Source organism: Hydra vulgaris, chromosome 15, assembly GCF_038396675.1.
Source record: "Hydra vulgaris chromosome 15, alternate assembly HydraT2T_AEP".
NCBI lineage: Eukaryota > Metazoa > Cnidaria > Hydrozoa > Anthoathecata > Hydridae > Hydra > Hydra vulgaris.
In genome coordinates this window covers 40,833,854-40,905,942 of record NC_088934.1, presented here as the reverse complement: position 1 = coordinate 40,905,942, position 72,089 = coordinate 40,833,854, and the positions used below count along the sequence as shown (strand labels likewise).

Here is a 72,089-nt window from a genome sequence, read left to right as displayed (position 1 = left end):
TTTTATTTTAAAGAAAAGCTCCGCGAAATGCAATGTTTGTTTTTTCAAAATTAGTTTGATAAAATGGCTGCCGAATTAATTGTCATTTCTTAAATTGTATTTATTTTTATCTTTCAAGGTATATAAATTATGGCAAGAAACTGAGGATGAAATTATTTTACATTTGAACTTAAAACAAAGAATATTAAAAAGATTGAGCTGATATATATTAAAAAAATCATTTCAAATAAAAGAGGCCTGCCATGAATAAATCCGTCTTTAAAATTGATAAGACGAGCAACATGCTTCTGCTGACAATAAAAAGGTTCCAGTTTACTTTTATTGGCACTACACCAAGCAATATTTGCATAGTTTAAACGACAGTGGATAAAAAAAAAATTATTGTGTTAAACTTTGTTTATTTAAAGCATTTCTAGCCTTATACATTACTCCTATACATTTAGCAATTTTGTTGTACAAAAAATTAATGTGATATTTCCAGCTACGGTTTTCATCAACATATATATCTAAAAAATTAGTATTTATTTCTCTTTTTATTTGGATTTTATCTATAAAAAGTAAGGGCAAGTCAGGACACAGTAGTTTCTTTTTGGAAGTCGGATGAAAAAGTGACCATTTTGTTTTATCTACACTTAGTGATAATTTATTCATTTTGAACCATTCACAAATTTTCGCTAATTCAATGTTCATATTTTGAAATAATGTTATAATACTTTTATGCGATAAAAAGAGATTAGTGTCATCAGCAAACATGAACGATATTCAATTTGACGTTTTAGGGAGATCATCAATGTAAATAAAAAAGAGATGTGGTCCAAGTATAAAGCCCTAGGGAACTTCACAGGTTATATTTAGTAAATTGGTTTCATTACTATAAACAAACTGTTTAGGGTTGCTTAAATAACTTTTAAGTAACATTAAAACATTACTTTATTTTTTTTTTTTCATATTATTATATTCCATAGTATTATATTTTTTTTCATATTATACAATTCCATAGTATTATATTTTTTTAAAGGAGAATTTGGTGATCAATTGTGTCAAACGCTTTTGATAAATCTATAAAAACTCCCAACGAATATTGAGACTTTTCAAAAGATTCAGTTAAACAGCGAGTAATTTGGAGTATTGCGCATTCGGTCGAGTTTTTTTTGAACCCGTATTGATTGATATATAGTATATTATAAAAGGAAGTGTGGTAATAAATAACGTTATATAAAATTTTTTCTAAAACTTTAGAAAAAGCAGAAATTGAGCGATAATTTGTAATATTGGTTGCATCACCTACCTTAAAAATTGGAGTAACTTTAGCTATTTTTAAATGATCTGGAAATATTCTCTGTTTTATTGAACAATGAAAAACTTTAAACGGTGCATCCTTTAAGGGTTCATTGAGGCGATGACAACATTACTATTTTTACGACTTGTTGAGATATCCTTAAAAGAGACGTTATTATTAATATGAGGAATCATTTTTTCTATGAAAAAATCACAATAAATAAATTAATCCATAATACCATTTATTTGATGGATAGATTCAACTCCGCTAAAACCAAATCAACCCCAAACCATTGCACTTTTTGCTTCACCATGCCTGACTTTTCTTGTTGTCTATTTAGGATTTATGCGTTTCCCTTCAAGTCTATACACCTTAAAAATGCTATCAAAATCTTTCAAAATAAACTTTGATTCATTGCAATTCTAGCTTTTCTGCTCTTTGGAGAAATGAAAGGTTTTTTTGCTGTTCTGAAGCTCAAAAGTCCTGAAAAGTGTAACCGTGTGCAAATTATATATTGAGACAAATGAAAGTTTAGTTTTAGTATTTTTTCCGTTCGTGAGATGACATGATTTGCGTGGTCTCCCGCCCTTATGTTCAGTTTATAAAGGATTGTCTTTATTAAATTCTTTTTTTTGATTCTTCGTTTATAATCTTTTATAATACGTTTTCTAAAAGCTAAATTATTTTTTAAACCTGCCATTATAAACCAAAGTAGCGCAAGTTTGCAATCTCAAGCTAATATTGTAGCAATTACAATACTGCAGTATATAATTTTATGCTTAATTTTTATTTCATTTCTCATTTTGCTTTTTCTTATAAAAACTTATTATACAAGCAAATAGCGTGCGATAGAAAAAAATATACATATACAAGTTTATATATTCTATACGCTCATGTATCTTCTGTTGTGTTCTTCTGTAGAGTTTTATACGGTTCAAAATAGTCTTCTGTTCTAAATGTTTTCGGATGTTTGTAGTCGAGGGGCGTTACTTCTTTTTTCGTATATAGCTGTATATCTTTTCTTTTCTGAACAAATAATAAAAGACATTTGATAAAAACACAAAAGAAACATATAGAAAAGAAAATGTGAGAAACATGGTGCAAATTGCGAGAGAAAAATTGAGTTTTTTACTTTCAAAACAATTATTTCGCCTTCTTAATTATAAAAAATTTATATAAAGCCCATGGGATACTATCCCAATGTATTAAAATAAATTTATCTAAGAGATAAATTTATTTAGACATTTTATTATATAGATTCCATTGACGCCTAAGTCAAGCAAGTGACTATTGAAGCCTTGACGAATCAATAGATAATATCCATCAACATTGAGAACAACGCAACAGCCAAAATATAACTAGTACACAGTAAAAAATATAACGCTTACATAACGATTAGTGAAAAATTTAGCGTTATGTTTACCACTTAGTCAGTAAAAAATATGTCTTAAGCGTTATGTTCCTCAAAGTTATTTATATTTTCTTTTGTCTAAGAAAGGCATTATGTTTTACCGTTATGTTACCCCTTATGTTAGTTTAAATACGTATTAATATGACATCATAGAAATATTTTTAAAAAGCGGGATTTTTTGCAAATTGTATAAGATAATTTTTTAAAAGCAATAAGAGCGCTCAAACAACTTTTATATTTACACTGTTTAATAATAAATGTTTATCATAATTTTGGTTATCGAGGCTCATACTTTTAATATGGATTGTTGCTAATATAATATATTGATTTCCATTTAATATTATTAAATAATGTTGTCATATTGTTATTCATCTTTATTAATAATATGGTATACACACATAAAATTAATAAAGATTAATAATAATATTATTAATATAACAACACTATACGTTTATGTACATATTTAATATTTAAAAACTTTTTTTTTTAGTTCTTTTTACAAAGTCACTGCTTTGAATTTGTTTTTTACTATTTGCATTGTTTCTTCACAAAAATAATACTATAAAAATTTTTTAATATAATGTAAACGGTACTTTTTTGTGTAAAATATATTGATTGATTGATTGAGCTTTCATTGCATTGATAAAAGTTCTAACAACACATGTGTTCTAAAAGTTTATATTGATAATGTGACATATTATTAATATTATATTATAATATAATATTATAGTTTAATACATATTTTATAGCAATATAATGTAAATGTTTTTAGGTTTTATTTAATTATTTAATATTCCATGTTTGTTTGTTTTATGTTTCAAAGGATAGTTTTAGCTTTTTGTTCAAAACAATTTTAATATGTTATATATGTGTATATATATCATATATCTGCATGTAAATAACATGTTAAAATTACATATTTATACATATCCATACATATATAATATATGTATGTGTGTGTATATATATATATATATATATATATATATATATATATATATATATATATATATATATATATATAAACAATAATCTGATGATTAATTGCAATTAATTCATCAGTCTTGTGTCTTACAGTTTTAGATAAATTATCGTTTTGCAGTTTTAGATAAAGAAAATAAAACTAAAATAAACTTGAAAAACTGGGCCTCAATTGCAAAGAGAGGATTAGTTTAAATCGGAGTTTCAAGCCATAAGAGTTTTAATTGTTACATTAAATAAGGGGGTATTGGAAAGTGAGAACGCACTGTTATTGTCTTTGGAATGCCACGAAAGAAAATGGAGATTGATACTAAAATCCATAAAGAGTGTGACTCCAAATTAATGATCTATTTTGAAAAATAGTCATAAGTAAAAATATAATCAAGAATTTATCATTTCAAACCCAGGAGTGACGCATTAGGCAGATTTGTTTTAGTAGAATTAACCAACAATGCTACTGAAGTAAAAGTTTTTAAAGCTGCTATAAAGCAGCAAAAACATTAATCTGGATCAAACTGAGGTTGAAAAGTAACAAAAGAAAGAACTAGTTTTGGACAAATGCAACAGAAAACTTGCTATAGAAGGAACTATCAACAACCCTTTTTAATATGATATTCGAGGAATTAAAGTCTGCAAAATCTGCATCAAGTAAATTAACAAGAAAATACTGTTATCTATCTTGCTGGTATACTAATGCAACATTTCTAAACAACAAGTTTGATGAATTATTAATTGATATTGAAGTTAAGTAACCACATATGTAATGATATGTGAAACATAGCAAAGTAAATCATCAACAACAAATATTCCGAGTTATTTCTTTTCCAGACAAAACAGACTGAATAATATTAGGGGACATGTAGTGTGTATTTATAGTCATGAAAGCATCAGTTCTTTTAATTTGACTAGCAGTTATTTACATAATGACAATATTGAGTAAATATGGCGCTCAGTTTGTACAGTAGGGTCACAACTTTTTTCAACCCTATGCTCCTGTACTGTAATTTGATGAACTTTTACCTAAAAAGCATGAAATTAACTGTCATTTGCATATCTTTTGAAAAAAGTTCACCCTACCATTGAAAATTCGGTTTTGACATAAGTACTACTATGTATTTAAATGTATTTAAAATGTCATAGTCATGTAATAAAATAAATTTTCAATCCAACAATGACTCGGACTGACCTTGCACTTGCTCTTGCTTGTTGCATACAAGGTATAGAAGGTGATGTTGGGTAATTTCTGAAACCTGATCAATGGAAAAAGTCCCTTTTCATCAAAAAATCGAAAACTCGAGTGAGATGAAATAAAAATTTCATATCACCTCTCTAGCCTGATGCTTCGAGAACTTCTTCTATTCCGTTATCAAACTGTGCTTACAGTTGTTTGTACTCCTTTTACAGCTGAGATACAAATGGATATTCGACATTCGGCAATTGTGTTTTACTTCCAAGTTCTTCATCCATCACCAAACGGAGGATTCTATCTAATACATGGTGTTGACAATTGATAAACTGAAGTTTGCTGATGCATTTCTCTGTGAACATTTGTTGCAATATTACAATAACACCATTCTTTTTTCCTGTGTTAATGCTGGTGGTATCTGCAACAATCATCTGTATTGAATTCTATAGGTGAAATTTATTGAAGACTTTAGAATGAGCAATAGTCTTTCCCCTGCCATCTACCAAGCCCAGGACATCCAATTTGATTTCTCTTCCTTCATTTTCAAGGGCGACCAATTGATAATCGATTCCGTTGATGTGCTTGCCATCAAAGTGCAAGGACCAACTTTCCATATGCAGCTTTTCAATCATTTCTTTTTTCAGTTTGATTGACTCTTTGATTGTTGACTTGTAAATAGCTGATTAGACTTAGCGGTATCAGAATCTTTGGATAAAGTTTTAGAGTAAATATTTTAACATACCTGTTTTGTTTGTTTTGTCTTTTAAAAAATAGAATTTTAATATATATTACCTGTTATATCAGGTTTTCAAATATTACGCTTACATAACGCTAACATAACACCATATTTTGTGTTTTATAACAGGTAATTACCGTTATGTTCAATGTATAATTTGTATGAAAGAAACATAGCGGTATTTGCCGTTATGTTTTTTTCATACAAATTATACATTGTCATTAATGGTAATTACCCTTTATAAAACACAAAATCGAGCGTTATTAACTGTTGACTATATAACTATATTATTAACTATATAACTGTTATTTAACGGCTTTTTTATTATTACTATTAAGGAATGCTTTTTTTTTTTAAATATTAAATAATTAAATTTAGTATTGCATTTTTAAAAATGTTTGATATTAAGAAATTTCTTCCTTTTCTCAACATTTGCATAAATGAATTAAAATATGTTAAACTTTTGAGTTTTTAAAATGATTATTTCTTAAATTTCTAATTAACAGATAATTCAAAAATTTAACGGATACACAAAAATGTTCCCGATAATGCTAATGTCGCTGAAAGTATTAATTTTTTTGTAAAATCTGTCCACATAAGTGATACTATAGGTGTGTGTGTGTGTGTGTGTGTGTGTGTGTGTGTGTGTGTGTGTGTGTGTGTATGTGTGTGTGTGTGTGTGTGTATATATATATATATATACATATACATATATATATATATATATATATATATATATATATATATATATATATATATATATATATATATATATATATATATATATATATATATATATATATATATATATATATATATATATACTTGTTATTTATCTACTATAGTGTATATAGATAACAAATTGTTACTAGTTTTGAAAACAAATTACTTTTAGTTACTTTGACTTTCCAACATTTCCATGTTGTCTTAAAGCCAAAATCATTAAATTAATTGTGAATGAAACATTTTTTAAATTACACCAAAAATGTAAACTTAATTGACTTGTATCTTATAATGCAGAATGTGTTTTTGTATCTTTTTTATTTTGTGCTCTGCTCTCTGCTCTTTTCTTTGCATAAGTTTCATCAAAACAAAACAGAAGAGCACTATCTAATCATAAGCAGTGTATATTAGTGCATGAAGTTAGCTGTCTATGATAATAAATTTGTAGAAATATTAGAATAATTTGTATTCTTAGTCATATGCAAAAGTTGCAAAGCCAGTTTTTGCATTACAATATGCTTCTGTTTTTCTAAGATAAAATATCTCTGCTTTCCTCAAGTGAAAATTTTTTTCTTGATAACTTCTGATGAGCTGATTTGCAAAGGTGCCTTGATTGTGGAGTATATTGTTAAGTTTGTAACATGTTAAGCATGTATCTTTAAGGATAACTAAAGCAAATGTTAAATTTATTGTTAGAATGTTAGTGTTTAAATTGTTTAACTGTCAAATGGATGTGAAATTCAACGTTATTCCATTCATAAAAATTATCCTTATGTATCACTATTATCATGCTTTTATAAAATATATAAAATATTTACGGTGTGTATATAAAATCATCGTACCTGATGATTTTATATAAACACTGTATTTTTCTTGATATAATTGATAATTTAACCAAAATAAATTTTTATAAAGTAACCAAATTTTCTTCTCCTTGCTCTTATGTTTAGTTTTTGAGCATAATTTCCTACTTTTTTTTTCCTTTTCTATTCCTACTTATTTTTTCTGCGTTGCTGAATATATTTAGAAAAGTGAGCTAAGCTCATGCATTTTTTTAAATCATTTTCAGATGAACTTTTAATTTAGCAATATTAAGTTTATTGTCTGCTTTTAACTCTTTGCAAGATTTTCAGAAACAAAATTGCAACCATTGTTAAAAATTCTAGATCTTCTATGCTAAAACTTTTAACTGCAGATACTAAACATTTACATTTTTTGTTTATCATTCCCTGCAGATTCCAAAGATTTAAACTGTAACAAAACCTTAAAGCTGGTTTCTAGATGTTCTTATCATAAGATCTAAACTTTCTCTAAATTTGTAAAAAGTTAGTTGTAGTTTACTGAATAGGTTCTGCAATTTCTAAAATCTGATCAGCCAGATCTGATTTTAAATATAAAACTTATTAAAAAGTTCTTGAAAATGCTGCTGGTCACTAGATGTCTAAGTGCAGCCAGCAGGTTAATGCTGATTGAACTGCTGGTTTCATTGACTGAGGGTTACAATTTAAGAAGGAAGAATCTGTATTTTATTTTATATACTAAAGGCACTTATTACAACACAACTCTTACACAACAAAAACTTATTAACACAACTTATACTCTCTTTACAATCTTTCTTAACACTTACTTTACCTTTTTTAATTTAGCAAAATAAACTCTAACTGGTCTAATTTTATGTTTTATTTAAAAATAAGAATATGAAATGTAACAAAAAAAACTAAAAGTCTCACCAATAGAAACTTGGGAACAGGAACATTGTTCAGTAATTTTTTTATGTTTTTACTACCAAGTTCTTTCTCTGCAATCTTCACTTTTTCCTCATTGTCTTCAACACATTCTTTTACCATCGACATAAATGTCTAAATAAACAAATGTCAAAATCTTATGATCAAATTATTATCTAACAGAGAAACCTTAAAAAATCTAAAGAAGCAACAAACAAATGTCTAACAGAGGCACATACAAACATCTAACAGAGGCACATACAAATATCTAACTGAAGCATATACAAAAAAATTAACAGTAAATTTATAATTAAGATTCAATATTTAATTGCTTCTAATAATAAGTAAATATTCATCTGAATGTGGAAATACCTCAATTCTATGCCTTCAAGAGCTAAACTTAGGAAAATTATTGAATTATTATTGCAATAAAAATAAATACAAAAGTATTCTGCTCATAATTATGATTTACAGTAACTTGTTTCAGTAAAATTTTGCAGCAGTGTTGCAGCAATTTGTTTTAATAATATGTTGCGGTAATGTGTTTTAGCAATATGTTTTAGTAATTTCTATCAGTAATATGTTCCAGCTTTTTGTTCAAGAAATATACTTTGTTTGTTCAACTAATATGTTGCAGTAATTTAAAAATATATTGTAAATAAATTCAAAAATAACACAGGTCAACAAAAAAATTTTTTTTTTCTGGTGCCGAGCAAACAATTTGTTTTTTTTATAGCATTTCTCATTTTGATTTCAAATATGCAACTCTTTTTTTACAATTAGGTCAAGTCGTAAAGATATTAAGGTTCAAATCTTAAGTATTTAGGGTAAAGTCCCTAATATTGTCGAAAAAAAAGTTATTCAAAAGTATGACAACCTGGGTCTCAAAAGAAGCGTATTTTCATAGAGATTTTAGAAACGTTATTCATTTGTAATAAAAATAAGTATTTTGTGTATTTTTGGTGAATAACATTCTGTTGACTTTTTTTTAAGAGTCTTTAGCATTTTTTCACATAATTTTTTTGTCAATAAATTTTAAGGAAAAATATTTATGTTTTCTAAAATCTCTATGAAAATACGCTTCTTTTGAGACCCAGGTTGACATACTTTTGAATAACTTTTTTTTCGACAATATTAGGGACTTTACCCTAAATACTTAAGATTTGAACCTAAATATCTTTACAACTTGACCTGATGGTAAAAAAAGAGTTACATATTTGAAATCAAAATGAGAAATGCTATACAAAAAACAAATTGTTTGCTGGGCACCAGAAAAAAATTTTTTTTATGTTGACCTGTGTAATTGTTCCAACAAAATCTTCAAGTGATTTGTTTCAATAAAATAACAAATAGTAACAAACAAAATGTTCCAGTAATTCTTTCCAGCATTATGTTTTCAGTTTCCAGACAATAAACCACTTCACTTTTTGATTTGTGTCTTGACTCTGACCCTAACTTGTAATCAGTTTCTCCTTATTTTTCATGAGATGGTTCAGATCATGTTTTGATCTTGATAAAACATTCATCTAGCATTTCTTCTACATCAGGTTCAAACTTCTCACTACTACCATAGAGCTAGGATTCTTTTTATGATCATTTTTCCCTTATGGACTTTGGTGTAATGTCTTTAGGGTCCAAATATTGTGTCTCCCACATAATTTAGACAGACATGTATGCCTTTACTCGTTTTTGCTGGTTTCAAGTCAAGTATCACTGCACCCAAGGTTTTTCTCCATCTTGCACAATTGGTATTTCTAATTTCAATAATTTGTATTTGTCTTGTTACTATATTTTATCCCCAATACATGAATTTGATCATATAACCACTTATTCACGAATATAAGGCAAAACTCTTTACAAAGGACTTTTCCTCTAAATTATTTTATGAATCAAATGACTATACTCTTATAATCATTCCAGAGAAACAGATCAACTGTTAAACGCCAAAATCAATTGTTAAACACCCAAATCAATCTGACTTTAGTTGCTAAGGTTATTTCTTACATAGTTTCTTATTGCTTGTGTTCTGACCAACATTTTTATCGCAGACTTACGAAAGTGTTCTTCTAAACCCTGAAGCTTGTTTTCCTGCTTGTTGGAAAATGGCATCTATGATTACAGATTTTAAAAGCTCTGAAAATTGCTTTGCCCCCTCTAACTACCCCCCAATCAGTCTTCAAACAATTATTAGCAAGACCTTTGAGAATTTAATTTTAATAACCTTATACTAACTACTAATATCTTATCCAACCACAGCTTTTTGTTCCTTTTTCCAACAACCTTTTGACAATTGATTGAGACTTTGAACCCCTTGTTCTTCTGCTGACTTGTTAACTGTAATAACAGAAAAGTTCAACTGTGGATTAGATGTACTCAGTTATGCAGGGACTATTGCTTGACATATAAAAGGTTTTCAATAAAGTTTGGCTGATCTTCTCCATAAGGTCTTTAAACAGTATACCCAGGAAAGTTTTCAAATCTACAAAATCTTTTTTAATGGCAGTAATAAAGTCATCCTTGAAGGACAATGCTATTCTTACCAGTAACTTTCTGGCGAAACAGAGTTGGAACATTCTTGGTCCTATGTAGCTTCTCAACTTTATGACTTTCCTGATAATCTTACCTCTAAAGTAAATCTATTTATTGCTAATGCAGTTATATATTCCAGTTTTGAAAACTGATCTTGAATCTGATCTCACTTCTTTGACAGGTTGGGGTTTGCAGTGACTGGGGAATTTCAAACAAAACTCAATTATTTAATGCTAACAATAATCGCAGTATTATTGATATTTCTATGCTAATGAATTTTCTAGATTATCATTCACTACTGACCTTTCATAGAAAACATAAATACAGTCAATTGCAAAGTTAGCATCTGTTAAGGTTGCCTCTCATAATTGTGATCTCTATTTTCTTACTTCAGATTCCATTCTCTACCTATACAAATCTCTTATTCATCACTGTTTTGAATACTTGTTGTATTTAGGTTGATTTTTAAGTAGTTAGATCTACTCAAGCAGTCAGGCTGAGCCCTTGTCAGTCCAACTGTCTCATCTTTTTATTGTGACATTTTTATCTAGCATTTTGTCTCAAATATCAATGCTTTAGACTTTTCTTATGTCTTTATGTTTTCTTGACTTGGACAATAGTTTTTCAAGTCTTCAACTTCCTGCTCTTTTCTATGTACTATTTGTTAATTCCAAACTTACATTTGGTGCAGCCTTGTCGGTAGTAAATTTTTTAATTAAAACAAAAATCAACAATTAACAAGTCACAAATGAAGTTACCAGCTCTTAAAAAAATTATCCCTAATTATCAACTAATTTTTTTTAAACATTTTTAAACAAAACTTTATAATGTGGAAATATAAATGGGCATTTAAGTTTAGTGTCTCTATAAAGATCAATATATCTCTATAAAGATCAAAACATCTATAAAGACACTTCTGTTTAAATAACTCACAAAAAAAAATGCTAAACAAATTTTTTTTTTCTTTGAACAAAAAAAAAAAAAAGGAAAATTATAGCTGAAATACAACTAAGAAATATATGTGAGGTTATATCATAAAATATGTAAGATTTTATCATGAAATATGTAAGGTTATATCATAAAATTTGAGAGGTTATATCACAAAATATGTGAGGTTAAATCATGAAATATGTCTTAATAAACTTACTTCTAGTCTATCAATTTGTTTAAAAATCATTGTTAGATCTTGACATCGATGATGAAGAACAGGGAGTATTGTAAACAAAACATCTTTCGATTCACTGCGTATCTATTAAATACAAAACTGTAAAATTAAGTGTAAAATGTAATCAGTAATAAGTTCAAATAAACTAGATACAAAGATCAAAATACGGAGAGATTAAATATCATCAGTTACTAGTTACTAATATGTTTCATGCTATATATATATATATATATATATATATATATATATATATATATATATATATATATATATATATATATATATATATATATATATATATATATATATATATATATATATATATATATATATATATATATTAAATGGCACCTCCAATTGTTTTATCACTCTAAAAGACCACAAGGATAATTTTTTAAACAACCCTTACAGTTTGCCTATTAAATCCTGCAAAAAAGGAAGTAGGAAGAATTTCTAAAGTTATTCTATCAAAAATAAATAGTGAGCTTAGAAAAAAAGTTTGCATCAATCAATAGCTAAACTCACAGAACGTTATAGATTGGTTTCAAAGTATTAAAGAAAAACATTTATACAAATTCTTAATTTTCGATATAACTAATTTTTATACTTCACTTAATGAAAATTTACTGAACAACGCTATAACCTTTGCTGAAAAATACTTAATTATAAAAAAGGTAAAAAAAAGTTAATATATCATGCCAGGAAATCATTATCATTTAACAACAGTGAAGCCTGGATTTAAAAAAGTGGAGGCTTATTTGATGTCACCATGGAAGCCTTTTGATGGCACAGAAGTTTGTGAGTTAGTTGGAATATTTATCTTGTTTTAATTATCAAAATCTTACAATAAAGATGAATTCGGATTGTATAGAGATGATGGTCTAGCAGTGTTTAAGAACCGGAGTGGCCAACAGATGGAAAAAATTAAAAAGCACTTTGTGAAAATTTTTAATAATAATGATCTTCTTGTATCCATCAGCTGTAATTTTAAAACTGTTAATTATATAGACTTAACGTTAAATCTTAACGACAGTTCTTTCCAACCTTACTGCAAGCCTGGTAATTTCATCAGTTATATAAATGCTGCCTCTAACCACCCTCATAGTATACTAAAAAGCCTTCCTCAAACTATCGAACTAAGATTGTCAACCAATTCTTCTAATGAAAATATTTTTAAACAATCCATTCCTCCTTATCAAGATGCATTATTTAAATCAGGTTTTACCTGCAAATTCGCCTACCATTCAAATAAAAAACAGATCCCATTCAAAAATCACAAGCGAAACATAATCTGGTACAACCCACCTTTCCGTACCAATGTTGCAACAAAAATAGGAAGTCATTTTTTGAACATGGTAGACCTGTACTTTCCGGTTGGTCACAAACTTCGTAAGATATTTAATCGAAATACCATTAAAATAAGCTACTCATGTATGCCAAACATCAAGTCCATCATTAATTCACACAATCACAGGATATTATATAGCCAAGGTAAAGATGAGGGAAAAACATGCAATTGTGTCAACAAATCCATCTGTCCCATGAACAATCAGTGCTTGTCGAAGAACATCGTTTATCAAGCGACCGTGTTGCCAAATAAACTTGACTACAAAGAAAAAGTGTATTTTGGCTTATGTGAAACTCCATTTAAATTTCGGTATGCTAACCATCTAAAATCTTTTAACATTAATAAATATAAAAATGATACCGAGTTGTCTAAAGAAATTTGGGACATAGAAGATAAAATGTTTACACCCTCAATTAAGTGGAAAATTGTAAAACATTGCAATCCTTATAACACTTTGTCAAAAATTTGCAATCTTTGCTCATACGAAAAATTCCTTATTTTAACATATAAAGGTGATAACTTATTAAATAAATAAAATGAGTTGATTTCAAATTGCAGATACAAGAATAAATTCCTCTTATCTTTTTTTGACACTGGTGATTAGCTAATATTTTGTTTTTTCTTTGGTTGCCATCTAGTATGTCTTAGCGACATTTAGATCCCACTACACAGTATTTTGTAATTTTTAGTGTTTTTTGTTTTGGTTTTGAATTTGTATTTAATGGCTGATGATTAACGTATAGGCATGAAACTTAAAGTACCATAGAAAAAGTTGTTTTTTCTTCGTTAATATATATATATGTGTGTATATATATATATATATATATATATATATATATATATATATATATATATATATATATATATATATATATATATATATATATATATATATATACATTTATTGGGTTGGCAATTAAGTACTTGCAGATTTTTTTAAAAAATAAAAAACAATTTTTTCATGAAACAAAATAACTTTATTCTGTAATGTATTGCCCATTTTGAGCAATAATCTTTGCCATCTTTCAGGCAGCATCATAATTCCACGTTCATAAAACTTCTGGTTATTATCAGCAAAAAACTGAACCAGGTACAATTTGACGTCATTATCATTATTGAAATTTTTACCATTCAAGGAGTTTTGTAAAGATCGAAATAAAAAGTAATCAGATGGTGCAAGGTCAGGACTATATGGTGGATCTGGCAAAACATCCCAACCAAGCTTTAATAATTTTTGCCAAGTGACCAAAGATGTGTGTGGCCTTGCCTTGTCATGATGAAATACAACACCTTTTGGATTTGTCAATTCAGGCTGCTTTTCTTCAACTGCATTATTCAATTTTGTTAGTTGTTCAATGTAGATATCTGAATTGATCATTCGGTTGGGTGGTAAAAGTTCGCAGTGGACAATTCCTTTCTAATCCCATCAAACTGATAATATAACTTTTTTTTTATGAATATCAGCTTTGGATGTTGTTTGAGGTGGTTCACCTGGCTTGATCCATGATTTTTTACGATTGACATTGTTGTAAACAACCCATTTTTCATCGCCAGTTATCAATCATTTTTAAAATGGATCATTTTCATTACGTTTCTTTAACGAATCGCAGATGTTAATGCGTTGCATTAAATGATTTTCTTTCAGTTCATGAGGAACCCATATATTTCATACATAGGAAAGTTTTTTTAAGCGATTTTCAATGCATGTATGTGATAAATGAAGCTTCTCTGCAATTTCACATGTTGTACTGTGACAATCCGAATCAATTATTACTTTGATTTGGTCGTCAACTTCAACTGGACGACCAGAGCATTTTTCATCTTTGACTGAAAAATCACCAGAACGAAATTTGGCAAACCAGTTTTGACTGGTTTGCCAAATTTCGACAAAAAAAACTACACAACCAATCGAAAAAACTTTTTTACTGATTGACAGTACCAACTATCAAATAACAAAATGTGTTTGACATTTTGATTATGTCAGCAAACCTAAAAATTCAACTAAAACCATCTATGATTGAAATCAGCAATTACTTAGTTGCCAACCCAATATATATATATATATATATATATATATATATATATATATATATATATATATATATATATATATATATATATATATATGTAATAAAACAGTAAGGGGGTTTAAAAAAATATGTTTTTATTAAGAACATTATTGAAAGTTCTAATTTATATGTAAAATAAGGAAATTTAAATTTTACAGCTTTTTATCCCACCCCCATTAAACATTTTAAACCGAATGCGCAACAATGACAGAATTTAGATAACCATCAAAATAGTATTACACTCCGTATAATATTGGAAGAGTCAACTCGGACACTTTTAACTGATAATGCGCAAGGTATAGGTAAGTTTTTTGTATTTCCTATTTAACTTTAAAAAATTTTTGAAACATTTTTGAATCTTCTATTATCATTATCATAAATGATATAACTGTTAAATATACTTTTATTTATAAATAGTATGTATTTTTTAATCTGTTTTTAAAGTTACTAAAGTTTAACTTTTTAATATTTTTCTTAATGTAACATGTTCTGTTTTATAGGCAAAGTATTAAAATTGTATCTTGACTAGATGTTAATTTTATAGAAGCTAAAGTTGACCTTATTTTAAATACAAGTAAATTGTTTTTTATTTTTTATTGGTTTAAATAATTTTATGTTCATTCAATGCTATATTCAATTGTGTTTTATATGAATCTAAATATTTAGTCCAGTGTTATTGCCTGGCTGTGATATTTAGGTTAGATTTTTAAAAGTATTACTTTTTAAGAAACTTTTAAATTTACTTCCTAAAAAATTTACACTGCTTTTACTTTGCTTTTTTTGTTAGTTTTTAATTCAACAAATTTTTTAGTACAAAATGTTTAAAATTGAATCACAATATTTTGTTTGTTAGTTTCATCGAATTTATTTAATTCAATGAAATTGAATTAGTGGGTATCTAATAAGTATTTACAATAAATTCCTAAAAAAAATTAAAAATCAATTTTTCACGGTGTATGTTCTATAAAAACATAAATGTTTTTATGAACAGATGATTGTTCTTATCTGTTCATAAAAACATTTATGTTTTTAAATAAAAGAATTGTATTTTTAATAAAAATAATAATTTTACTATATTCTTTTTTTATTTATTTTTGTTTGTTTGTTTTTATAATGATGGTAGAGTTATTATTAATGTTTAATAACTGCAAATATTATGTAATTCATCCATTTTAAATTTAGTTTTTTTTTCTTTAGTTCTACTTTGGTGCTCTACCAACAATCATAAGTTTACTTTGTCTACTGATAAAATATGGTTTTAACTTATTTAAAATTTACTATGTTGATCATTAACTAATAGTTTAAAAAGAAATTAGTTTGTCGCAGTTAAGGTAAAAATAATTTTATCTTTAAATCAAATTACAAAATTTGTTTTTAATTAAAGCTTTTGTGTTTTTGTTATTTTGTGTAACTGTCTTTGCAACAAATGTCTTCTCTTTCAGATTTTGACTATATTTAACAATGCCCTAGAAAAAACATCAGCAACAAATTAAATTGTAAAAAAAAATTGTAAAAGTAAATTGATTTGTAGTGTTAATATGTAATGATTTTACTTCTTTTATCGTATCATAATTTTTTTTTTTTCATTTAGATATATCTTACAATGCTTTTTCAGCATATTGCAGAGCAAATAGAGGGTCTACATCTCACAATGCTCATTTAAGGGCAAAAGATCAACCTCCCTCCCTCTTACTTTTTATTATTATTATTTATAGGGAGTGTGGATCTTGTAGAAAGAAAATCGCGAGGAGAGGAGCGGTGGGAAAATAATATGCTACATCTATAATTAGTTTTTTTGTAGTTGTTTAATTTACCTTTTGTTTAATTTAATTAATTGATGTGATGTATTTTTTCCTTTTTTAATTCGATTACGTTAATTAATTACATTAATATTTAATTCGATTATGTAAATAAATCAGATGACGTGTTTGTTCAATATAGACATATAACTGAAAACTATTGAAAATTGCTGTTTTGTTAATTTGTTAATAAATGAGTAAATAAAAATATTTTTTTATTTTACAAAGCTATTAGGCAATTTTTTGAAACCACAATCCATAATGATTTGTATTTTATCAATGTGAACAAAAGTCTATGCAAATATCTAACATGTAAACTTTAGGTTATGTAAATTATATCAAATTTTACAGATTTACTTTTGCTTGAAAATTTCATTGCAGCAATATCTCCTTAATTTTGATATATAGCTTTTATGTGCTGTTTTATACAGTTTTAAACAGTGTTGAAAGATGACATAGCATGCCGAAGCAGTAAAAGTTCTTTGTGTGGGCTCAAATCTTTTCGCTTACACACTTAATTTTTTAAAAACCTTTTCCATTTTTCTAGAATACAAAGTAAAACATTTTTAAAAGCCCATAGAAATTATATGCATAACATATGTAAAGATAATACATACTATAAGAGAGAGAATTTTTTAAAAAGCTTTTTAAAATTTCTAAAAACATGAAAACATTCTTGGAAATTTGTTACGCATATGTCATGGTAGAGAAATACTTACATCATTAATGTGCTCAAGTAATTAGTTAAGCCTGCAGATTTAACACACATTTAAGAGTTTCTTTAATGTGTGTTAAACATTCTTTCTTATAGAAAAAAGATTTTACATGCAAACTCTAATTTTCTTCAAAATTAACGGGGCAAGAGTCCTAATAAGCTGCGGATGATCTGAAAAAAATTAATAGAAACTTATTAAAGAAAAAAATAATAAGGTCAGTAATTAGAACATAATAATGAGTAATAATAATATAGTCTGTGGTCACACTCAGGGGTAGAAAGAAAACATCTGTGAGCATTTCATTTAAGCCAACAAGCCATGTGAGCAAAATGGAAAGAGCTCAATGTTTTTTTTGCAACAATGTTATGTCAAAAAGTGGAACATGAATGGGAATGCATATTAAGAAATGTAGAAAATGTCCAGCTGAAGTCAAATACAAATTTCTAAATGATGACACAGTCATGTCAAAAAAAAAAAATCATGACAGAAACAACACAAAGTAAAGCAACATGCAAATTTAAAAACCTTATTTCAAGTAAGTATTTTAATAGTACAAATGTTACAAACATTATTTCTTAGACTCTTTAAACATTCAGAACCAATTTCTAAAAGTGGTAAATCCTGTATAATGTTTGATAGCATGAAACAATGTGAAAAAAGGTATGAACCTTTTTTTTTTTTTTACATAGTATCTTTGTTTTTAATTGTTTATCTGATGCAACCAAGATAACAGAGGCTGACAACCCAATGTTGTCATCTATAGTTAAAATCTTTTATAATTTAGAAAAAAATATTAATCATAACATAGTATGCAGTCCTTTAACAAAAAAAGAGGAAATAGAATTGAAAGAACTATTTGCTAAAAAAAAAAAATTTTGCTAAACAAAAATTCATATGGGTGCTAATCTACTTAACCCCAAATATCAAGGAAGATATGTAAATGGGGAGCAAAAGGTTAAATTATTAGTAACTTTTGTTTATTTTTATTAAACTAAGTAAAACCATTAATGCAATATCTAAATTTTTTTTAACAAATTGATGCATGTGAAGTAATTATTTTTTCAAAAACTTCCAAACTGGTGGAAGGGATTATGTTCATCTACTGAATTATCAAAAGTAGCAGCAAAGATTCTTCAGCTTCCTGCTACAAGTGCTGCTACAAGTGATGCAAAAAAACACATTTTTTTTTTGCATCTCTCTCTTTATATATATAAAAAAAAACAATAGCAATAGTTAACTAACCATTTCAACTACAGTACAGAGTTCTTCTAATTTTGCTAAAATTCCATCAATAAGACATTCTGTCTCAGCAATCTAAAAAAAAAAGTAATTAATAAAATTTATAATAAAAAAAACAAAACAGCATTTTTTATTTGCTTTGATACCATTTGTTAAAAAAAATCTATGATAGATGAAGTTCTGCATAAAAATGTGCATTAAGATAAATGCCTCTTAGAGAAATCCAAATATTATATATAAAAACTTATTTTTGTTATATATCTAAAATTAAATCTTTTTATATAATTCATCTCTTTCAAAAATCACATTTTTTAATATTTACAAATACTGACAAGCTAACACTCAGTCTTTAGCTATAATGATATTGACATCTCTAGTAAGAAATAAATTCCTTTATTTACAAACTTTGTCAAAAAACACAACAGATATTTTTAGAGAATTTTAGAGCTTTTTTAATAATACTGAGTAAGAAAAAAATTTGTTTATACCATTACAGTATATATATATATATATATATATATATATATATATATATATATATATATATATATATATATATATATATATATATATATATATATATATATATATATATATATATATATATGGGCAATCCCATGGCGGAAAATGAAAAAGTAATCAAATTTTATTATCTTTTTCGTCAACTTTTAGCAAATGAATATTGATGTAGACACATGTAAGTTTATTTAAAATATGCCATTAATACTAAAATTAATTTATTTAAATCATTTTTATGCCTCCGAAAGTTACAGTTTTTTTCATTGTTGCATGATAAAAAAGGTATTATTGTAAAATGGAGCTAACATGTTCAAATTGTCATTGGTCAAATTTAATACTTTATAAAATATATATATTTTAAGAAAATAAAAAAAGAATTTTCATGTAACATAAGTTAACAAAATTTTCATGTAACATAAGTTAACAAAAACATGATAAAGTTTTCTTTTTTCTAAAACTTTTTTTAATAATATATGCAAAAGAAAATTAAATGTTACGTTTTTACATTTAAAGTTTTGAATAACAATGCTTAGTTAAAGCACATTTTTATTTGTGTAACCTAAGTTAAAATTACATGCATTTATTAAACTTCTGGCGCTTTTTTATTAAGTTTTTGTTTACAAAATGAATTATGTCATTAATTAATTCGCATTGGTATGACAAGATTCGAACTGAAACTTTTTATATTAGGAGAATTTAGAGAAAAATTTTTTTTTTTTTTTAAATCTTAGTTAAAATTATCTGTTAATTAAAATTATTGCTTTTTATTTGTTTAGGTATTCTTATTTTAGTCAACATATAAATACACATAAATAAATAAAAATAAGAATTAAATAAATATTTGTATTTAGACATAAAAAAAAAAAAAGATTTGCTATTCTCCTAATATAAAAAAAATCAGTTAGAATCTTGTTTATTTTTGTTTTAGTAAAACAGATCGTTTGTAAATGCAATTATGGGTCATTCATAAAGCACATCACCCTATATTTGTCAATTCTTAACCCCTTTTCTGCTGTCACAAACAATCACATATCTCCCTTCTAAACGGTGATAGCTGTTTTTTCGCCAAAAATATTTTAAAAGATTTAAATGTAAATACTTTGCAGCATTTTAAAAATTCGACCTAATGAAATAAGGCAATACGCAAAAGTGTAAGGAGTGTAAGTAAAAACTTCGACAAACCTAAGATTTTTTTATTTAAGCAATCAAATAAGTATTAATAAAGTTGTAATACTAAATAATTTTTTAAAGTTGCTCTTGATCTTGCTTAAAAATTGTTTTCCAATAGATAACTCTCATAAATATTATGAAAAATCACTCAGGAAGAGTGCCACCAGTTTTTGAAAAATTCTTTTGTTAATTATTTTCAATGAATGAGTTCATTACTTTTGCAATTCTTTTGTTATGTAACTCTAACTTTGAATAATAGATATAAAAAATCCACGATAAATATCGCTTAATAACGTAAGTGATGTTACGTATGTTAAATATATAGTATTAAAAAAACAAGTTTATTTTCCTTAGCCGGTCACCTCTGATAAAATTATATATATTTTTTAAATTGACATAGAATTCTTAACATCTTGTGAAACTTTTAATACAAACCGCTTTACTGATTCGTAGAAAGTTGAAGCAATTTTTTTACCTTTTTTTCCGTGTAACACAAGTTAAGTGGTATTTTCAGTAATAAGTTCTCCCTCTTTTGGCCAGAATCAAAATTTTTTAGCTTATGTTTATCTTTAGACTAACAGCTTTTTTACAAAATAGCTAAAAGTTTAATTTACAGTTTAAATAGACAAATATTTGATAAAGTTGTTGCGCGTGTAATGTAAGATAAAAATGGAATTGCCCATATATATACATATATATATATATATATATATATATATATATATATATATATATATATATATATATACATATATATACATATATATATATACATATATATATAAATAAATATATATATAAATATATATATATATATATAAATATATATATATATATATATATATATATATATATATATATATATATATATATATATATATATATATATATATATATATATATATATATATATATAATGATTTATAAAATCAAATTATTAGATTAAGAAAAAATTAACAAAAAACGTTTTTCTTCAAAAATGAGCCTTCAAAGAACAAAACTTTATTCAGAAAATAAAAGATGGACAAAAAAGTAAAAAAAACAATTACTCAACCTATGTGTAAATATAGGTAGAGCAATATTTTTTAAATTTTTTATTTGTATTTTACCTATCACAATAGTATCACAAAACATATTAAACATAAAGGTATTATTATCAGAAAAGGTGCAGAGGCTTACTGGTTAAATAGGTCATTGAGTTAAAAAGTTGGGAAGAATGATACACGGGTTAGTGTGCATCTGTATCACATTTTCAACCAAGAATACAGATCCAAGAAAATGATCATACTAGGCAGTTTAAAATATAGAGGAAAATCATCACTACCTGAAAATATTTTTCTAACTTCTTAAACTCAATTAATTAAAGTAAGCTTCTGACCTCAAACTCACCAACATCTTTTTTGGATTATCTGTAAGTAACTTACTTTGCAAACTAAGGTACTTACAAATTTGTTGTCAAGAACTAGGATGCAATGTTAATTTATGTTGAATAATATTTTTTTCAATTTTTATTATTTTTAAAAAGACTTTAGGTTAAATAATACATTTATTTAAAAACATAAGAAATACTGCAACAATTTTGTGATACTAATAGTCAGAAAAATAATTTTAATTTTAAACAAAAATCCATTATGTTACGTTTACTAATGAGGGAATAAACATTCTTATAGGAAATTTCTTGTATGTGACATTAATTAGCTATTTTATTTTTATAGTTTGTAATTATTTTAACTTAAAATAGTTATTTTTAAGTTCAAGACTTTTACAAACAATTGTTGACTTTTTCACTTGAAGTTAAACTCCGTTGAAGTACTCCTGTCAGTATAATTTTAAGATTTAAATTAATAATTCAAATTAATGAAAAACATTGAAAAAAAAATTGTCTTTTTCTCAAATTAAATTTTATTCTAAGAGTGTAATATGAAATATATTAAATAAAATAGGCAACATTTAGTTCACAATAATTGAAACTCATAACAATTTTATATCTGATTCAGTAAGTTTACCTGCTTTGCAGTATCTACTTTAAAAAAGCTTTCAAAATCTTGAGAAAGTTCATAAAGTTCATTCTGATAATCAGAAGTTTGAGAGAAATCTCCCATGGCATTTAGTTGGGTAAAATCACAGTTGAAAAATCATTATTTGTTTTGAGATTTTTCGGTCACGGTAATTACGTGTTCATGATGCATTAATATTTAACAATGACGAATCATTTTTAAATGCATCATCAACACGTAATCACATGATGCAATAACTCCCCAAGTTGCACCACCGTGGTTTTTTCGGTTATTTTAAGTTATTTCTAAGTCATTCAAAAAAAAAAAAAAAAAAACAACAACTCAAACATCAATCAATTAAAACACAGATTTTGACTCGAATAACAATTTAGGAAAGTGAAACAATTTTCTTAAACATTTTAGTCAACGATGGTGATTTTTAGGTTGGAAAAAACTCTAGCTGGAAAAAATAAAACGACCGTCAACAGCAATGTCGTGCGTCGTGTACCAAATGTGATTTCTTGTGCTTGTTTTAAAAAGAAAAAATATGAAACAATCAGAGCAATAAAGTTGTCAGTAGCAAAAATTAGTTATTTAAAACTACAAAACGAACAGTTATTAATGCAAGTTCAATTTCTTGAAGAACAACTGGAATCGATCAAAAAACTTTTTCTTAAATACACTAGAGAGACATCATTAACAAGCAAGCAAGTATAAGAGTTGACAAATACGTAATATGTTAGCAACTATATTAGTGAAGTGAATTAATCAACAGTTCCTGCGAAAACCTTTAAAGCAATTTGAAATTTTTTTTTTTATGAATAAGAGTAAAGTTATTAAAACTACTATTTTTAAAGAAAATTTTATTTAAATTTTCAATAAACGTAAAACTAGTATATTATAAAGTAATAAACATCACATTGTTTTACTAATTATTGCAGCTGTATTGTTATTACTATTTTTAATTCGCGATTTTTGAATACGAATGTCAAGAAATAGATTTTTTCATGTAAATAAATCAATATGCGTTAATGATTTGGTTGCTAAAATTAAATGGACTATTTAAAAGTAAATCAAATACTATATTCAGTTTGTAAGTTTCAGGTTTAATGTTTACGGCGAATCCCAAAAATCACCTTAAAGATAAATAAATACATATGGTAGTGTAATTATAAAAAAAACATCTTTAATGTCTATTAATTGTGTATGAAATATTTATTCAAACTTTACTATTTTCATTACAAATATCCTTTATATATTGTTATCATTTCATACGCATCCACACAAGTTTTGTAGATGGTATTTATTCAAAAGTTTACAAAAAATAAAAAAATTTAAAAGCATTTTTGCCAACTAAATTTAATGAATGAGCAAAGCAAGGTGTGTAAATGGCATATTCACAAACAGATAAAGTATGAGCTATAACATCCTTGTAACGTCCAGACATATTTAATGCATTATCATACGTCTGACGACAGATTTCAATGTTTTTTTCTAAGAACTCCAGTAATACATTTGATAATTCAATTCCAGTGTGACTTTTAAACTTAATGTCAAAAAACCCTCAATTGGTTTACCTTTCTTTACATAACGAACTGTCACAAACAACTTATCGACGTGCATTAAGTCAGGTGTTGAATCAATTGACGCACTATAGTATTTTGCTTTTTGTATTTCATCAAAAATAAACAAAAGTACTTTTTGATCCATCAAATTAATGAGCTCATCTCAGACAGTAGAAGATTAGTATGGTGCTTTAGCCGCGATCTGAGTTGCCATGGTTATCAATTTGTGCAGCCAAAAAAAGAGCAAATATCCTCATAAAGAGCTAATATCTTGAGAATGCCCATAAAGTTAACATTGTGTACTAAACCAAATTTCACTTGTCCTCAAAGTGGAAATCGCGCTCAGCTAAAAACTTTACCACATCCACCGTCCGCCAAAGTACATATAACCAATACTTAGATTTATTTAAGATTGTTTTCTTCTGTTCCCATGCCGATATATGACTTTCATTATTTTCATGTAGCTTGACATCACAGTGTTCTTTTTTCCAATGATTAAAACCTTGTGTAAAAGGAGAATTATTTTTCATGTCCGATAATAAAAGCTTACACTTGGTACTATAAACTTGTCCATTTGATGGTGAGTAGCAAAGACGGGTACGTTTAGAATTCTCACGAGTTAATTTATGATGTCGAGTGAATAATGAAGGAGTACAATACCAGTTTTGATTTATACTACTGTCCGAGAGTTTCGATTGCAAAAATTATTCATCTTTATGTTGACAATCAGTACCATGTTTAATGGAACTGTTTTCCATAAACCAAGATCAGTTTCACAAACAATTGGCTGGTCTACCACTGCTTGTTTTTGAACACGTTAAGCGTTAACGTCTTCAGCTGTAGCCGGTTCAAGATTCAACTGGTTTTTGATTTTGAACTTCTCTGATTTCACATTCATCTTGACTTTCTGGTTTTGGATTTTTACTTTTTTGCTTCTGAACTGTTGTACAATCAAAAAAAAGCTCCAATTTTCCACTCAACAATTTCAACTCTTTACTGAGTCAAGTCATGCCTGTTATGGAGTTTGGTAACTGTTGTTGAGTATTAAAAGGAACATATATTATTACGGAAATTGTTTTTGCTTTCTGGTTTTTTCTTTTCGATGGCACACGATTTTAAAGACTTCTAGTAAAAAAACGTGCATTTTTAAAAAGTGTGCTGACAAATTTCGGGGACCAGAGGATTCGGGGGCCAGAGACACGTGCTTTAATTGCCTCAGTTATAATCTGCCCCTGCCTATTGGTTAAAAAAATGGATTATCTTGGTTATAATAAACCATTTAAAATTTAAAGTGCAAATAGAAAGTTAATTAATATATACTATAACTTGCCCAATTATAAAAAAAAGTTTAAGTAAGAAAAAAACTAAGATTTTGTTTAAAAAAGATGAAATAATTAAATTTAGGAAGTAATAAAAAAAAATTCATAACAAGTTTGGACATAAAGCAATTTTCTTTTGTTACTTTTTTCAAAAAAATGGTTTGCTCAATTTAATATTTTGAATGTACAAATTTAAAAGAGTTAAAAAAAATGCAAAAGTTACATTGTTAAAGACATTTGAATAAGCACTCAAGTTTGTCAAAGGTTGAATTTAACAATGAAAAAATTTTAAGAAGAGTTTGTAATGTCAAAGGCTGCTCAAAAAAATAAATCAGAGTGACGCAAAAGTTTTATTGCATAAGCTGTTTAATTTGATTTAACTCATAATAGGCTGCTTACTCAAAACACTTTGAGTAAGCAATGTGAATATTTCATTTGTAAAATTAAAAAAGAAAAGCTTAAAGAAAGGGTGGCAGGAAAAAATCCCTCGAGAAAAAATCTCCCTGGAAATAATTCTCTTTCTCAAGAATAATCATCACCTTACTAACCTCTAAAGCCTTCTTTAAACAAACTAAAGCCTTCTTTAAACAAACTAAAGCCTTCTTTACGGAACAAACTAAAAATTTATGAGCTATCAATAACTGAATAAGGTCAAATTTAATTCTGAAACTAAGTATTGAACTTTTTGACTTCAAAATACAGTAAATTAAAAGATACTGTACCTTTAAGTTGAAAACACACTGTACCATACTATATCAAACGATCTTAAGTCGTTGTTTTTCTTAAAGATATTTTAATACTTTTTTTAAATTAAAAAAAAATAAAAACATGTTTAAAAATAACAACAAACCAGAATTATTTGTCTGCACTAATTTTTTTTTTTATTAAAGGTCTTCAAAAATCTATTAGCAGTGTCCATGTAAACCAGCAATACCAAATAAGTGCTGTGATAATTAAATTAGCATTTAAAATGGCTTTATAACTTATTTTAAAGACATAAGAATTTTATACAAATATAGTTTTTTATGATTTTTAAGTTTATATAATTTAAAAATCTGCTATAGCAGTTTATTTAAAATGTTTAGAAATTTATTTTTTAAAAGAATACTATAAATACTATAAGTTATTACATAATTTGTTGATATATCTGTTTAATGTTGTATATCTTTTACAACATCTTTATATTTGAATATGTACACTTATTCTCTGTTACTGATTGATGTTCTTAAAAAACATCACGCAGCAACAGAGAAAAGACATTTTTAATTATAAGAATTTAGAGAAACTAAGCAACCAATTTCTGCTTGAAAAAAACTCATCAGATCGGTTCATCAAGCTTACAATTTATGGAAGAGGATTCCTAAAAATGAGCCTTGGTCTTATACACACATAAAAAGGAAACTGAAAAAGGATTCTCTTCTTAACAGGAAATTATAAAAATACTTTTCACAGAAGTCAAGTGCCAAAGGTTTAATGCAATTGCAGAAGATATTATAGAGTCCTAAAAAAATATTGAGTTTAATTAACCATACAATGTTATGTTCAAAATTTCATGAAATTATAAATCTACTAATCAATCACTTTCAATTCTAAGGCACAAGTTTTCTTTTAATATGTTCTACAAGTTTTCTTGCATTGTGTTCCCAATTTTATTAAACGCCATTTTGTTAAATTATTTGTTGAACAAGCTTTAGGAGCATTGGGTTCAATCAGTGGCGGATCCAGGGCAGGGGGAATTGGTGGGTATGCATCCCCACCACCACCACTACCACCACCACCACTACCACCACCACCAGAATCTGATAGTCCTAAAAATATTTTAGAAATGGAGGACCTTTTTTTTAGGAAACACAATAAATTGAATTTTTTGTACATAGCAATGTGCAAAGAATTTAATTCATTGTCAGGATAAACTTTGTTTTTTTTTGCATCATTTCCAGTGCTCTTTGAACATTGAATCCATTGAAAAAACTGTTAAATTCAGCAGAACTTAACAGAATACACTTGCATAATAAAAATTTAAGTTTGTTTTTCTAGTAAGGATGAGTATTGTATCTTTGGAAAAGTTGTATTACTATGCCATTTCTGTGCCGCATAACAAGCTAACCTTTTATATTTCTTCATCTGGGCATTAGTGTGGAGAAACTGACAATGGCGATATTTGTGGAAGACAAACAATAAAAAGAAAACCTGTCATTGATAAATTTTATTGTTTTTTTATTGTTGTTTTCTTAACTTTTTTTTTTCCAATTCAAATTTGTTTTACGAAGTCTCCAAGACGTTCAGAATGTATTAAATAGGTATATCCAATAGAGTTTATAGAGTGTAGGCCCAGAATATGAGTTTGAATTCTTGAACACTTCCTTCAAACATTCTCTTTCCAATGGAATCACTAATTCATTTTTTCTGTTTAACTTAAACTTTTTTAACAGAAAGTTTTTTCTATCTGCAATGAAATTTAGCTCGAGACAAAAAACCGCTGTAACTTGGAATATTCCATATTTAACACGTTTAATATTTTTGAATTAAAGAAATTCATTTTTGATAAGATACATTCTCAAGTCTTCCGAAAGAAAAGTTTGCCCCTCTAATACTAAACCATTATGAAAGCATAATCTTCATTAAAGCTTTAGAATTATGCAAGGAAATTAGCTTTGTGATATTAAACTCATCGTCCTCTATATTCCACAAGTTGCAATATTTAGATTAGACTGTGTTTAGACTTTTATAAACTTTACTTTAACAGTGCTGCAAATGGGTAAAATTACTATCTAATTCTGGAATTCTAAAATGTAATACTGGAATGTCTATCCAGATATACGATGTCACTGAATTGGTGCATACAAAAAGAGATTCTAAATGACACATTTAATTGAAAGAAATGTTTAACAAAGACAATTTTTTTTTTCTAATGTAACAAATTGTGTCCAAAAAATAACAAACACTTGAAACAACAAAAAGACTCAACAACCCACAAATTAGGTTACATCAAAAATATTGACTCCCTCTGTTTATGTTTGCGCAAATAAATCCCAACCGTCATCATTAAGATATGTACTACAGGTCTTTTTAATGTCTGCACAACAAAAGTCTACAGTCCTGACACCAATAGTTAGCCTATTCACCAAAGCTGCGGCTAAACGCCAAAATACGTACAGACTAAAAAATAAGTTAGGAATCTTCAATAAAGTACGCAAATATAGGGGAGGCGTTTACCCAAAAACGTACAAATGCGTACAAAGTGTGTGTGAGGCGGAGGGGGTTTAAAAACAACAACCATGTATACGATTCGACTATCTCTCCATAAACTCAATTTAAAAAAAAAACAAAAAAAAAACATCAATATTATGTTATGTAGCATAGATATGTTTAATTTAGTAAAAAAAAATCTTTGGTTAATAATGTTTTTTAAATTTATTTATTGGTGAAGGGGTTGATTTTGTAAAAAGAAAACCAAAAATAAACCTTGAAAAAAAAAGTATAGACGTAGTTCAGAGAATGAACAAATAAATTTCTCGTTTAGTGAAGTAAGTTTTAATAGGGTGTGAATAAGAAGTGGGTGCAATCAAGAGCCAACAACATTAGGGAGGCCGAGAGATCACGTGCCCCCCCCTCCTAAGTTTTTCTTAAGGACCTTTTTTTTAAAAAAAATTCTAGATATAGGGGACTTTTTTAAAAAATTGACGATTGTGCCCCTCCACTTCGAAGCCCGTGTCGATGGCCCTGCAATCCTAAAGGATAATATTGAGTGAGGTGAAATAATACCAAATAAAATAAATTTGTTAAGAAAAGAGTATGTTGCGGTGTATAAAACTCATTAAAAGGTGAAATTAAGTCTAAATAAAAAATGTATTTAAATTTATCTATATGATTTAGCAGCTAAACATTGATTTTTGTTTGTTTATTTTGCCGTTTAATACCATTTATAATTTAAAAGTATATGAATAAAAATACTGGTGGGGTAGAATACATTATTTTATCTTATCACCGAGCCCGATTCGTACGTATTTATAATAGCCGTAATATATATGTATACATTACAAATTATTTATTGAAAAAATAAATGTAAAATAAATAACAACTAGTTTAAGAAAAACATCAAGAACATTATTCGTGTTAAAAGTAAGTAAACAAGAAAAGTCGAGTAAACAAGAAAAATAAAAAATAATGATAATAAAACAAAATAGCACGTATTTACAAAAGCCGTAATATATACGTATATTTTACAACTTATTTATCAAAAAAGAATAAAATTAAAATATATAACAAGTTTAGATTAGTTAATAACTATGTTCGTTAACACAGTTGTTTTTTCATTAGTTTGACATTATTTTAGTATCTTTTACGCTTTAATATGGTTTATTTAAAAGGTGACCTACGTAAGCCATCCGTGAAAAAAACCATATTAAAGCTTAAAAAAGAAAATAGAAAAATGATATTAAAGCAATAGAAAAAGTTTTAAAATTTTAGTAAATAGATCGCGACATAATTTTAAGAATAATATTCAGTTAAATAGTTAAAGAAGCATAGTTCTTTAACTATTTAATTGAATGTATTTCTTAAAATTATGTCGCGATCTACTTACTAAAATTTTGGCACAGAAATATTTTAGGATGCGATTAATGCACTTATGAGTAAAAAAAATGGGTAGGGTAATAAACCAACATCTTTTTTTATCAATAATATTAAACAAATGAAAACTAATCATAAAAAAAAAATTATTTGTGAGCATTATGCTTGCACAAAAAATTTACTATTATAGAGAAGCATATGCCTGCGTGTCTAGAGCCAAGAGTTCATAATCAGATGTATATCCAGGACACAATAATGCATTTGAAGTTTACAAAGATTCAGCATTTCTCCATACTTACTAATTAACAAATATAAAAATACTCACAGTATTAGCAAATATAGCGTATCGCTATTTTGGTAATAATACGATTTTCTTTTCTTGATTGACGTATTTCTAAATTTCTTCTTCAAGTTTTCTTACTTTTAAAAACAAATCAATTTGTATAGTTAAAAAAATAGAGTAATATAGCTAATCTATCTTTGGTTTTAACCTTATTTTGTAGCAGGTTTTTTGCTCAAAGTAAAATGTGCCATGAATTTTTGCGGCAAAACGTTTTGTCAAAACGTACTGCCGCCAAAAAAAATAAATTCTACCTGTTTAGACAAAAATTTAAAGACAAGTCTTCTTTTTGTTCTTGCTATTTGTATTTATAATTTACGGCTTGAATAAATTTTTTCTCCTGTTAGCTATAATTGACAAAAGTTGCTTAGCAATTGACCTGTTGGCCTCCCCTGATGATATTTTTTGATGGTTTATATTTTAGCATTTCTGGCGATTTATGAAAGCAGGCATGTAAATTTCACAGACAATATAGAAAAGATAGAAGTACAAAAAAAAAAAAAAATAGATGAATATATATATATATATATATATATATATATATATATATATATATATATATATATATATATATATATATATATATATAAAGTACTGGTCAAAATTATAGCACAACCTATTTAATTAAGATTGCCATGTAAACTTTTTGTATGTATCTATCATATTGTTGAGAGGTATTGCATTTTTGAAATGTGTTTACACTAGTCATTTAAAATGTGCACATAAAATTATAAATTTTATTCATTATTCATCTTAGAAATTTTACAAACATTTACAAAAAATTTGGTTCAAATTTATAGCTCATATTCATGCGTAATTTTGACAGTGTGAATTATTAAATGCATTGATGCATTATTGTGTATGATATTTTATTTATCTACTAGCATCATAGTTATTTATTTAAAATAGCAAGTCTTATAATTTTTTAAAAGTTTTTTGAGTAACTTTAAAATTAAAACAAAATTTATGCAATGGGTCGTAAAGTAGTGAGCTCTGTGCGGCGATAACTTGCAAAAAACTTTATTCAACAGCAATTTAATGTTGCTGATATTGCTAAACGTGCTAAAACTTCCAGAAAATTTGTCTATAATACTGCTGATAAAATTAAATTGAGTTTACCAATAAAAAATGGACCAGATCAAGGATGTCGCAGGTGCACTAGTTCTACAGAAGACCGCTATATAGTGACACATGCTAAAAAAAATCCTACTGATTCAAGTAGAAAAAATGCTATGGAGTTGAATGCTGCAAAATAAAAAACCATTAGTGCAAGCCTTTTCTAAACAAACGTCGACGTTGTTAGAAAAAGGGTTGAAAAGTTACACATATACACGCATTGTTATCAAAAAAAGGCTCAGAAAAAGAAGAGTCTCTTCTTTTGGTGTAAAAACTGATCGAACTCGAAATTAATGGTATCATGTGATATTTAGTGAAGAATCACATTTTGATGTCATAAATAGAAAGAATCGTAAGTTTGATGGTCATCTTCTTAATGAAAAAGATTTACTATTTAGCTTTACAACAAGGGCACTCTTTTTGATTCTGAAGCTGAAGATTGTTATATTATACAAGACAAGGCACCGTGTCACAAAGCAAGAAAATCTATGGAATAATTTGCAACGAAGAATATTTGGCTCCTAGAATGGCCGCCCACTTCACTAGATGCAAAATCGATCAAAAATCTTTGGTCAATTATTGACTAAAAACTCAAAAATTACAACATAAGCAAAACAAATGACCTAAAGGATGCAATTCAAAACATTTAGGACAAGACTTCAATTCATCTTTACATTAAATTGGTATGCTCTGTTAAAAGATCCAACAATTCTTCATATTACATCAAATTCTAATGCTTTTTTATCTAAAATTCGTGCCATGTGCTATAATTTTGACCAGCTTATTTTTGTGTATTATTACTAAGTGAACTTTAAAACATGTTAACTTTAAATGTATTTTCAATTTTCATTCATTTTTATAAAAAGTAAAATGTTATACTTCAGATAAAAAAATAGTCATAACTTTTCATTCAACCCTAATTTCATTTAACCCAAATTTCTATTATTCAACTTTTATTTTAAATTTGAGCTATAATTTTGACCAGTACTTTATATATATATATATATATAAATATATATATATATATATATATATATATATATATATATATATATATATATATATACAGTTTTAGAAGTTGATGAGTTGGTTATCTGGATGTTGGACTTTGAAGTTGCATGTAAAACGTAGTATAAAAGTTTATACAAGAAAAATATTTAATACTAAACTGTCCAAAGCTGCAATTATGTAACTAATTTAAATGTTGATGCTCTACCCTATTTTTGAACAAGCTATAAACGTCTTTATTTCACCGATTTATTCCGATAAATAAAATAGTTTTTTAACTTGTAACATTTAAACGTGTCTATATTATATTTTAAAATTCCCGCTAAATTTATTATTGGTTTTGGCAATAAATGCATGTTATTTAAGCGCAGATTTGATGTAATTAAACAAGAATTTACTTTTAACAACTTACAATAATTTTAACAATAAAGATTTAAAATAATAATAATATTTTAATATCTTAATAATATCAATATCTTACCAAATATAAATAATGCAGTTTTAATATTAAAACTTTCATTAAGCTGAAATATGATTTTAAGATCCAAAAATTTTTCAGTTTTACTGAAGTCTAGTTTTCAAGATTTGATTGTTAAGGTCTGTTTTCACTCCATGGAAACTGACCTCAACAATCAAATAAAAAACAAAATAAATAAAACTTCGCTTTTTAAAGGAAACAGAAAAGTGAAGAAAAAATTAACAATGTGAGCATGTGTAGTACAAACTTTAACTTTTCCAAAGCAAATTTACGCATTCTCACGTGATTATTTTTTCACAAAATATATTATACCTCCTTGTTTTCCCGTTACCGTAGAAAAACGGATGAGTAAAAACTAACGTTAATAATGATGATTTATGTTAAAAATGCGAGAATTTATTAATTCTCAAACTATGTGTCTGGTAAAAGTCATAATGCCTCAACAATCAATGCGCCCTTTTTTTCCTTTATGATTTCTTTTTGCAAATTTAGGGAGCTTTTTTTTTGTAATCAAAAAAAGATTCCAAATTGCTGACTGATGGTACAAAAATCCTAATTTTTCGACTAATAGTGTAAATATTCATTGAATGGGGGGAGGATGTCACACCTCACACATCTCCTTCGCGAAATAAAAAAAAAATTTCAGTTCAAGTTCAATAAAACTAACTATATATATATATATATATATATATATATATATATATAACTTGAATTGAAATATTTTTTTTTATTGACAAATCTCTATGATCAAACGATTAAAGACATTTAATAATACTTTTAATCTCTATTGATTAGAAATAATCGAATCAAAACGAAATTTGTATCAAAACACTGACTCATGTAAGCAACAAATTTTAAATGATTTTTTACTTTAGACTTTGCGTTTCTAGTTTATAAAAAAAAACTAGTAGAAGTTGTTTTAGTTCGTCTTGATACTTTTAGTGAGAAAAGAAAAATGCCAGGGAGTGACCATGGCTACCACAATAAGGTAAAACAAATATCTTTGTTTTTAAATATTTTTTTAAAAAAAGATTTCAGGTAATACAATTTTTTTACAATCATACCAACTTGTGGTTCTATTTTTAAGGTGTATGAGCTCTCAAAAATTATAAAAAAAAATCAAAAAAAATGTTTTGTGCAATTATGACACATAATTTATCACTGAACTCGGAAACCATTTCTTAAAGTAAGATTTAGTTCTTGAGATAAAAATCAATTCCTAAATTCCTTCGACTGGGTAAATTTGATCTGCCTTACAACACGCATAGCAATAGATTTTTAATCAGAATGGCGAGCTATTTTGTTGTTTTTTGTTTTCTAACAAACTTTTTACACAATGTAGAGTCAAGCAAAGTACTCAAAGTAAAATATCTAAAAAATTTCTTATAAATAGATGCACTAAAAATTTTCCAATCGATATAACTTAACCAGTTGCTCCTTATTTTTAATTGTCATAATTCTTGTAACACGTCCTTAAATTTATCTATATCCCCAAAAAAATTGAGATAATTGAGACAACTCAGCATAATAAAACTAAAACTGTTGTTTATTGAATTGCAGACAATTGTCTCGTGTAATTAATCAACTACGTTGCTAAAAAATGTTTACCATCTAATTTCAATCTTTTTGAATTTTTTCCCAAAAAAATAGGATTTATTTCAATGTTAAATACTTGCTGCTCTAACTGCAATGAAAAAATTGAATTTTATACTTCAAAAGCATGTTCTGGGAAAAAAAACTTTTGATCTAAATAATAGAATAGTTTATTCAATGCGTGGATGTGGTCGAGATTTTTCAGGATTAATAAAATTTACATTTTTAATGAACCCAAACCTATGAATAAAAATAGTGACAGCAAAATAATAAAATTTGTCTTTGATTGTGCTAAAATTGTCGCAAAAGAAACGATGATTGATGCAGTGAAAGAAGTTTGTTAATCTTCTTTAAATATTGTTGACATTGCAATATAAGTTGATGTTACCTGGCAACGTCGTGGGTTTTCTTCATTAAATGGAGTTGTTACATCAATATCAATGGACACAGTTAAAATTCTTGATTGCGATCCGATGAGTCGATCATGCAAAACCTGTAGTCTAAAATTAAAACTTAAAGAAAATATTCCTTGTTCTTTTGAAGCTTGGAAGTCATCACATGCATGTAAATTAAATTATCGTGGTTCTGCTCCTGGCATGGAAGTAATTGGTGCACATTAGCATTGCACAAGAATATTAAGTCGTTCTATTCCACAAAATGAACAAAGGTATGTTAACTATTATGGCGATGGAGATTGTAAAAGCTACTCTTATGTTAAGTATACTTACTCTGGTATAACAGTGTGTAAGTTGGAGTGTGTTGGACATGTACAGAAACGAGTCGGTAGTAGATTAAAAACTTTGAAGAAAAACCTTTAAAGGAATTGGAGGCAAAAGCAAATTAACGAATTTTATAATTGAACGCTTACAAAACTACTAAGAAATTGCTGTTAGGCAAAGTGACAATGATTTAGAACGCATGAAAGAGACCATACTTGCAACATTATTCCATGTTGCATCATTAGCTAAAAATAATTGTTATACACATTGCCCTGATAGTATACATAGCTCATTATAAACATTATAAATGTGTCATTATAAACAGGACAAAGCTAATTCAATATATATTTACAAGTCAGGTGCCGGTCTTTTAATCTTTAGTCATCTAAAGCCTGTATATATCAATCTATCTAAAAAAAAAACTCATAAAAAAATGTCTTCATGATAAGACGCAAAACCAGAATGAAAGTTTTAATGGGATGATATGGCAGCACATACCTAAAACAAAATATGTATTGTTAACGCAATTGGAGTTAGATGTATATGATGCTGTTTCAAATTTTAATATTGCAAGAAAAGCAAGTATACTTTTATTTAAAAATTGAACATGATTCTTGGTATATATATGGTACTCTTCAAGGCTGTTCAACCATGAACAAAAAGCATTTAATTTTGGCAGAATATCAAAATCGAGCAACATCTAAAAAGCGACTACAAGTTATTCGAGGATGCAATATAAAATAAAAAAAGATGACTCCGAGAATGACCAAGAAGGTTGTCTATATGATCCTGGTTCTTGTTCATATAAATGACAGATTTTAGATTGAGCATTTGACATAAATTATTCAGCAAAATTGTTAACGTTACGTAATTTAAATGCTTTTTCAAATTGTCAATTTTAAACCTCTCGGCTATTCTATCTCATTAATCATATGTCAGATTTGCATGAAATTTTGACCAAATGTTTATTGCATTTAGTTGTACAATTGGAACTAAAAGTTTTACAATACTGTTAGGAGTTTTTGATTTATAGAAGATTTAACTCACAAAAATGCAATTGTTTAAATACCCTATTTTAAAAAATTCAGCAAAGCTTAAATACTTTGTTTTCTAGAACAATTTCAGTTCAGTTTGTAGGTTACTATGCTGTTAATCGTATGCCAAAAAATCATATCCTATATGTTTTCGGTTACAGAGAAATTTTTGGATGTCTACCATTTTACTTAGTAGCCATGGCAATTAATAATTTTTAACACCTACTGGTGCCGGCCTTGAGTGTAAAAGCTACTTCTTTATTTGGGGCGCAGCTGTAATTCCATAAAAAAAATTATGACTTTATTTAAAAAGTTAAATACTTCTGTTGCCTTAACCTATCAAAAATATTTCACAACAAACTTTAATAAATAAACTGGATAGTCTATTTATTTTACCATTCTATATTATTAAACAAGTGACTTTCAAAATCATTTTGAACATTTATTATTAAGCAAGCATTAAAAAAATTATTTTTTTAAAATTTTGCAACGCTGAACTTATGGAGTAAGTAGATACGGAGTTATGTGACATTAGATTAATTTATCAAATTAAAATTTTTTTAATTTAAAATAGTAATATTAACACGTTCAAATACTAATTTTTTTTTTCTCAGAACAAACTTAAAAAATATATGGTAGAATGTTTCCTACTATAAGTGACGTTATGCAATATTTTTATTTGCTGTAAGTTATTAACTTTTAATAAAATTATAAAAATACACAGCGAAATTAAATTTTGCCCTCTAGACAAATCATGAACTACTATGTAATTGAAAATGTGTAAGTTCAAATGTATTGTTTCTACTATTAGAAAGCAGTGGCTTATGGCTGGTATTCCAAATACTAGTTGCAGAAGTATAAGGTAAATATTAATTTAAATAATTAAATTAAGTTATTGACATTATCTTAAATAACAAATGTCATTCATCATTTGATTTAAATGACTATTATATTAATGAATTTCAAAGAGCATTTTTATTAGAAAATTTTTATAATTAATATTTTCAGTTTAACAACTATAATGGCGATGAAAAAAAACAAAATAATGTGGTTGTATTGATGAGAAAATGACAATGTTTATGAAATAAAACTTTTTACACTTATTAAAAAGTAAGAAAAAAGTAAGAAAAGAACTATTTTAAAAAAATAGAAAAAGTATGGGAAAAACAAAATAAGTGTAAAATTAATAATTTAATTTAGCATGAGGCTAAAATATATATTTTTGTAGTAAAAGAAAGCCTAGCTATTGTTACTATAAGTCCAGACTGGGATATAAAAACTAATGGAAAAAATATGATGAGCTACTAGGTATCGTTAAGTGTAAACAATATGATCATATTTTTTTAAATTTAATCAAATGTTATAAAAAAGTTGAAAGTTTTATAATTAGAATTTGTGTTATATGCTGACACATCAGTATATAACACTGCTGTAATTGCATGTAAAACTGATGTAAAACCTTAATGTAATAACTTTATCATCAGTATTTAAGAGAAGCATTTAGACTGACCTATGTTAAGACTTCTTTGTAGAGAACATTTTTAAGAAAGAAGCCTATTGCATTGAATGAAATTACTAAAACTGAAAGAAACAATCCATCAAAATTTATTTACGCAAGATTTAAAGCTGCTTAGCCAATATATTATCAAAAATGTGAATATATATATATATATATATATATATATATATATATATATATATATATATATATATATATATATATATATATATATATATATATATATATAGATCTACCATTAAAGTTTCTGTGGTCCCAAGTTGTTGGAACTCCTATAGAAAATATGTCTAAAAAAAGTTTATCTTTTTTGAAAACAAGCTTTTAATTTTTATAATTTTCCCAAATATGATAATTTTAGGAACTAAAGTTTCACAAATCAGAAAATGGAAGCAATAATCATACAAAATGAAAAAAAATAAAAAAAATTAAACCAGGAAATCAGAAAGCCATCCAGGCTTAACCAATATGTTTGTATTAAAAAAGATGCAACATTCTAGGTTAAAAAGGTAAATAAGAGACTATCAGTTAACAATACTTTTAAACAAAACTCTTAATATATATATTTTGATATGTATCTTAAATATAAATATCCTACTCAAAGAAAGAGGAAATGGAAAGAAAAAAAAAATATTATTAGTAAAATGAATATTTTGTGTTAATAAAAATAAATAAACATCATCAATAATTAATTTATTTCAGGGAAATCATCGATTTTGTCAACGATTGACTGTGTTCATTTTGTCAATTTTTTTGATGCTGGTTGGCGGTGTATCTCTTGTGTGCTCAATTTATGTACAACAACAGGATTCTAACTTGGAAAAAGCTCAATTTCAATTATGGATTGGTTTACCTGTAATTTTTTTCTTTAAATATTGATTATTCGTGTTTATATTATTTCAGGGCCTTTTGCTAAATATTCAAACCTCAAAAGAGATTTGAATATCTAGAAAAATTAGATTATTATTGTATTTAAAAAAAAACTTGCTGTTTTGATAAATAGGTAAATTATATTAAGTTTAAATTTGGACATTTTAATGTGTGTTTATTATGTTTAATAAATAAAAGTTTAAACTTATGTTTTTATATAATTACATAAAAAATATAATATTTATTTATAAATATAGTTAGCAAGTAATAAAATAAAACATTATTAAAAACACACAAAATTAATATTACTTTTAGACCTTTATTTATCAAGAAAAGGTTTACATAAAGTTTTAGAAGAAAAAAATAAATTTATCCACTTAATGTTATATTTTATTTTAGACAACTTGGTCATGACCGTTTGTAAGTTTTATTATAATATGCGTTGCAGAAAAAACAAAGTAAGCGAAACTAACAAAATAGGAAATTAAAATAAAAAAAATTAGAGTAAAAGTGGGTCAAACCAATCATACTATTTTTCGATCACAGTAAATAACCATGAAAGATTGAAAAATTTAAATAAAACCGAAACTGATAGAAATATTTAAAAAATAAAAACACCAGAAGAAAGAGAATCATCTCCTCTATTCAAATGTGTCAAAATAAAATCCACGTCATTTTTTAGTCATCTTTTATTTGCTATCGTAATAATTTGGGAACCATAATTCGTTTAAAAATAACTCTATCTTGTAGAAAATTTAATTTTAATACCAATTACATATTTTTTTTTCGTTTTATAGTTAAAAATTAGACAAAAAAGTAAGAAAAATTAATATTAAATTTTTCTGGTAAAACTGATCATTCACATATTTACTTTAAATTCCTTTATTAAGTAGTATGTGAATTTTTAAATTAGGTACCTAGGTGAATTAAATTATTGGATTTTCTCATGTTTTAGTTCCGGGTTCTTCCTATATAAAGTTATTTTACAAAAATGACTCAATGATATTTATTAATTATTCACTTTTAAGATGACAATAAGTAAAAAGTCATACAATGAAGAAGATGTAGAAGCTGTGTTAAATGATATAAAAGAAAAAAATACTTCAATCAGAAAAGCTGCATTCAAATATTCCATTCTCAACTCTAATAGGTCGCAAGAACAACAACAATGCTAGCTTCAAGGGATCAGGATCAACAACCGTACTCTCACAGCAAACAGAGTCAATTATGGTGCATGCGCTTAAGTTCCTATGTGATGGGGGTTATGGTTTAACATGAAATGATGTCATTGACTTTGTATGCGGTTATTTTATTCGTACAAATCAATCAGGCCTATTTAAAAACGACAGGCCTGGCAAAGACTGGTTTTATGCATTTATAAACCGATGGTCTAAAGAAATTTCCACAAGAAAAAGTCACACTTTAGCATCTGCTAGAGCCGCTTCTTGTACGCAAAAAATAATTGATAATTATTTTGAAGTTGTCACTAAACAATATCAATTGTCTGGGATAACTTCTGGTTGTCACATTTGGAATTGCAATGAAACGGGTTTCTGTGGTGATCAAGGCAAAGCAACTGTAGTATGTCAAAAAGGTGCAAAGCGTGTTTTGAAACTCACTGGTAACAATGAAAAAATCCATTATACAGTGAACAATTGCTGTAATGCTGATGGATACTTTACACCACCATTCGTGGTATACAAAGCAAAACGAAATTTTAGAGCTGAGTGGGCTTTAGGTGGCCCAACTGGCACCAAATATTCAATTTCTAAATCTGGTTGGATGGAGCATGACACATTTATTGAGTGGTTGAAGGAAGTGTATAAACCAGAATGTCAAGCTATTAGTGGTACTCATATTTTACATCTTGATGGACATACGTCTCACGTCAGTTTAGCAGCTGTATTGCTATGTCGGGAAAACAATATAATTTTGATTTTGTCTACCAGCCCACTCATCTCACATTCTTCAGCCACTGGACAGAGGTGTCTATTGCCTTGTTGAGCAAGTGTGGAAGGCAGTTCTTACCAAATATTACAAAGACACAAAGTGCAAAAACTTAGATAAAGAAAATTTTCTATGTTGCTCGAATAGGTGTATGTGAGCGGTAAGTGTTTTATACATTTGCACGCTATTACTGGTTTTGAATATACTGGGTTATTTCCGCTTAACAAAAATAAAATCAATCAACAGGCATTAGCTATCTCCGAAACGTTTAATCAACCGGCATCTTCAACGCCATTGCGAACAATAAAGTCTTTAGCATTATCTTCTGAACCAGCAACAGCAGCTTTGAGGTTTGACAAGTACAGAGCACTACATGAGAGAATGAAAATTGAAATGGAAAATGAGCTAAAGAGTTTTTTTCAAGAAAAAAATCAGTCTCATCTAAAAAAATCAAGGCAACCTATTATTCCAAAAATTGCTAGCCAATGTATTACAGAACACCGTGTTGCAGATCATCTCAAAAAAAGAGAGAAGTTAAGCAACTCAAATTAGCTGAAAAACAAGTTAAAAAGCGTAAAACCATCTGCAAACTCATAATGCTATTGCCAAACCCTGCAGAAAAAGAAGTAACTCAAAATATAGAACCGATTACAACAACTTCAGCCAAAAGAAGAAAAGTTATTAAATGCAGAAAGTGTAAAAAAGAATTACATTCGGACATGATGTCATGCGAGAATCCAAATTGCAATAGTTGGCTCTACAACAAAACATGTTTGCCAAAAAATTTGTAATGGGTTCAGATTTTTTTTGTTTAAAAAAATGTAAACTTTAAATCTTTTATTATTTCTGTATGGTATATAAAAAATATATAGCATATTTCTGTATGCTATATGAAAAGTATATAAAAATATATACATTTACATATATAAAATGTTAAATTTATTAAATGTATTTTATTTTGATCGGTTTTAACAGACTTTCTGCCAAAAGTGATCTTTTTTTTTTCTTGTATTTTTCATATTTTCAAATACAATTCAAAAAAAAAAAAAAAATTAATAAATAATGTGCTTGTTGGTATTTTTTATCTTATTTAAAAAAGATGGTTTTAAAATAAAAAAAAATAAAATAAAGTTACTTGATTTTTATTGTTCGGTGATCGGTTTGACCCGCTTTTACTCTAATAATTTAAATAATTTGTGTACTGTTTTTATTTTTGTTTCTTTAGGGTGGTTATTATATTCAGCAACAAAAGTGGATAAAACAAAGCAAAAACAAAAAACAAAAACAACAGTTTTAATTCAACATTAAAAATAATGATTTTCCTATATATATATATATATATATTTTCCTTTTTAAGAGGAAAGCGAAAATATAAATGCTATCTGTTTGTAAAGTGTATTTGAATAATTTTGATGTCACAGTTATATATTGTTCCTATATGAATACTGCAATGTAATACATATGTTTAATTTTATGTATAACTTTTTTTTATTATATAACTATATTTATTCAATCATTAGTATACTTAAATTTAGCTTATTTGGATAGGGTGTTTACTTCATATGTCTAATATCCATGTTTCTAATCCCACCAATTCCAAATTTTTTTATTTTTTAGCCGTCCCCTCCCTTTTGGTCTACTATGTTATAGGTAAAATATATTTAAGTAATAAAAAAATTTATTTATAATTGTTCAAAAATAACATCGTAGATTAAAAGGGGCGGGGCGGGTAGAACAAAGCACACAGTACAGAATGTGGAAAAGCAACAGGTATCCAAAATTACCAAAGCCCTAAAAGATTAGGGATAAAAAATGTACAGGAACAGAAAGATAATATGAAGCAATTAAGGCTATATATATCTGGTTATTTATCTACTGTCCCGTTAGTCTTTTTCCTATCATAAGCAAGGTTTTTCAATTTTTAATTAACAAACGCTTAATCTCTCATCATGAATCTAATAACTTACTTTCTGATCATCAATATGGATCTCATTCTAAAGTTGATTTGGTATCAGTATTAACCGATAGGTTTTATCCTGTATTAGATAGATGTGGAAAGGTTAAAGCTATCGCTATTGACATTTCTAAAGCTTTTGATAAAGTTTGGCGTGCTAATCTTCTTCATAAACTCTCTTCTTACAGTGTATCAGGGAGCATGAATCCTTCCTTACCAATCATAGCATAAAAGTTGTCCTTAATGGATAGCACTCTTCTTCATATCCTGTATCCTCAGGGGTTCCTCAAGGTTCTATCCTTGGCCCTATAGTCTTTTGAATTTACACAAATGGTCTTCCAAATACATTCACATCTAAGGTGGTATTGTTCACTGATGATGCTACCATTTATTATTGTCTTGATAAGAAGCCAACACTCTCTGATTGCTTGGAGGGGTTTGAGCTTGAAAAGGATCTTACTGCTACAGTATGGAGCTCACAGTGGCTGGTGAACTAAAACTCAATTTTTTTTAAGCTAATCGTTATCGCAATAATTTAGATCTTCCTATATTTATGAATGGTAATGTACTCGATGAGTCATCAACCCTTCATCTTCTAAAATTACTCTTTCGATCTTTCTTGGAAACCATATATCAAATCAATTGTAAAATTTACATCTGCTAATGTTGCATCTCTTTATCATGCTTGCCACTTTCTTACTTGGGATTCTGTTCTTTATCTCTATAAATCTCAAATCTATTTTTGCACTTTATCTAAAAGAGAAAGGGCATCATTGGAAGAACCGCCCCAGTTATGGGGCGATAAAGTGCAAAAACGCATTTTAAACATAGTTGGACCTGCTCTTGCAGCCAACCTCTAATCATTATCACATTTACATAACATTGCTTCTCTTTTTCTTTTCTATAAATACTATAATTATCCTGTTACTCATCATTCAATTAAGTCTCATCTTTTTACTGCGACTCTTCTTAAGTGCTCCAAAAATTCTTATTCGTCTTGATTTTTTCCTCAAACATCAGTTCTTTAGAATTTGCTCCCTTCATCTTGCTTTCCTGATTCATATAATTTGCAATCTTTTAAATTGTCTGTCATTCTTTATGTAGATGTATAGGGATAATATATAGTTGTTAAATTAAAATTATACAAATATACTGTGCAAATAGATAGCAAATTATATTTTCACTTTCCTCTTTAAAAAAAATTTAGGAAAAACATTCTTTTTAATGTCGACTTAAAATTTTTTTTGCTTTGCCTTATCCAATATTGTTGCTGAAAGTAACAACCATTCTAAAGAAATAAAAATAAAAACAGTGCACAAATTATTTAAATTATTAATTTTTTTTATTTTAATTTATTTTAATTTCCTATTTTGTTAGTTTTGCTTTCTTTGTTTTTGAAACTTAGTTTTTTTTTGATCTTCTCTTCTGGCAATCTCTTGTTTACAAAGTTTGCAAATTTTCTTTCCATGAGCTATATTCAAGCTACTTCTTATTAAGACTTGTGACTCTTTTATAGTAACAATGACAAAATTTTGTAAAAATGATTGAATTTCATAAATTGTGTCCACACATTTGTCTAAAACTTAATTTTGTTTTAAATTAAAAAATTATGTAAAATAATAAAGTATTTAAATTATACAGCTACTTAAGGATTGTCCATAAATTTTGCTACGCTAAATTTTACTAATGAACAAAACAAAAAAGATCAAAAGTTTTCTCTCACAGATAATTCATAAATTAAATAAAAATTAAAGTAGCTCATTAAGTTTAATGAAACATAAAAGGACTTAAGATCTCTTTCTTCTTTTTAAAAAATAAATTTAGCATTGCGTAATTTATGGACGATCCCTTACTAGTTATTTTCTTTGTCTGTGCATTGAATGGATCACAATGCTAAAAATTTTTATAACATCTTGTTGGCCTTTGCATACCTCTTATGTCATTGAGTCAATAGAAAACATCTTAATAAGATAATTTACTTGGTACAAACCATATTAAGGAAGTATTTTTAAATCAAATAAAATCATCTTTCAATTTTTTCTAAAAATAAGTTTATGTTGCAGAAATAGTTCAAATCTTTCTAGATTCATTCTTTAGTATGATGTTTCGCACTGGCAGATATTATTAATTTTTATTTATATATACCAAGTTGTTAATTTTTTATAATTCTGATACAATTTTATCAAATAATGTGGTTCTTTTAATATGAAAACCCCTAATTAAACCTAGCCCCTAATGTCTTTTTTAAGGCATTGATTACCATCAAGTGAATCTTTAGAAAAAAATTTTCAAGTACTGCTTAACTAAGCAAATATTGTAACTATAAGGATGTTTCAGTTGAACAATATGGAGAGGAGCAAATAAGAGACATTTATTTCCAGAATATCTTCACATTACATTTGCCAATGCCTCCTTAAAAATTTAACATTGACTTAACAATCCACATTTAACCAAGTTCACTCTCTTGACATTTCTTACAACTATAAACCAAGTTTGTGTACTACTTCAAGCGGTTGTCCATTGAGTCTCTCTCATGCATCTGTTGTTATCAGAATTAATGATGAACCATTAACTGCACTAATTGTTTCTTGTAGTTCAGATAACTTTATAAGCAAGAAAATTATTGGTTATATTGAAATTTTTATTATTTATACTATTATTATGGTTAAAATGTTGTTACTTTGAAAATATAAATATTACCTAGTAAAATAAAAATCATTGATGTCTGGATTAGTGGGTTGTTGTTCTGTTAACTTTGAAGTAAATGACTTAATGTATAATGATGTTTAACTTCTTGTGTCTTAAAAACTGTTATTGTGATATCATACTTGGCTATGACTTGCAAAAGCAACACAAAAATCTGTTCTATGGTGGAAGACTTGAGACACAAGGGTAAACAACCTGTGTGCTGCAAATGGCAAAAATAAAAATGCTTTACTTAGTTACAAGTATTTCAGACAGAAATCAGCCAAAAGCTATCAAATCAAGAAATTTAATAAAGATGATTAAAATTTTATTAAAAGTGAAATAACACAATTATTATCTAATGGTATAATTGAGCCATACTTCTTCCCAAAGAGAGCCCAAGTAATGGTTGTAAAGGATTTAACTAAATCAAACAAAAAAACACTCTTCATTGGTTACTCTCAAACAGTTAATCTTTACACCAAATTCGACAAATATCGTCTTCTTAGAATAGATTATATGACAAATGAACTTGCAAAATACAAAGTATTTTCTACCTTTTACTTGAAAAGTGCTTACCAAATTTCTATAAAAGAATCAGACAAAAAGTATACATCATTCGAGGCTAATGGCAAATCAGGTCTTCTCATGTCCATGCATGAGTATTTTATTTTAGACAACTTGGTCATGGCCACTTGCAAGTTGTATTATATTACCCATTGCAGAAACATTATGTTATATTTTTTTCAAAAAAAAGTGAATATTTTTTGCATTCTGGATTTAGTCACATATTTTGTTAAATAACTCAAATTTATCAAATAATTTAACAATTTTTTCAACATAAATCATAAACTACAATATATATTATATTTGTAGGTAAAATCATAAAATTAAATCAATTTTAGAAATTCAATTTTTTGAAGTTGTGAAATGGACTTGAACATATATATTTATTTATCATAAATTTTCAACTATTGATAAAAACCATTGACAAACCATTGTTATAAACTATCTATCAATAGACATTAATCATGTTTGTTTTGCTTGTGGTTTAATATCTAAAAATTCACAGAATATTTTATTTAATTTATATAACTTTGTATTCGCAATGTAACCCAACATTGCATATACATTGCTTTAACATTGATCCATATACATTGAATCAAAGTTGGGTTATATACTTTAGATCAATGTTGATCCTTATACATTGAATCAATCTTGGATTATACACATTTGATCAACGTTGGGTTTAGATTGAATAGCAATAAACTTTTACGATGTTTATACTTTCATTGGACCAAAATTACTGTGTAGGCTGTTTTTTAATGCGTTGTTAAAACGCATTAAAAATCAGCTTACAAATTAAGTTTTTGATGTTATTATTAAAAATTTTTGATGCTATTACTAAACGCATTAAAAAACAGCTTAAAAATTAAATTTTTGATGTTATTACTAAACACTTGACATTCAACCAATGTTGGATTTGCATCAGAATAGACAGCTGATGTTCAGTGATGACAGATGATGATTTTACATGCATTGGGCTAATGTATGTGTGGTTATATATATATATATATATATATATATATATATATATATATATAAATTATGTTAGTGTATTCTACAAACAGAGTGCTCAATGTTCTAAAAGAACAGAGCAATAATAAATTAGTAAAAACACTTATCAAATTTTTGATTACTTCAACACGGTGTTTCACCATCAGTAGGTTCATCAGGAAGAATCCTAAAAATAAAGAATATATATATATATAATATATATATATATATATATATATATATATATATATATATATATACTATCATTTTTTTTGAAAATTTAAAGCGTGCTTTAATTTTTCAGAAATAGAAAAAAAAAAGAATAATAATATAAGAAAAGATTGCTGCCCCATGCCAAATCCTCAGTCCATGTAACAGCACTCTGTTTCAGGTCATGCTATTTGATAGTCAGTGTATGCACTGAAGCCCTTGCAACTTCTTATTTTTTTATGATGTCATCGGTGTGCGTCTAATGCTGCATTTATAAATGTATGTGTATATATATATATATATATATATATATATATATATATATATATATATATATATGTATGTATGTATATATAGTTTGACATCTAAATTTACCCTTTGTGGTAAAAAAAACTCCTCTTAATGACTTTTTGTCTCATTGTTTTTATTTTTTTAATAATAAAAAAAAAACATTCTGATTTTTATTTTTTTACTGTTTACATACATCGACTGATAAATAAGTAGACTTTGCAAGGAGTGCTACTACATTGACTGACAAATAGGTAGAATGTGTGATTTAGGGTGGCTCATAAAACTAGATTTTTGAAAATGTCTGCTGGTACCCCCTAAATGTGTTCTATTTAATAAATTAATGCTAAATTAAAAATTTTTTTGAATAAGAAATAGTTTGAGGGGTTGCTCAAGCCCCTTAAACATTTGATGGGTCCCTAATATTTTGAAAAAAAAGTTCTTTAAGAGCATATCATGTTGGGTCTCAAAAGAAGTGGCATTTTATAAAATGTCCAAAAACAATCATTTTATATAAAGATTACTAGTTTAAATTTCATGGCCTAAAAATTATCGTCTTTAAACAAAAAATAAAAAAGTATATATTTTTATAGTTTTTTAAAAACGCTTTTTTAATTTGTGTTTCAGTGAATTTTTATTCATTATCTTAGAAATTTTTTATAAAATTTCACTTCTTTTGAGAGCCAACATGATATGCTTTTAAAGAACTTTTTTTTTAAATATTAGGGACCTGTCTGATGTTTAAGGGTCTTGAGTGACCCCTAAAAATTTTTTTATTCAAAAATTTTTTAAATTTCATATTATTTATTACATAGAACAGCATTAGGGGGTACCATCAGACATTTTCAAAAAACGCTGTTATATGAGTCACCCCAGTGTGAGTAGTGCTGCTATATCGGCTGACAAATAGGTACAGCATGAAAGGAGTGCTGCTACATTGAGTGAGGGTTCTGGTTTAGCTCATACCATATATATTTATAAATAATTTTGTTTTCACAGATTTCCTTTGTTTTAGACAAATAAACTTGAAGAGAAAAAAATTTAATTCTTTAAATTTTGTAACCTTGCTAATTTAATGAGAAAACAGATTTAAATTAATTACTAAGAAATATAAGTTTTTCTTCCTTTGATCTTCAAATAAATCTTTAACTGACAAATCTTTTTTGTTTGGTGAGTACTTTGTTTAATTCAATGCACCAGACAGGTAAGATTCTAAAAAATTTTAGTCCTTTTATAAAATAAAATATACTGGCTAGCTAAAAACCTGATTAAAAAAGTTTATGTAAAGGGACTGCTTTCAAATATTTCCCAAATGTGAATTCCTCATAGAATTTCTCTGACACTACTTATTTCAACCTTTGAAGGCAAATAATTTTTACAACAAGCCAGTCACCAATCATGGACTATCTTTCACAATTGGCATGGAGTGATAATGTTACTTGATTATTTATTTCTTTGAATTAAATATAGCGTAAGGTGTCTTTTGTCAGTTATGAAAAAACTAACTTTAAAGAAAATTAAAATTATTTATTAAAAAATTAAAAATATTTATTAATTCATTTAGCTTTTTTTTAATGGTTTGTTTGGAGTGTTGATTATATTTCTGCCACTAAATGCTAAGTGGAGAAAAGGCTTGGTAAGGATTTTTTTAATAAAATGATAATATAGTTTTTTGTTTTTATTTGTTGTTATAAGGTAATTCTTTTGCTTTTTTGTTATTTTTTTTAATTGGTTTTAATTTTGTTGGTTTAATTTTAGCTTTATGTATTTGGTACATTTAATTTCATAATGTGTATCACATGTGCTTTTGGTGCATTTATACTTGGAGTTTCATATTGGAGAAACAATTGGGGCCTCATTTCAAGAACTCCGTGTAGTGTTAATGATAATGGAATATGCACATGTGGTTTTGTCAAAATGCCTTTGATACGTATGTTTTTTACTAATAGTTTATGTTAAATTTTTTATTTTCCTAAGTTGTGTTCTTTGTGTTTTAATTGTGTTCTTTGTGTTTCAGAACACTTTTATCTAGTTTATGATTTTAATATCTGAGTAAGCATTTTTTTATGTACCACATGAATGAATACTCATAATAAAATAATAAATAAGTTAAAATAAATTAAATAAATAAATAAAAGGATAAACATAATAAAAGGTAAAGCATGTTGTTATATTTTTTAAGTGTTTCTGTTTTAAAAAAAATTTTTTTCAAGTCTTTTTTAAGGGCTTTTATCATGTGTTAGATGGTTTTAATACATATTAAATTAGCAAGTATATCTGTTGCATAAGCATATGCACAAGCACTCATTGTATGGATGTAGGATTTTATTGGTAACCAACTAGGCCCCTGTCTCCAAATATTTCTATCCTTATTGATGGAACCAAGTGATGTGAGTTAAATCAAGCACCTGGCAAGTTGTGTGAGATTTTTTTCAGATATAAAGAAACAGATTGCTGATGACTTTCTCAGTCCAATTCAGTTAATTCAATACTTGATGGTGCTTTGAATAGTAAACTCATTGGCCTTGAATCTCTAAAAAACTACATTGAATACAGTTCATATATATATAGTTTTTTAAATTTTGTTGCTATATATAACTCTTTTCTCATGTACTGACTAAAATCACCTTACTGAATCATTATAAGGTGCATTATGATGAGGTGCATCATGATGAGGTTAATTGTCCCTTTCTAAATTCTGTTGTTCAAACTTTGTCATTCTATCTCCAGTTGATTTCTTTTGAATGATGTTTTACATTATTTTAACTAGAGCACTTTAAATTCAAACAATGAACAGGCTCGACTTATTTATTGTTTGAACCTAAACAATGAATAATTTGGAAAGCCATTTTTCCCCAATTTTTTGCAACTCTTTGGTTGATTCCAAGAAAATATTTTTATAACTTGCTTTTGAATTGGCAAAAGTTAAAAACATTTTTATTTGTGTTGAAGTCAATTCAAATTCTGATGTCTACTAAAAAATCTCATCAAATGTCAAACCCTATTTTTTCCATACTCCAGTTGTTTAAGAGTTTAAGTGCCTGAACCTTTTCAAGGGTTTCAGTTAAAATAATCTGATTGTTGAGGTAAACATTTAAAAAGCTTGAGGCTTTTGACATATATGAGTTTGAAAAAATATTTCATAGAAAACTGATCTGTAGAACAGATTAATTTTCATGGACTAAAAAAACTTTCAAAACTACCTTTCAAAACTACCTTTCTTTACCTTATGGGCAGAAAAAGTCAGCATCATAATTAAATAGACATTTCTAGAGATGTTGACCATGTAGACATTTCTAGACATTCTCCATGACTGTTCTGACTACATATTTTTTATGTATTTTGTAATAATTTTTTAGGATAAATTTACTTATTATTTAATATGGATTTGTTTATTTATTATTATTTATTTACTTATTATTCAAAAAATTTTTATTTATTTTAATATTACAACTATCTGAATTTAATAACATCAATTTAAAAATAAAAAAGCAATAAAATATATAACTTAAAAGTTGAGTTATTTGAGTTGTACATATTAGTATATGAATAAGTATATATATATATATATATATATATATATATATATATATATATATATATATATATATATATATATATATATATATATATATATATATATTTATGTATGTATGTATGTATGTATGTACAGTAGTGGCCAAAAAATTAAGGCATGTCATAAAAAATAACTCAAATTTTGCAGTGTAAATTTTTTATTGAATAAAAACAATAGAAAAAGTAAAGTAAATAAAAAAAAATAGATAAAAATTATCAAAAATTGTTTATATTCAATAAAATAATGGTTATAGCAGCAAATTATAGCAAAAGTTTAAATGACTTGAATGTTATAATTCAATACTTTGTCGGATGTCCCTTATTATCAAGCACGGCTTGTATTCTTCTTGGCATACTATGTACTAATGTTTTACAAAATTCTCGAGTGATTTCATTAGTCCACACTTCTTTAAGAACTTTTTGAAGATGTTCTTCAGATTATGGCTGATGTGCTGCAACTTTCTGCTTCATTATATTCCAGCAGTTCTCAATAACATTAAGATTGGTTGAACTTGAGGGCCAATTAGATAATAATTCAATTTTATTATCAGTAAACCACTTCTTAATTGTTTTAGCTGTATGACAAGGTGCTGAATTATGCTGGAAAATGCTGGTTTTAGTGATTTCCATGTGGAGTTTTACTTTGTCTTTCAATACACTTAGATACTTTTGTGCATTGACTTTTTTACCTTTTTTAAAGATGTACAACCCGCATCGACCTTGCGCTGTGATTGCTTCCCATACCATGACTGAAGGAGGATGTTTTTATGGTATACTTTGGATTCAGGCGTTCTCCCACAGGTCTTCTAACATAATTATAGCCCGTGCTTCTAATTTGTTGAAACGTACTTTCGTCTGTAAACATTACGCGTTCCCGCCATTCCGGTGTCTTGTCTTTTAAACTCTTACAAAATTTAATCCTAGCTTGTAATTGAGATGGAGTTAATAAAAGTTTTTTAGCTGGTCTTCTTGCAACTAGACCAAAGTCATAACACAACCTTCTTCTAATTGTTCTCGAACTAATAGTAAGTTCCCTTTCCATAGCAAGTTGTGATAACCTTGCAGATGTTGTGTGGGGCTCACTATTAACAACATTTTTTAAAAAACGGTCTTCTCGTGATGCACTCACACATTTTCTGCCACAATTTTTGCGATTTGAATAGTCTTGCACACGTAAAGCATTTTGCACAGCACATCTTGATACTTTTAATTGTTTTGCTATACTACTTTGAGAATAGCCCTCCGAAAATAGTGCATTTATTTTACCTTTAACAAAGTTTTTAATATCACGCTTTTTACCCATATCACAACTATGGCAACCTGACGGTGTAAAATAAATCAAAATATCTTAAAAAATCAAAATATAATAAAAAAATTATTTGTATCCAAGATAATAACGCCATAAATAAACAATAAGTTAAAAAAGTTTAGAAAACGTAGCCTGCCTTAATTTTTTGGCCACTACTGTATGTAAGTATGTGTGTGTGTATGTATGTATTAATAATACAAATTAATAATAGAATTTCTCAATATTTATAGTGGATGATTGTAGTTTAATCACTGTTATACGAAAGGTTTTAATTGTGGAAATATCAATGGCTTGTTTTGGATGGATATTTTCAGTTTTTGAAGTTTTAACAACTATTTCTTTGTTGTGTTATGCACCAATGGTAAGAATTTTAAAAGTACAAAAGTATAAATTTGTTTTTTTTTCAAATGTAGTAGAACTCTTTTCAAGTCATATTTTCACTCATCATACTTATTGAATGGGCTTAATGAATGTATGATGAATATGACCACTGTTCTTGTCCACACTTCCCTAAAGTGGTTTACAGAAGCAATTTACAGCTCTTGCAAAAGTATTATTTTTTTTTATAAAAAAAAATCACTTTCTTTTTTTTCTTTTCTTTGTATTTTTAGATATTGTTTAGAAAAGTTAAAAACTCTTGTGCAAACTACATCGAATAAACAAAAAACTAAGTTCTAGTTTCAGATTGATTTTTTTATTTTGTTACAAAATGCAATTATTTATTTTTAGTAAAGTTTTAATAAATACATCGATAGCTAGTGTGAAACCAAAAGAAAATGCTTGTCTATGGAATTTTTTCACAGAATAATTTTTAGATGCTGCTCGTTATGTATATATTCTGTTAACATTAATGTTACTAGCTAATGCTTGTTAACTAGAGTAAAATTAAATTTTAGTATTTAATAAGCAATTTATTTAAAGCCAAAAGCTCTCATAAAAAGCTGTTTATAGGAGCAGCTTGTATGGCTCTCCATGTTCGTTTTATAATAGCTTTTCACTGCTCTTGCGCTCATTTACTCCCGCTGAGGCCTGATAAATGTATGATTAAATAAAAAATGGTTTCATTTTCTATATGGGTTCATTGAAATAAATGCATATACTGAAAATATGAGTTTTATTGAAAGCAAATCACTGTTAAAAAAAAAGAAAACCATTGCAGCTCTGTTACTACCAAGGTAGTTCTAATGTTTTTCCCATTCAGTTGAATACTTAGTTAGGTTTATGTTTTTTCATTTTATCATTTTTAACTGCTACCAAGAATGGGGATTTTATAGGTGTTTGAAATTGTTTGTCTTATTTGAGGCCTACCCTGTGGGCACAAGACATGTTTTAGACGTATACAAAATTTATTAAAACATATTACTAGGTGTTTTAGACATCTTAAAGATGTCTTATGTTCACTGTTATACAATACTAAGACTAATGTCTTTTTTAGTGTAATCAGTTTTTTTTAAGTTGATTATATTTCAACCAATTTAAAGAAAACTTAGTAGGACCTCTTCTATAATTTTCTCGATTTTTTACATATTTGCTGATTATGTAGATTACTTAAATTAGAAATTTTAGACTTCCAAGTGCAATGATTCAGAAATTATACCATAAACACTGTACAGTGGCACCACTCAATCCTAAAGCCTTGTAACTTTTTTCTAGCTTTCAACAATTGTCTCACTTTTTTTTAATTTTATTATGTTCTGTCTTTAAAATAGTGGCTTTTATTAACTTGTATCATATTAGAGAAAAAATCACCTTCTTGACTTATAAAATATTCGATTTATATTTCAATTATAATTCAATTATATTCGAGGATAAAATCTGTAAATTTCTAAATAATGCTAAAATAAAGTTTTTTTTTTTTTTGATTACATTAATTTTGCTTATTATAATTGAAAATCAAGATATACATACATAGATACATACATAGATACATACATAGATACATACATACATACATACATACATACATACATACATACATACATACATACATACATACATACATACATACATACATACATACATACATACATACATACATACAATAAGGAACAGTATATATATATGTCCATAAAACAAAGAAGACAGTATATATATGTCTGTCAAACAAAGAAGACAGCATATACTTTTTACTAAATACTGTTTTTGTACTGTTTATAATGAATAAATTTTTTTTACAATAGTCTTTAGGGTTTCTTTTTTTACAATAGTCAGACAGGGGCTCAAAGAAGATAAAGATAACAATACGTCATCAAGTTCATACTGTCCCTCTCCCCCTCCCCTCTCCTCCTACACACACACTCATAAAGTTTTGACAAAATTTAATGATTAATAAAAACACTATGTATAAAAGTACTGCACTGATAAGCAAGTCAAATAAAAACAAAAAAAGATAATAAAATGACTTTAGTGTAGTTACTTTAGCCCAAACGTTTCTCAAGGTTAAAAAAAAATTTTGTTTTTTTATTTATAAACTTAAATTAACAACCTCTTCATAACTTTAAATCTCTTTTGATAAGTAAGTTTAATTTAGTAAGTAGTAGGTTGTTAGTAGTTTTCCATAGATTTGAACCTTGGTATGTAATGCTATATTCCATATATTTATTAAATTTCTTAAGCAGTCTATATATGTTACTTATATGTGCTCTAAATTAATAGTTATTTTAAATACATATATTAACTTCTTTCATTAAAGTTTTGGTATGTTCACACTTATTATTAGAGTAAATAATGCTGCGAATAATAAGACTTTGGTTATTGATGTATGAGCGAACTTGGTATGTCATAACAACAATTCGTGATTTTAGACTGGGTATATTTTGTTTGAGGAAGCCAGGATACATGTTCATCAAAAATTCCCATAAATCTTATTCTGGCTTGTTTTTTAATTAATTTATGATACAATATACAGTTTATTTTTTAACGTTAAGTGAGAGTTTGCTCTAAACCAAGTATTTACTTTATTTAGTTTAATAATCTGCATATAGTTCATATAATATTCATATCTGCAGTTTCTTGATATCATTTTTAGTAAGAAATAGATTTGTGTCATCAGAAAACATGACTGAGTTCAGTTTTAAGGATGCATAAGAAAAATCATCTATATAAATTCAAAAAAAGAATCAAGAATTGATCATTGTGGGTCTCCACATGAGACATTTTTTATTCCAGATCATACATTATGTGCAAGGGTTGAATTACGCAATTTGCAAAATCTGGAAAAATATCTTGTCTTCAAAATTTTTGGTTTACGTAAGGTCGTGTACTTTGTTTTCAAGGAGCAAATTATTATAAGTTTGTTAGCGAAAGAGTTATAAACAAAACAACAAACTTACAACTACAAAAGTAATAACACTCAAGTCACTAACTGCAAGTAATAACACTCAAGTCACTAACTGCAAGTAACAACACTCAAGTCACTAACTGCATTATAAAAGTAATAAAACTATAATAGTGTTATTACTTTTATAAAGCACTTATAACTTTTAAAGTTAATTCTTTGTTGAAACAATATTAGTAATTTTAAAACATTAATCAAAGAAAAAAAGCATCTAGAAAAATAAAGTGGATATTCAAATATTATTAAAAACTTCAGGAACTTTTACAAATACACTTAACTTTATAAAAATGTACTTTATAAAAAGTTTAGCAATCGCGCGTTAATTTTAAAATCAATCATAAAAAAATTTTTATTGGTTGGTTTTAAAATTAATGCGCGTTTTTACGAACCGTTAGTAACATTTTTTGTAATGCAAAACTTTTTATACAGTATGTTTTTATAAAGTTGTTTAAGTTCCTTAATAAGTTTTGAATATTATTTGAATATCCACTCTATTTTTCTAGATGCTTTTCTACTTCAATTAAAACTTGGGATTTACTTATATTGCTTGAACAAAGAATGAATTACAAAAGTTAAAAGTGCGTCATAAAAGTAATAACACTATTATAGTGTTATTACTTTTATAATGCAGTTAGTTACCAGAGTGTTATTACTTTTGTAGTCGTAAATTTATCATTTTATTTTTTATAACTTTTTCGCAAACAAATTTAAGTTGATTCGCCCCTTGAAAACAAAGAACACCGTTTTGCATAAACTAAAATTTTGAAGACCAGGATTTTTCATTTTGCTATCGCCTAATTCAACCCTTGATGTACATATTGCTTTCTATTAGTAAGATAGCTGTTAATCCAATAATAAGTTTTATTATTTATCCCATAGTGCTTTAGTTTATTTAAAAGGTTGCAGTGATCTACTGTTTAATATGTTTTTGATGAAGTTTTCGATAAACACACATAAAGTAAATTTATATTGTTTAAAACCATCTATTATTTGATTGACTATTTCAATGAGTATGCAGCTCAGCTGAAAGGTTTTTTTGAAATCCAAATTGATTTGGGTAAAATAAATTGTTTTTAGTTGAGTGATCATATATTCTATTATAAATTACACATTCGAAGAGTTTTGAAAATACAGAAATTATTAATACAGGTTTATAGTTAGTAATGTCCGAATGATCATTGCATTTTTATATTGGAATTACTTTTGCTAATTTAAGTTTATCAGGAAAAATCCCAGAGGTTATTGAGGTCTGGTCCTACTAGTTTTATGAAATATCTAGTGATATAGTTCACTGAAATATCTAGTAATATAGTTATTTTGCAATAACTATATTACTAAATTTTTCATCAAAGTTTTTTACTTTTTTTACAAAAGCATTTTCAAATCCATTGTTTTTCTAAAATCTGTAACTCTAAATTCATTATCGTAGCTAATAAAGTTATTTGCAGATTTTAGTTTTTAAATGAATTAAATGATGAAATTGTTTTATTAGCTAGATTCAGACCAATATTTATAAAAAAACTTTTTTTTGTCATTAATAATGTAACAAATTTTCTTACTACCAAACTTGAGTTTGGTAGTAAAAAAATTTGTTTCATTAAAGTACTCAAGGAGTTTGTTTATAAAAGTATTGAAAGCTTTATTAGTGTCCTGACATTTATATTCACGTTTTTGCACGTTTTTTGTTTTAGTCTAATTGTTAACTCAAATTGTTATTGTCAGATCAGGTTATCCTGCTACTGGTAACATGTAACCCAGTACAATCTGCTTCATGTCCTGCTGCCTTGTAGGATACGCCTTTTTAGGCAAAGGCTAGGAGATGCCAACTCCGATTTAAAACACCCCCTGCCTTGGGGCTCTTGGTTGAGTAAAGGCTAGAGATGGTGTCTCGATAAAAATACTCATCTTGGGCAGATGTTAAATGCACCCAGCTACTGTCTTGTAGAAGGCCTCCTAGGCAAAGACTTAAGGGGTAAACAGATTCTATCTGTTGACCAGCCTCGCACCCCTTCTTCATCTATTAGGCTGGCGCAGATGTATTTTTAATACATTGTTTCCAGTTTAGGATGTTGAATGCTGGATCTTCTTGACTCAATGCATGGGTTTGCTTGTGTCACTGTTTTTATGACTAAGCAACTCATTCTATTATCTCCTTATGAGGGTACAGCTCTAAAACTCAGTTTTATGGTTCTGAGGCCGGCTGGTAGTCAGGTTTCCCGAACTCTGTGGTAGCTCTCAGAGAGGCTGATTCCATCAACAGCTGAAAAATATCAAAGTACTAACAGTGCCATGTTGCGCATGGATGGTGTCCCTGTTTGTACTTTTGGTGTGCATTGCGGAGGCCACATTTGGAGCCCTTTGTTACGGCTTAGGGTTTATTAGTAGTAATGAGGCAATTGCTTGGGCTATTAAACGGTGTTCTGAGTACTATCTATGCTTTGAGTCAAGTTCTTCAATCTAATTTAAGAGTGAATAGAGTACCAAAAGCTGTAGGACGCAGAAGACCATCATCATCACCAAGTTCTCTAAACCTATCATTCACTAATATTCGTGGTCTTCGAAGTAACTTTTCTTCTGTTGAGTCTTATCTCTTGCAAAGTTCACCAGACCTACTTGCTCTTTGTGAGACTAGTTTGAGTTCGGCTGTCTCATCTTGTGATCTTAGAGTTGATGGTTATCTTCCTCTGATTCGTAAAGACTCCAATAGCCACATGCTTGGCCTGGGCATTTACATTCGTAAGAATTCACCTGTTTGTCGTGAAACTAGGTTTGAATCCACAGACTATTCTTTCATGTGCTTTCGTTTAGCACCACTTCACGCTATTGCCTTTCTCTTTGTTCTATATCGATCTCCTTCATCTCAAGACTGTACACTTTTTGATGTTTGTTCTGATCATATTGACCAAGCCCTCTCTCTTTATCCATCAGCTAATATAGTTGTTGTCGGTGACTTTAATGCTCACCACTCTGAATGGCTTGGCTCTAGTGTCAGTGACTCTGCAGGCATTAAAGCCCACAACTTTTGCCTTTCTCAATCCCTAACTCAAATAGTCAACTTTCCAACTCGCTTTCCTGACAACCCTAATCATTTACCTTCTCTACTCGACTTATGTCTTGTTTCTGATCCTAGTCAGTGCTCAGTTTCTCCACATTCACCCTTAGGTGCTTCTGATCACAGTTTGATCTCTCTAAAACTAATATCTCATTCTTCTTCATCACCTGAATACCCCTACTATCGAACCTCTTACAACTACAGTAAAGCTGACTGGGATTCTTTCCGTGATTTTCTTCGTGATGGCCCTTGGGTAGAAATCTTTCAACTTCCTGTCGACAAATGTGCTTCTTATATAACTTCGTGGATTCAGGCTGGCATGGAATCTTTTATTCCCTCTCGACGATTCCAGGTCAAGCCTCACTCTCCTCCATGGTTTTCCTCACACTGTGCTGCTGCGATTGCCAATCGAAACCGTTACTTCCATATTTATCAGCAAAACAATTCTCCAGAAAATAGACGTCTTTTCATTACTGCTAGAAACAACTGTAAAAAGGTTTTGTCTAACGCCAAAACCCGCTATTCTCAGGTCATGAAATCTCGTATCTCATCTCAAAAATTAGGCTCTCGTGACTTCTGGAGAATCTTTAATAATATCAATAATAAGGGCAAATCTATAATTCCATCTCTCTTGTATGGTTCAGACTTTGTCACCTCACCTAAAGACAAAGCCGAACTGTTTGCTAAAAACTTTTCATCAATATCATCTCTTGATTCCACTAATTGCGTTCTACCTGATATTGCCAACAAACAGGTTGATTCATTGCTTGACATTCATATCACTTCAGCATCTGTATCTAAAGTGATTTCCTGTCTAGACTCTTCTACAGCTTGTGGCCCAGACAACATACCTGTTATTGTCTTGCAGAAGTGTTCTCCAGAGCTGTCGTCTATATTCTCAAAACTATTCAACAAGTGCTTATCAGAGTCTTGTTTTCCAGCCTGCTGGAAAGCCGCATCTGTTATCCCTATCTTCAAAAATTCTGGGGAGCGATCTGATTCGTCTAACTACCGTCCCATAAGTCTTCTTCCTATCATAAGCAAGGTTTTTGAATCTTTAATTAACAAACACTTAATTTCTCATCTTGAATCTAATAACTTACTTTCTGACCATCAATATGGATTTCGATCTTCTCGTTCTACAGCTGATTTGCTAACAGTAATAACTGACAGGTTTTATCGTGCATTAGATGAAGGTGGAGAGGTTAAGGCCATCGCTCTTGACATTTCAAAAGCGTTTGATAAAGTTTGGCATGCTGGTCTTCTCTATAAGCTTTCTTCTTATGGTGTATCCGGCAACATCTTTAAGATCATTGAATCCTTCCTTTCCAATCGTAGCATAAAAGTTGTCCTCGATGGACAACACTCTTCTTCTTATTCTGTAACTTCAGGGGTTCCTCAAGGTTCTATCCTTGGCCCTATACTCTTTTTAATTTACATTAACGATCTTCCAGATATTCTCACATCTAAGGTGGCATTGTTTGCTGATGATACTACCATTTATTCTTGTCGTGATAAGAAACCAACACCCTCTGATTGCCTGGAGGGGGCATTTGACCTTGAAAAGGATCTCACTTCTGCTACAGCATGGGGCTCACAGTGGCTGGTGAACTTTAATTCAGATAAAACTCAATTTTTTTCAGCCAATCGTTATCGCAATAATTTAGATCTTCCTATATTTATGAACGGTGATGTACTCGATGAGTCACCTACTCTTCATCTTCTAGGATTAACTCTTACTTCCAATCTTTCTTGGAAACCATATATCAAATCGGTTGCAAAATTAGCATCTGCTAAGGTTGCATCTCTTTATCGAGCTCGCCACTTTCTTACTCTGGATTCTATTCTCTACCTCTATAAATCTCAAATCCGGCCTTGTATGGAATACTGTTGCCATATCTGGGGCGGATCTTCTAATGATGCCCTTTCTCTTTTAGACAAGGTGCAAAAACGCATTGTAAACACAGTTGGACCTGCTCTTGCAGCCAACCTTCAACCATTATCACATCGTCGTAATGTTGCTTCTCTTTCTCTTTTCTACAAATACTATAATGGGCACTGCTCTAAAGAGCTAGCGTCTCTTGTGCCATCTACTAAAATTCATTCTCGTGTTACTCGTCATTCAATTAAGTGTCATCCTTTTTCTGTGACTGTTCCTAAGTGCTCCAAAAACGCTTATTCGTCTAGTTTTTTTCCTCGAACATCAGCTCTTTGGAATTCGCTTCCTTCATCTTGCTTTCCTGATTCATATAATTTGCAATATTTTAAATCGTCCGTCAATCGTTATCTTGCTCTACAATCTTCATCTTTTCTCTTACAGTAACTTCCAACTTTAATTAGTGGCTGCTTGCAGCCTTGTTGGAAGCGAAGATGTTTAAAAAAAAAAAAAAAAAAAAAAAAACTCAGTATTACTTTTTTTTGAGACTATTCTTTTTCGAATATAAATCTTTTGGTTCGCAATTGAACTTTTTAAATTTTTTACTTTTATTAATATCGGAGGCTGAACTCTTAAATCTAACATAAAAATCCCAGTTTCAAATGTTGTTCCCGGGTTATTGTTAATGAGAATATTGGCAATTGATGTTACCAAGATTTTTGTCACTCGCGTGTGATTATTAATAGTTGAGAAGACATTATATTTAAAAAGCATATCAAAAAAAAAAATTATTTTTAAAAATTTTGAATAAATTTAAGCATCGAATTTCATGTCACAAGATATAAAGTTTTGTTTTATTTATTGATTTTTGGAATTTTGTTTTTGATTGAAGTTTCAAATGATTCAATTTTACCACTTGGTGCATAACAGAAAATAAATTTTACTGAATTTATTTTGAGGCGTCCAACAGCAAAATGCTAGATTAGGGGCGCAAGTAGGAAATAAATCCTAGGAAAGAATTAGGTTAGGTCAGGATTAGGATCACCTTGCTACTAAATTAATAGTAACATGTAATCCAGTACAACCTGCTTCACGTCCTACTGTCTTGTAGGATTCACTTTTATAGGCAACGGTTATTAGTAGTTAAATCTGACCTTAGAAAATAGCAGCACTAGAAGGGAAGCCAGGGTGTATGTTCATCAAAAAGAATTCCTAAGAATCTTATACTGGCTTGTTTTTTAACAAGCCAGTATAAGATTCTTAGGAATTCTTATAAATAATAGAAAACTAATGTAGTTTTTTTTAAAAATAGTGATTTTAACAAAAAACTACACTAGTTTTCTTAAAAAATCGCTGTTTCTTAAAAAAAACTATTGTAGCTACCAAGGTAATTGACCTAAATGGGAAGTACAATAGTATATAAAAACTTTTATAGGCAAAGACTTGAAGTAGTTAAATCTGACCTTAGAAAATAGCAGCACAAGAAGGAATGCCAGGATATATGTTCATCAACAAGAGTTCCTAGGAATCTTATACTGGCTTTAAGATTAGGCATTTTTAGTGAAAAGTTTTGTTCTTTTATTCTTAGGAAACAATATGCAGTTTATTTTTTAATTATAATTCAGTGCATAATAAGGGCATTAGATTTATGCACAAGAAGGAGAAGCACAAGAGCTTTGGGGCTCTTGGTTGAGTAAAGCCTTAAGATGATGTCAATAAAAATACTCATTCTGAGTAAATGTTAATTACATCTGACTACTGTCTTGCAGAAGACCTCTTTATAAGGCTATCTCCTTATAATCTCCTGGATTCAGGTACATAGACATGGACATGGAAGTTTTTATTTTACTTTTCTCCTTCTTGTGCAGCTACTAGTTTTAATCATCGTTTTTTTCTTTAGTGATTTTCGATAATCTTTTCCACAAAAACAACTCTAGAAAACAAACGTCTTTTTATTATTGTAAAAAATCGATGCAAAAAGTTACAACATACAGTTGTTGACTGTGGTCATAGTCCATTATTCTCAGATTGCTAAATATTGTACTGTCTGAAAAATTTGGTTCTAGAGACTTTTAAACAACATTAATAATGACTATTTTCTTCAAAACTTTTTATCTCTTGAATCTAATAACCACGCTCCTACTATTGTGTCAGGAAAAAAGGTTAATTACTAATGTGTCAGGAAAAAAGGTTAATTACTATTGTATCAGGAAAAAAGGTGAATAAAGTTATTTTTCTTTTAAACTCTTCTATAACTTGTAGTCCAGCTAAAATTCATGTCACAGTCTTACAAAATAATTTTTTTGAAATCCTTTAGAATTCTCTTCATTACTCTCTCAGCTATTTATCAAATGCTTATATCCTTTTCCTATTTGTTGAAAATTGGAATCTGATCCCTATCGCCCAGAATCCTATCGCCTAATCAGTTTTATTATTACTATTAGCAAAGTTTTAAGTTTCATTCATACAATCAATATTGATTTTGATCCATTCTACTGCTGACTAGTTAACCGTTTTAACAGTTTTAAGTTTCATTCATGCATTAGATCAAGCAATTAGCTGCGAGATCAAGCGATTAACTGCGAGATCAAGCGATTAGGCAAGTGCTATTGCTCTTAAAATATTAAGATTAAATATTTCAGAGGCTTTTTTTCTCTCAATGCTGTAAAGGCTGTTTTAAAAGTTTGAGGAGCCCATACATAATTCAAAGATCAAAGTATAAATTATGGTTTATACTGTTACTTATCTATTCTTTTTTGTTCGTGTATATTGTTTTTTGAATTAAAACGTTTTCAATGCGTTATAAATGCGTACACTATACGGTATATATATGGTATTATAAATGCGTACGGTATATATACGGTATTATAAATGCGTACACTATACGGTACAAAAATGGTGTTTTGCTTTGGTCGGACCTTTTTGGCCCTAACAGTAGAATTCTTTAATACCCCTGTGGAATATACGGAAGTTTTTTTTAAAAGCCTTTTTCTGCTTAGCTTTAATTATGGAAAACATCTTTGACTTGTAGATATAACCTATCTAATGTAGAAATTTTCATGTTGTCTGATTATCTTTTTTTATAAGTATTTTTTTTTATTTGCGTGTTGGCAAACCTGATCTTAGGATCAAAAATGCAAACAAATAACGGGAAAATTTTGTTTTAAAATAAATATCTTTCCTGTTTTATTTTTCCAAAAATAAAGTTATTTTTGTTTGTTTAAATTTAGATACGTTTTGAGAAATCAAAGGACTACGAACCTGTAACAATTACTAACCGTAAAATAAATCCACAGAGCAATGAGTTGGTTTTTCACTACAATGGAGAGTAAAAGGAAACACTACTATCAATAAATAAAAGTTTTCAAAACCAAAAAACTTTGTTGTTTCTATTTTATTTGTTAAATGTTTTTCACTTTGTTAACAACACCATTTGTTTTGTTACGTACATTTTTCAAAATTTCTTTCTATTGTTTGAGTTCTATTTATGTATAACGTCGATAAAATTCGTTAAAGGCATTAACAAAAATGTTTGATGGTCTTCACACGATAACTCGACGGCCTTCACTTCTATACGATACAATACTTTTTCATAAATTTTTGATCGTTAAAAACTGTTTTATGTGTATAATCTTCTATTTTTGTTAAATAAATGTGTAAATTTTTTAATTTGTTTACTACGTTTATAACTTATATAACCGTATACTTATATAACCCTTTAACACGTGCAAATATACTAATTAATCTGCAATTTTATCATCAATTCTGCAAGCATACACGTAGAGTGGTTATTTTCATAATATTTTATAATAAAGTATAATAAAAATAGCGAGGCTATGCAACAAGGTTTCATTATCTTTCTCTGAAAAACCATTAAAGCCATATTTACTAATTATATTAACAAATTTATGCATATTTACTTGGTATATTCATACTTACGTGTAATGTGTTACGCGTAATAATTCATAAAGCTAACATCTAAGATAATAGTATAGAATTAAAATGGTTTGCATTCGAGTTTGGTCGCTTTAGTATTTTTAAGAAAAAGGTTGTCCATCAAGAAAAAAACTATTGCAGTCAGTTAATACACCAAGATATTCAATTATCCTCAAAGGATCTTTTTCTCAATTTTGATGTCAACTTACTTGCTATGAAATAACAAATGCTTTTTTTTTACATTAATTATTTCACAAATCATAAATTTTTGTATAATTTGTTGGTTTTGTTTGTTTATTTTTTAATTATTTGTCAATTTATCTAAAAAGACTTATTTAAATATATTACTATATCAAAGAATCTCTTAACTTTTAAAAAGAAAACTGTACAATTATTTGAAAAAAAGGAAAAATGAATGACGAAGTTAACAACTAACATAACTATAAATTTAAAAAAAATGATTGTGTTAACATGTGTTTCGGAGTCAAGAAAGGGTTGTAACCACAATAATGTAGCCTCCTCCATTGTAATGGCCCTTTCGGCCTTGGTGAGGAACAACATTAAAAAAAAACTAAAAAGTGAAAATAATATATATTTTACATTTTACAGGCCACGTAATGGTAATATTATTTAATTTTCTAAGTATTTTTGTTACATATATTTACTTATTACATAATATTAATATTATATATTACATAATTTTAAACTTTTACCAAAATCACTGATGAACAAAAAAAAATTAGTATGTATTTGTGACACGAATTAAAGTATAACGCCACTTTCAAAATAAACGGCTCATATATATCGTGCTACAATTAATGTATGTTACAACATCAAAATATTAGAACTATATATAAAATCAAATAAAAAATTACATTTTTTTAGATTGTGCTCGATAAGATAAAAGGAAGTTGGTTGATCAAAGTTCCGTGAAAAAATATTATTCTATAGGCGGGGTTCACGATAAGGAATGCAAAATTGATTAAATTTTGTGTGACAAACAGCTCATTTAAAAAAATTATGTTTCTCATATCGTATTTGTTGTTTGGTTTGAATTTGAAAGTATTATTAAAAACCGTAGGGGATAGATCAATTCTCCATAAACATGCAAAACACAAAACTTTAAGTACATTGAGTTAAAATTAATTTAATAATCTCATTCCAGTAAAATGAGGGTTTTGTATGCGTAAAATGATCAACATTTACTTATTTATGCAAATCCCATGTTTTTAACGACGATAAAGAATTTTTAACTTTTTTATTGTCGTGGGGAGTACTGTAAAATTTAAAATTTTACAGTACTCTCCCAAGCTGTGTTAGCATAATTTATGTAACTGTGAATAAAAGAGTAATAAAGTTGGCTTAAGCAATTTTTATTGGAGTAGTTACGAGCTTTATAAGAATCCCATACTTTTTTGAAATTTTAGTAGATACATAACTAATGTGTTGATTTCAGGTTTTTATAATATGTTTTGATTGAGATAAACGCCTAAAAATTTTGTATCGGAATCATTTTTATTTCAATTTCGTCCATATAAGTTTGCGGCAAGTTTTTCGGTTAAAAATCGTTTTTTTGCATACAAATGGAATAGAGTTCATTTGGTTTTATTAGAATAATGGTTTTATTAAAGTTAGCTTATTACATTTAAACCAGTTTGAAATATGTTTGATATACTCTTTATTCGTAGTAGTGAAGAGTTTATAAATCCCAGTGGACACAGAACCTAAAGAAGACGTCTTTTGAATGTTCAAAGGACGTTCAAGACGTCCAAATCATCCAAAGACGTTTAAAAGTCGTCTTTTTTAAGTCGTGTGCCCATTGGGATATTACTGCTCGAAGCGAATAAACTGGTACCATCTGCATACATGGTACCTATAAGGTTAGAAGCTTTATGGATTACAAGTGGAATGATAAAATCTTCAAAAACAAAGCAAAAATTATACATAAAGCTGTTAAAAATTAGAAATGATGCAACACAGTAACACTAATTTTTAAAGAAATTAATGTAAACTACCGACCGAAACGATTTTTAAACGCAGTATTTAAGGAAGCACGCATCTTATGCTTTTTTCAATAACATTAGCAACCAACCACATCTCTGTGACATTGCATAATTTTTGGCAGATGATACAAGGCTGTCTTATTTTTCTAATTCTATTAACAACTTCAAACACTTAAGAACTTATTTTAGAATTTTCACATAAACTCCGTTAATACAAAACTATTATCAAGTATTGGTATTCTTTTTAAAGCAAGACCTTTTTTTACTATTTATTTACAATAATTTTACAATAACTAGCATACATCAACAAAGTATAAGTAAGCATCCATAAAACTAAGTTTCCAGCCATTGGGCACAAGACCTAAAAAAGACGTCTTTTGAACGTTTAAAAGACGTCCAAAACGTCTTTTAAACGTTGCTAACTGGGCTTTATCGAAGGAAGAACCTATTTTTTAAGTTTTATTTTATAAACACAAATTTACTTATGCAAACCCATTACTTGAAGAGATGAATGTATTAAATATTTTCAAAATCAACATATATCAAAATGCATTGTTTATTTAATGTGAAACTGATAATTAATAGTACTCTTGATAAAACGTTAACATCCTACTCCCTACAACATACCGTAGTTTTGACCTGTGTAACAAACTAATTTTAATACCTCAGTAACTATTTTGGAAAAGGTAAACTCTTAAAAACAAAACTCAAAAAACTTTTTTCAAGATTCAGTTATATGGGAATTTTCAAATCTCTTATAATAACAAAATTGAAAATAAGTCAAAATAAATAGAAAATAATCATAAAACTTTTTTTATATACATATATGTACATACATATATACATACATATATATGTTTAACACTATTAACTTAACGTGACTATTTAACTTAACATGAGATTAAAAAATAAAACTAGGTATAAATCAAAGATAACAGGGGAACAGTAAAATTTGAGATTTTTTTTGAAGAATATTTTCATAAAACTTTGCCAGCAACAGCCACAGAGAGTGGGCTCTAAAATAGAAACAATAAATAAATCAGTGCACAAAAAAAAATTCTAAAATAAAAACCGTTAAAAAAAAATCTCAAATTTTACTGTTCAGCTGTTATTAGTGGTCATCCAGAAAGTACATACGCTCACAGAGAAGAGGGGGTCTTCGAATAGCGCACAAGAGCATAGGAGTGGGGGGATGGGTTCAATTTAAAAGTACGTACGCACTAATTAAAAAAAAGTTTCTTAGTAATGTTCGTTTTTCTACTTTATCACAATAAAGAAGTACTTGTTAATTAAAATTTTTTTTTAGAATGTAACCTGGAGAGAACATATAGGTGTAGTTAACAATAAAACATCGAAAAATTTAGGTATAGTGTACAAAGCTAAGCAGTTATTAAATCTTGTTTAAAAAACATTTACTTTTCTTTTACTTATTGTTACTTTTTTTTTAACTATTGTTACTATTGTTATTTTAACTATTGAATTATTATTTATTTTACTTTTATTCAAATAGGTTTTAAATTATACATAAATATTACAGTTTTTCTAAATTAAGTACTCTTTTATTTTTTAATTTTTCATTCTTTATTTAAATATTACTTTATTGCAAATTGTTATATATTTTATTTTTATATTTTTCAACAAATACTTTGTATAATATACGTAGATAGTGTGGCTCTCGTAAATACATGCTCTTTAATTAATTAATTTATTTTTTGTTTTTCTTATTTTACTTTTCTTTCAGTTTTTCTTGTTTACTTGATTATTACTCTTAACATGAATATTTTTCTTGAAGTATTTCTCAAGCTAATTGTTATTTATTTTTACATTTATAATTTTTAATAAATAATTTGTAAATACGTACGATTGGGGCTCGGTGATAAGACAAAATAATGTCTTCTACTTGTCCCGCTAGTTTTTTTATTTATAAACTTTTAAATTGTAAAAGTTATTAAACGGAGAAATAAACAAACAAACTTAAGTTATGTGAACATTGGTTGGTGCAGCACTAAGGGGTCGTCCATAAAGTACCTACGCTTTTTTTTCGGCTACCCCCCCCCCACCTCCCGCATTTTGCAATACGCTTTTTTGAGTACCCTTCACCTCCCTAAAAGTTCCTACGGTTTTAACCTATTTATCTAACATTTTGTGATATTTTTTTAAATTTAGTGTCTCTTATTTTTATAATTGACCCACTGCCCTCCCATCTCATATACGCCATTTGCAGACCCCTTTTCCCATCCGAGCGTACGTACTTTATGGACAATTCCTAACGCGACGAATATAAAAAAATTGATTAGCAAACAAAAACAAGCTTTAAGGACAGTTTCTCACACACAAAAACACTATTTAATGAATTCAATATCCTAAATGTTTATAAACTAAACCTCTATCAAGTTCTTGTTTTCATGTTCAAACTTGATAAAAATATATTACGATCTTATTTATTCAATTTTTGAAAAAATAAATCACTACTAGATTTTCAAAATGCCACTACATTTAATCCAAAATATATTATTCCGCTATTACGTTATTATTCTCTGAACCAGTTAAAAACAAAACTTTAGCAATTATTTTTCTAATTAAATTTCTTCTAATAAAGCTTTTTCAAATTAGAAATCAATAATTAATAGTTAATTAATTAATTACTGTATTAATACATAATTAATCAACATATGTACATATTTTATTATTTTACATGAAAATCTTTTTTTTGAGAAATTTATTTTCATTTTTGCGTTATTTATTAATCCTTTACTTTTAGTTTTTACTGTTTATTTGCTTTTACTGAATTGACCAAAAAAGGTATTATAAATTTAATTAAATAAAATAAACTATAAATTGCTCTAACAATTAGGGTTTGTAATTTTACCGACTTTTTGATTTACCGGTAATTCGGTAAATGAGAATTGCAATACCGGTAAATCGGTAAATTACCGATAAACTTCATATATCAATAAATCAATACAATTTTTATAATACCATTTTTATTAAATATCATTTTTCAAAAAGTAGCTTTGCAGAAAGCTTAAACTATCCAATGTCTTGTCTCCTAATCGAGATCTATTTTTAATTCAAATTCGTCAAGCTCCTAAAAATACTCTTTCAGTTTCAACACTTGTTGGACGAATGGTCATCAAATAGTAAAAAACTATTTGAATGTACTTCCCTCGTGTTTTTTCTTGTCGAAAGTACTCCAACGTTTTTTTTTATAACTTCTTTTAGACCTTTTGTGTTACTTTCTTCTAAAACAGTTATTCCTTTATTTTCTTCCGTTTGTTTTTTAAGAAAAAGATGAAGTTTTTCCTTCATAGAAAAATCAGCATTTGGTTTAACAGTAATGAGGTTGTTATTTAAATCCAAATCTGATTCATTTAAGTGTCTTTGAATACTCTTATTAGACTCCACATTATTGAACAAAACATTTTCTACAATGTCAACAATAGTTTTAATAATTACGGCTTTACTGCTGATATTATAAATGCTATAATTATTTTTAACTGAAATTATAACATTAGGGTCTGTTATATATTGTAACACGTCTGAAAACATCATTCTTTTTTCTTTAATACAACTTATTAATTCATTTTTTAGTACAATACTTTAAAAAGTGTTTTGGTTACTTAACTCGTCAAACATATTTAAATGTAAAATCGGCTACATTTAAATTAACCTTTTCAGTGCAGAGTGTTTCAACGGCCAACCTAATAGGTTGCAAGCTTGATATTATATTTGAAATTAATTTTACTTCACTTTCATTAAAATCAATGTCAGTTTTAATCTACCAGACTTTTTCGAACAGCATCTTTAAGTTTTAAAAACCTTTCTATAATGCTTAATAAACTACTCCATCTAGTTTTACAGTCTAAAGTTCTTTTCTGACAATTTCTATTACTTATTTTTGCAGTAGTTTATCATTTTTGATTCGTGATATTATGAAAAGTTTTACAACTTTCCGAATTTTTGTATTTAAAGAATTTAGCTCTGCGGTTTGAAGAATAAGTTGGGTAGTGTCAATATCTTCGTGGTCTACTTCAAAATTTTCAAGTTTAATTTCCGAATAATCAGAACCAGAATCAAAATTAAGTAATACATTACCACCATGTTCATTGACATCTATTACATCTGTTGAACTAATATTATAAAGTACTTTTATGATTGCCAATTGTAGGCCATGTACGATACATAACTAATGGTTTTTATTAAGTAACTTTACCGTTCTCTTATTAACGGCAGCTCCGTCTGATGTTATGCACACAATATTTGACAAAGTTATATTAAACTCTTTAAGCTACATTTTAATTAGTTCTGCGCATACCTCAGCAGGCGCGGATCCATGAATTTGAGTCTATCCAAGATTCCGAAAATTACCGTCATTTCCATGAATAATAATATTTATATACCGGCGGTTTTTATTTGATGTCCATTCATCTGTGATAAGGCTATAAACTTTTTTATTGAGCTTATTCTGTGAAATTTCCTTTACAAATTCTTTCCTGATTTTATCGGCATAACCCATTACTTTTTTGTGAATGGTTTTAGGCAATTTTGGTTAATCTATGTATCCTTTTGTTTTTAGTAACATTTTTAAATCTTCAAATGCACAAAATTTGATGAAAGGAATGCCATCTTGTGCAATCATTCTTGAAAGTACAGCTTCAAGAAGTTCGTCTTTTTTTTGTTTGTTAATAAAAGAACTAATTTTCGATGCTATTGCAACTGTCGGTTCTTTTGCGCGTTCTTCTATATTTCTTTTTAACACATTAGTTTTATGTTGACTCTTTTGATGGGCATGTAAACTACTAGTACTTCCACCTGGTGTTTTAATTCTTTTTGTGCATTGTTTACATATGACTATATCTTTCGTTTTTGTACGGTTCTAGTAATTCCAAATTTTATCCATTAAAAGGTCTTTAAAACAATTTTTAAAACGAAATTAAAAAATATAATTCTTTTAAACTATAAAAAATGTGCAAAACAAGCCAACATCTATTTCAAGCGTTAAATATTTTAGAGTCGTTAATTTACTCAAGCGTTGAGTTCAAGTAAAAGAATGCTTTACACCTTTATAGTAGGTTCTTCATTAAATAAAAATATTTAGCAATTAGGAATTAAAACAATCCTTACTTAGCAAAAAGCTTGGTTTTACCGGTAAAAAACTTGAACCAAATTTAGGTATTTCACGGTAAACCGGTAAACCGATAACCGGTATTACAATTCCTACTAACAATAAAATGTGTTTTATATAAAATCATATCTTCTTATTTTTTCAAACCAATTCTTAAATGTGTTTTTTTTAATTTTAATATTTTATTAAATTTTTTTATTTTTTTATTTTACAAAACAATTGTTAAATCTTATTCTTTGAAAAGCTATAAATTTTAAACGCTAAACGATATACTAACATGTTCTTTTATATTAATAATTCAGAGATATATACATTGAAACTATATTTTATTGTTAAACTATATTTCATCTAGTCATGACGCATTTTTTGGGGCTTGGTGATAAGACTAAATTTGTTATCTTCAAGCCCCGGTCATGTAATTATTTTTATAAACGACGACTGTAAATTTATTTTTATTGGCAAAACTGTAAATAGATAAATAAAAATTTATAAAATACACATCAATAAAAAATA

At 27.6% G+C, this 72,089-nt stretch overlaps 2 protein-coding genes across 2 annotated transcripts; one reads left to right on the top strand and one right to left on the bottom strand.

Annotated features, from left to right (window-relative positions):
- Positions 1-2,047: 2,047 nt before the first annotated feature.
- LOC136092413 (biogenesis of lysosome-related organelles complex 1 subunit 4-like) lies at positions 2,048-22,786 on the bottom strand. The gene is made up of 5 exons (XM_065820629.1): positions 22,601-22,786; positions 18,909-18,980; positions 11,717-11,818; positions 8,047-8,175; positions 2,048-2,305 (listed from the first exon to the last, which is right to left on the bottom strand). Exons 1-5 carry the CDS (start codon positions 22,694-22,696, stop codon positions 2,171-2,173), a joined length of 534 nt encoding a protein of 177 aa, XP_065676701.1. The 5' UTR covers positions 22,697-22,786; the 3' UTR covers positions 2,048-2,170.
- An 11,025-nt stretch (positions 22,787-33,811) lies between these two features.
- On the top strand, positions 33,812-64,181 carry LOC100215046 (uncharacterized). Its single transcript, XM_065820562.1, has 6 exons — positions 33,812-33,977; positions 38,554-38,706; positions 48,927-48,998; positions 49,121-49,292; positions 52,478-52,608; positions 63,743-64,181. The coding sequence occupies exons 1-6, from the start codon at positions 33,945-33,947 to the stop codon at positions 63,842-63,844; spliced, it is 663 nt and encodes a 220-aa protein (XP_065676634.1). The 5' UTR covers positions 33,812-33,944; the 3' UTR covers positions 63,845-64,181.
- The last annotated feature ends 7,908 nt before the right edge of the window (positions 64,182-72,089 follow it).

Bases quoted from the DNA above. Each gene is read 5' to 3' on its own strand.
- LOC100215046 (XM_065820562.1), top strand. From the start codon at position 33,945: ATGCCAGGGAGTGACCATGGCTACCACAATAAG. The intron at 33,978-38,553 runs GTAAAACAAATA...AATTTATTTCAG, and splicing joins ACCATGGCTACCACAATAAG to GGAAATCATCGATTTTGTCA. The intron at 49,293-52,477 runs GTATGTTTTTTA...CAATATTTATAG, and splicing joins TGTCAAAATGCCTTTGATAC to TGGATGATTGTAGTTTAATC.
- LOC136092413 (XM_065820629.1), bottom strand. From the start codon at position 22,696: ATGGGAGATTTCTCTCAAACTTCTGATTATCAGAATGAACTTTATGAA. The intron at 18,981-22,600 runs GTAAACTTACTG...TTTTTTTTTTAG, and splicing joins AAGTAGATACTGCAAAGCAG to ATTGCTGAGACAGAATGTCT. The intron at 8,176-11,716 runs GTAAGTTTATTA...TTGTTTATTTAG, and splicing joins AACAAATTGATAGACTAGAA to ACATTTATGTCGATGGTAAA.